Source organism: Phalacrocorax aristotelis, chromosome 1, assembly GCF_949628215.1.
Source record: "Phalacrocorax aristotelis chromosome 1, bGulAri2.1, whole genome shotgun sequence".
NCBI classification, from domain to species: Eukaryota; Metazoa; Chordata; class Aves; order Suliformes; family Phalacrocoracidae; genus Phalacrocorax; species Phalacrocorax aristotelis.
This window is the reverse complement of record NC_134276.1, coordinates 177,083,266-177,155,354: the sequence shown is the minus strand read 5'-3', so window position 1 is coordinate 177,155,354 and position 72,089 is coordinate 177,083,266.

Here is a 72,089-nt window from a genome sequence, read left to right as displayed (position 1 = left end):
ATCTTGCTGGGGCTGACAGCAGTGAATTCTGGAACTACTTGTTCATTACCCCTAAAGATTTATATTTGAACTTACAGCCAACAGTATGCTACACTTCAGATTGAGGTTGAACTGGAAGAGGTTAGGTCAAGTACACAAAAGTCAACAGCTCTTGATCTATCTGATTAAAAAAACCCATGTCTAGTAGGCTTCATTCCCATTCTTAGTTCTTACCTCTGCCTGAAGTCATGTTGTCCACACTTAGTTCAGCAGAAGTTTGTCCTGTTCTTCCCACCTACCCATTAAAGCGAAAGCCTTGATTTCCCATGTTTATGTATGTGAAGAAGGTAATTCCTGCTGGTTCACATCTCCCATCTTATTGAAATACATTCATTTTCTGTGGGAAGAACATCTCCACTTCAGAGAGCAGTAGGTAGAGCAAGAGCTACCTCTTAAGACTGTACCCAAATCAAACAGCCGGTACCTATGACTGTTTTGCTGCCTAAAGACAGATCAATTGTAGCCTCACACCTCCAAACGCAAAAAACTGAGAGAACAAGAGCCACGTTCTTAAGTTATAAAGGACCACACTATCTGTGTGAGGGCAAATAAACACAGCATTTCTCTTGCAGAAGGCAGTTGCATTTTATACACATTCATTATTTTTTTGCACAAAAGTTTGTCATACTAATAAAGAGAATTTGTGCAGTGAAAGTAATATTCTGTAACAAAAATGTTTGTTTAGTAGAACTCAATTATACTAAAGTGCTGTTTTTCTTACCACTTTTGACATGACCGTCCAGAAAATTTAGGGGAGTCCAGATCATAAATATTTTAAAAGGCCTTTGGAGTTTCCTCATGAAATATCAGCTACACCACAGAGGCAGCAAGATCATTGGATCTTTTTATTTTCAGACTGAAACTCTACACTAGAAAGATTAAACAAAAGATCTCTGCAGTGATGAATTTTCTCTAGTGATTATAGTGAATAGGTGGTCCTGTGCATAGACAGGACTCCTCTGTAGATGCATGGTTTTTTTCTCATGTCATCCTAGGGTACTGACTGCTTCAAAACATCTAAAAACACCTCTTGCACTAATGAAGTTTACTTTTACTTTTCAAAGTTAACCCACTGCAGAATTACAAACATCAGTACTGAAGAAACCTATGTAGAGATGTAATCCCTCTAATCTGATATTAATCAAGTGTAGAAGAATTTGCATTTTCATAGCTTAATTAAGATGCAATGACAGCAAAAATCTTTATGTAGAAGAAACTTAAATTCCTAACCCACAGTATATAACTCATACTCACTAAATTTAACTCATGCTTATTGCTTGTCTCATTATATTCAAAAACTGCCATGCCTTGGTGGTGTTACTTGCCAGCTGGCTACTATTTTTGCCCTGTACCATTAGTGAAATTGCAGAAGCAGTATATGCTTCTTGGAAAAATTATCTTGCTCTACCATCAAAAGGAATAATTAGTTGGGTTTTTAACTGTAACATGCAAATCGATATTTTTAAAAAAATTTTCTTTAAAGCAACACATTCAATTTTCTGATCCCACAAGAAAGGGACAAAACAGTCTTTGGATGTCTCCTTGCAAAAAAAAGTTACCTTCAGTAATAAAAATTGTAACTGATTTTGTAAGGATGTTTGCGTTGCATAGGTATACATCTATATGGTTTGGAACACCCACAGAATTTCAATCGGTGCTTCTGTGAAAATATAGTTCTGTACATAAGAGAAGCCAGTGGTGTTTTTTAACTAAGTCAGACCTTAAAGTAAGAAAATAATTTTTTTCATGCCCCCAGAAATAACAGATAAAAATAAAATCATTATATTTCTTAAAGACACTGTTCATTGAAGTTTTCTATTTTAGATTTGTAATGTGCAAAAAGAATAGTTTGTTTCTTAGTCCAAAACCTGCCTGTACAAAAACTTGATCAGACCTGAGGTTTAATTTAGTTCCCAGTCCCACTGAACCTTGTTACTGGAAATTATATCACACAGCAGCTGAGTGATATCACACACCTGGAGTACTGTGTACAGTTCTGGTCCCCTCTATACAGAAAGGATGTGGACAGGCTGGAAGGGATCCAGAGAAGGGCCACCAAGATGATCAAAGGACTGGGCAGCCTGCCATGAGAGGATAGGCTGGGAGAACTGGGTTTGTTCAGCCTTGAGAAAAGGAGGCTCAGAGGGGATCTCATCACCATGTACCAGTACTTAAGGGGCAGCTACAAAGAAGATGGAGACTCCCTTTTTACAAGGAGTCCCATGGAGAGGACAAGGGGGAATGGACACAAATTGCTCTTGGGGAGGTTCCGATTGGACACCAGAGAGAAATTTTTCACAGTGAGGACAGTCAACCATTGGAATAATCTCCCCAGGGAAGTGGTTGCCTCGGCCACGTTGGTCACTTTCAAGAGTTGTCTGGACAGGGTGCTGGGCCATCTTGTCTAGCCTGTGCTCTTCCTAGAAAGGTTGGACTAGATGATCCCTGAGGTCCCTTTCAACCTGGGATTCTGTGATGCCTTAGATCTTGTTCTTGCCTGAAGAGATAAAGCCCATTCAAAATTATTTATAATTATACTGTAATTTTTCTTGCAGAGGTAGAAACAATGTTCAATTAAATATAGCATACACTGCTTATCTACTGGCAAAACAAACCCTAGAAATGCTCCCTGCTGCACTTGAGATATCTATAAAGACCCCTCCAGCATTTCTTGTATTAGCTCTTATATTACTTTTTTATAGGTGGCTTTTTCAAAATTGATGTTTTGAGTTTCAGCAGTTTTTCTTCCTCACGCATGCATAAGAATGAAACTCCAGTGCCCTGATCGCTAGCAAAGGAGCGTAGCTGAATGCCATATAAATCGGAGGTGGCCTGATTAGATCGTTTGTTTTCCCTTCCATTGTGCTATTCCTTATTTCCTAAAGTCCAAAATGCTGCTGTTATTCCTCATGCTGGGAGTCAGCAACTTATTTCTGTTTCCATGACGTCATTCCTTCTGTGAGCAGCTAAGCAGATTTGTATTGATGTGATGTTTTTCAGCACCCTAGAGAGTCAACCAGTAGAGCTAAATGCCACTTTAATCATTCCCGGCAGAGAAGTCTAAGTCAATGACCTGTATCGTTGAGCTGTATTACATTTTGATGCTATCATTTATTTTGTAATAAGTAGTCCAATAGAGCTACCTTCTACATCATCTGCCTGTTCACGCACTCATCTGGGGAGTTAAATTCATGTTAATTTTGTGCTAGTTTAAATTTTTTTCAGCAACCTTTTCAGGTTTCCTTTCTGTGTTAGGAAGTACAGAAGTCACAGTTCGCCCCCCTCTCCCCCATCCGCTGAATCCTAGAACACGCACAACCGTATAACAAGCTGCCCGTCTTTGTGAGAGTCAACTGTATATTTATTACAAATCTTAAATGTAAGAATTAGAAGTCGAAATTGCTCCTACAAAATGCAAAGTTCACTGAGGTCAGTAGGAAACTGACCGGTGTTTTCTGCAGATTTCTGAAGGCTGTTGTGGTCCTCCTTAAACAAGGAATGGGGGCATCTGTTCCAGAGTGGGAATTAGCAGCAGAGAGGTTAGAAATGGTGCTGTTCTGACCGTGACAGTCTAGAGGCAGAGATAAGATTACATTTGTAGGTCAAAATAACTTACTAGATGACTTAGAGAGTTGTAGGGGGATGAAACATTTGGAGGAACATGTGTCCTTCTTCAGGTCTCAGACAGAAGAGGCAGCTTTATAAGCTAACATAGACAGAGTATAATGGATCTGAGACTGACCTGTTGAAACACACAGTGATTGCTTCTTCTGTCACAGTCAGTCTTGAATTCCCTTAAAGTCAGAGATGGTTTCATATGCAGACAAGTTGCTTGGGAGACCTTCTCTTGTAATGTGTCTGTCAAAATTATGATAATTTATTTCTTATTTCAGCTTCTGACATCAGTATTAAAGAATGTAAATCTACTTTGTCTGCTCTTTAAACCTTACACATGAGAGCAGATTCAAAACTATTTGTAAAGAGGAATTAAATTAAAGCTCTGGTATTTCCAAGTAGTCTGCAATCTACCTTTATATTTACATAGTTACGTTAGTTTTAAAAGAAAATATAATTAATTTCCTGACTTTAACTGGATAACAGTACTCAAAAAAAAAAAAGAGAGTGGACATTATATAATCCTGATACAAATTTGTTTGGTTTAAAAACACTGGGTTATTCTTCTATCAATTAATAAAAATACTCCAGTCTCAGATTTTAAGATGAAGCCTTTTTTATTTGTGCCTTGAGTACTAGCCTTAGCAATAGAAAGGCTGCTGTAGCATTAAGTTAGCAAGCTGCTTAGAACAGTATGATCTATAGTAAATCCTACTCACTCACAAAACACTGCGAAGGCAAGAGAAACCCAGCTGCTGGGAACAACAAAGACACTTCCAAAGCAGCAGGAGTGGGGTCGCCCATGTGGGGCCAAGCTATGAGCAGAAGCGACCCCTGAACAAGCCTGGCAGCTCATGAAAAAAAACCAGACATTATTAAATAGCCAACATTTCTTATTAATTAGTACATGCAACTGTATTACACCTGCTAGAGTCAACTCCGATACACACAATTTCTAGTGGGATATCTTGGAATGCAACAGCCTTTCATTCTAGTTTTATTACTTGTCCTCACTGAGGGGAAAATACCACAGCATCTCATTCATATACGTAAACATGGAAATTGTTGTAGGCAGTAATTTTTCTGCAACAATCATTTTGACTTTTGCATTTACCCTGAGTACAAAAGACTTCCAGTGCAATGAACCCATGCAGTTCAGCTGTGAGGTCGAAGCGCTTAATTCTAGATCCCAGCCACTGTACTCAAGACAGGGAGCACAGGTTTACAAGTAAGCTCCCTGGGTGATGGTGAGCAGGGGCATTTTAGAAGGACTACTAGCTGATTCAATTAAGTGAATACAAAATGTCTCAATTTAATGGTCCAGTTGGTTTCTCTAGTTTCTTTTTTCTTTAGCTTGGATCTATCTCACTGCTCTGAGGTGAGAACATTTTCTCTCCCACGTGCCTCTCGGAAGAGCTAACTAATTATTTAGCCCTAGGAAATTTTTAATAATACATATAGTATCATTTCTATGCACGTGTTTAGTACTTAAAAATCCAAAGGTATGAACTCATCATATAGAATTTCACAGCTTGTGAAATATTCACACTTAATTTGTACTTAATCTGTTCTTCTATATATGTCTTTCATCACTTTACTCAGTCATTTAACCAAGAAGCATCCACACATTTGTATATACAGTGTTTCCTTGGGACTGTTCATTCCTTTCATGAACAGCAAAAAGCCCTTTTATCATGTCTAATGCCTTGATGTAGTTCTTTAGCTTTTCAGTATCTGTGTGTTACGAAACCACTGAATATACCACAATGATAACAAAATGCATTGTAATGGCTGCCCTCCTGTTCTTCATGTACACAACGAGAGGAAACAAACATAATAGATATAAGGTACATAACCAAAGGTTTTGTTTATTCCCTAATATCAAAACATAAAAAAGCTGATCTTTTGTTGTAGCATCAAAATAATTATTTACCTTTTACTGGTTTTCACATTCTGTACTGTTTCCTTGTGAGTCAATAGAATTGCACTAGGGTAATTCACATTCAGAAGTCTTCAGATCCGTACAAGGTAAGTTAAAAATAATAATAATGAACTATTAAATATGGGAGTACCTTTGTCTGTCAAGGATGATTAATAAGTCAAGTAGGTCCAGTCTGGCTCTTAAACCCAGAATTTGCATATCTCCTGTGGTTTCAGACTGCTCCCTTATTGACTTCCCTATCCTTTTCAGCCATCAAATTACATTCTTCACTTAATTTCAATGCTTCATTTTTTATATCCCCCCCAGCTATATCAAGTATATCAAACAAAGCACAAACTTACTAAATCAATTTTACAAGTCCGTTCCACCCTACTTCCACGGTAGTGTTTGTTCACAGTCCCTCCCCAAAGGTCCACCTTACCTCCCCCTGCTCACTCTGAGAAAGTCTGATTTCTAATGAGGTGGAGCCATCTGGTGTCTGTCACTTATGTCACACGTTCCTCTAAGCTGCTTTAAAAAGGCAGGTTGTTTTAATACTACAACCTTCTGAAATATTTAATGATCTTTATTCCACACCCTGGCCCCCAATTATTTAAAAGATTTTAAAATATCTTTTTCACTTTTGTCTTATATTCTTACCATAGAGAATTCAAAACAGCACTTTAAGCTCCTGAAGTACTATGTTAAGTGAAATTTGAACACAAGGACAAGTTGGGAAAGAGGCAAGAAAGGAAAACATCCCCCCCACCCCCTTGCCTTTTTAAATGTTTGAGAAACCCTGAATTAGAATTTTCTACCAGACCCTTAAAATGTTACTTCTTGAGAGCAAAAGCATCCGTGTCTAGGTAGACTAGATTCCACTCCACAGGGCTACCTGCTCCATTAACCAGATCCCCATCGATGTGTTTATCACATCTACTGTGACAATTGACACCTGTGTCTTCACCAATACAAAGGACACTGATTACTTCAGATGTTGACAGTACACACTGAACTAAGAGGAAATTCAACTATATTGACCAATGCATTGTCCTAGGCTTCGCCAAAAGACCTACTACTGACAGAGGAAAGCTCTCCTATCTGCCTGCTGAGTGTGAAGTTAGACAGGATAACGTGGCACCAAACCTCAGTACAAGATGAAAAGCAAGCTCACGTTGTCTAAGCAGGAGCTAGGAACATGAATATTGGCTGATATGTCCATTAGTAGTTGTGGAAATGATTAGAGCTGCCAAGAAATCAATTCCATTGCAAATCTGGCCTTATTGTCATTGCAGATACACCCAAAAACCCCCACAGGAATGAGACTCATTATTCATCCTTCTGCTCCGTGAAGGATAACTGCCTTTTCTATGGGCATATAAAGACCACCAAAACATTTTAGAACCCCCAAAATATTAAAGAGACAGATATTAACAGCAGAGCACTGGTTGTATAAACACTGGTGTTTTTCCTAGTCCGCTGGATGGGATGAAGGCAGGTGACATGGTGCTGAAAGTGCAAACAGAGTGTGCCCGTAGAGGACATATGCTATGCAATGGAAAAAGCTAGGTGTGGAGGCAATGTGCTTTAGGCAAGAGATGGGAATTGCTTCAGTGAGCCTTGATAAAGCAAATTTTGGACACATTCGGGAACTGAATTTTAGCAAAGAGAAAAATGTATTAAGGGACTACAGAGCAAGTTAAATTGGCCTGTGAGTCATCACAGCAGTATTTTATGACATGCTGTTTCATCATGACAACATTTAATCAAAATCATGAGACATTTTCTGTGAACTAGAAAACTAAAATGAAAACATCTGTTAAATTGTTTTATTTCTGTATTAGAATAAGAACCACAGGCCACCTGGAGTGGTGACAGAAATGAAAATATCAAAACTAAATAGAATTCATTGCATGAAAAAGAAGCAATTCAAAATTCCAAATTTTGATGACAAATAAAAACAAAATGCAATTTTAATAAAGTTAATATAGCAAAATAAAAAAAGTTATCTTCTCAGAGGAGCAGGCCACTAAAGATTGTTGTATTTTTATACTTTTATAGTGGGTTTCTAAGTTTCTTTGGCGTGTAACTGATTTTAAATTATTTGGGGGGAAGCTATATTCTTTGTTCTTGCCTTAAATAACAGTGCAGCCTCACTGAGCCATCATCTTTAGCTGAAACTCCTTTCAGTTGTGGTTCAATACAAAATCTAGTGACTAAAGCTGTAGTCTTTGCAAGGCTCACTGTGTACCCTAGGACATTAAATAAATTAAGATATATGTAAGAAAAGGAAGTCTAATCATTTTTTTATCACTCATCTTATGTATATCCTATGACCACAACCTTGGTGCTTTTTGTTTTCTGTTCTTAGCCAAGTAGGAGGAATAGTGTATCTTAAAAAACCACCTGACAACTCTTTTCCTAAAAAAATTTTGCTTGTTTATAAAAGAAAGTTAAATAAATTAGAATGTCCCTTCATGTGTGTGTGGTACTTCATCCAATTAATATTTTTCCACGTTTTACCTATATTTCTGGAGGATAGTAATTCAGCTGTACATTCAGGTTCCGTATGGTGGTTGGCTTTATAAATCAATACAGCAATCTGAAAAGTGATTTGAGTTTTTAGCTGCAAGCCAGCATACTGCTCTCCAAACTGACCTGGCACAGTAAATTAATTTGGTATAAATTCAGTTTCTGGCCACTGGCCTTTACAGAACCAGTCCATAAAAAATTTATGTTCATTTCCTTTCCTAAGGGCTTTCTCAGATGAGCCATCGTGTTCAAGTCCCCAGATGCTGGTTTGCAGGTGTCAAAGGCACGAACATGTCATCCATGGCGTGTGCAAGGTGCACGCCAGCCTCAGCCTTGTCAGAAACAACATGACAGGCTGAAGAGTCATGTTCCCAAGGATTCTTTTAAACTGTGTTTGTGTCACTTCACTGGCTACAGTATGGTGAAGAAACACCCCACTAGATTTCATTTAAGAAGCAAGGATGGCAGCAGCAGTCCAGCCAAGGGCACTCAGAGGTCATAGCAGCTCAGCTCTATGACCAGTTTTAATATATTTTCTAGCCTGCACTACCTTACTGCGCGATAGAGGCTTACCAGTATCCACTTTAATCATGTTTCTTGCAGTAAGCAACCTTAAACTCTGTGTATGTGGAGCAGTGTCCGTATTCAAAGAGCAGTGATGCTGGTGCCCATTTTGCTAGGCAGCCAAAAAACAAGTGGGAGGACTTATAAACCCTTCCCAGGCTGGGGAGAGGGACAGGGGGCAGGGAACAGGGCTGGGTTGAGGAGGGGAAAAGAGAAGTACCCACCTGGGGCATGAGCAGGACCATAGCTTTGGGAAGCCCTGAAAAGTGCTACTGCCCCTCAGCTGCTCATCACCATTGCCACCACAGCACCTTACTCTACCTCCCCTTCCTTTACTGCCCACTTATAGCCACACCTTCCTCCCAGTCCATCGCCCAGCCCCATCTGAGCCACAGCCACCTCCTCATGGGTGCCTTCCCCCACGGATTACCTGCTGCATGTCCTGTATTGGGAGGGCAGGGGCATACACATAGACTGGAGATGGAGGAAACCACCTGGTGACAGCTGCTAGAAATATCTGTGGTCTTATTAGTGATTTTCACTTTTCTGTAAAGCTTGTGCATAGCCTAGAAGTGAATTCCAATTATGCTTTTCTTGGCAAGAGAGTGCAACAAAATATTAGTTATTTAATGGCTCTGCAAGATGCTTTAATCAATACTTTATCAATTATTATTACCAGTGTGAATAAAGTCCGTGGTCCTTCATAAGCAAAGTGCTTAACTACACGCCTAAACTCAAAGCAAGTAGTGTAACACTTAATGTTTCATTTAATCCCTGCCACAGGTAACAACTTCTAAGCATCAGGCAAATTGGTGCCCTAGAGCCTCTATTGTAAGATAATATATCCCAGAGTCCAAGGCTGGGCAAAATGCTTGTTGATGAAATGTCAGTTGTTCTCTGCATAGTTTCTGCCCTACCTGAACTTGATGAATAGTTGTTTATTTTATCTTCATTAATAATGAATAAAAATTAAATTACCTTTGTTTTTTTCTCAATATTTTTAAAATGTTAGTTTCCTTAACAGCTTAAGACAGTAAACTTTTCTGATATAAATATTTCCTTGTGGAAATGTGCATTCAAAAAGCTGTTTATCACTTTTTAAACTGTAAGTTTTGAAAGTGATATTTTCACATAACAGCATTCATTGCTTTTCAGCCAACAGCCCAAATAAACCATATTTGAAAGTTTCTTGAAACGTGCCTTTCTCTATGAGGTCAGCAGCAACTTCCTATACATGTGGAGCATGCACGTTACTTTTTTCCTCTTCTTTTTTTTTTTTCCCATTCATAAGACATTCTGAAGAGATTCCCCTGGTAGGTAATTGTTCATTTTTAAAAAAATCCCCATGTATTTTAGATTAAACCTGATTGTCTTTGATATTCATGTGACCCAACTCCATATGACAGGTGATTGTTAACATGCTCGTTTTGATTGTTTCGTTCTGTAATGGAGATACCTGCAAAGATAGTTAAAAATTGTAGTCCACAACAGAAATACTTTCCATTCCCCCACCACCCAAAAGACAGCAAATTCAGTTAAAAAGTCAGTCTTTATGAATAATAAAGTATTCCCTCAGCTCTCCAACTGACATGTACCATTGCATGGTACCTGGATATCAGAAGAGTCCTAAATACAAATATTAATCCTCTTCAAGGATCCTCACTCCTTCACGGTACAACAGATCTGAATTATCACATCAAAGTCTCGAAGAAAAGGCTGTCTGCAAATGTGAGAACTGCAGTGAATAACTGGTACTTGCTGCAACTTTTTCACTTGTCATTCTGTATAGGTGGGTATAGGAATTCCCTGGCTTTTTAATTATTTGCCACATTAATGTTTTATGACATCAAGTATCTGAAGATTCTTTTTACATCTCTGGACCTGTTGAAGCTTGTCCTAAAATAGCCTACAGGCTGGTTACATGAGGGCTGTTTTTGTCACAACTCCATGAAGAAGTGAAGAACGTTCTCACCGAAGTCAGCTGCTCTGAGAGGTAAGAGGTCTGCAGGTGACTACGGAAGAAACACCGGGGGAAAAAAAGACAGGCGAGAAAGGCACTGACCACACATGCATTACCTTTGCAAAAGGAGTTCCTTGGCCCCGCTTTTAGCAGTAACCTAGGTAACAACTGCTAACTGGGTAAGATATGAGACTAGAAAGGGATTACGTGACCAACAGGCACACTGACAGTTTACAATGAACGTCTAAGTTAGAAAGCAATAAATAGGAAAAGAAAGAGCCCATTTATGGGAAGACCTCCCCAGGAGTCCAACAGTGCAGAACGAAAAAAAGAAATCTACTGAATCTCATCACTTGGTTCTACCCCAGAAGTTCATGAGATGGAAATTTGCTGGCAGAAACATGGTTTTGTTAATTATTTACATGCATGATTAATTTAAGCCCTCAATTTGCAAGATGAACCTACTGTATTTTACCCCTCAGCATGGTCCTGCCTTTAGCAGAATGAGGAAGAAGAGCAGCAGATGCTAGTAAAAGGGAGTATGAAATGAAACACTACCAAAACCTGGTTGATATTTCTCTCCCTTGCTTGCTGCACAGTATTTCCAAGTTTACATTGCCAATGATTTTAAAGACATAATAATAACAACAGCAAAAAAAATTTGTTGGTGGGAAAGGGAGGGTGCATCCCAGTTAGGAATTGAGCATTTTTAACATTAACCAGATTATTCTGAAAATAATTTTTAACGGAATTTAGAGGCTTACCATATAGACAGCAGGCACTTTATCAAGACAATTGCTCTCTGAAAAACTACTAATTTTGGAAAATCTTACACCACTGTCAGCTGTAATTAAATGATTCAGTCAAGTACTGAATGAAACCCCTGCTTGTCTTCTGCTAGCACTCTTTATCCGTACTCCTTTCTAGGACTGAATTTTATGCCTCCAGTTAGTCAATTGTTTCTTACTCCAGCTGTATTAGTGTACCCAGTTGAGTTTTTATCCCAACAGAATGGCCAGTCTTATTGTACCGGAGAGGTACTGTAATATACCCAGCTCAGCAGTGCAGACATAGCCTGTAAGTGAGATGATCCTAAAATAACCACTGCAGAAGTGATTCCAAAGGAGCAGCTGGCTGTGCTGCTCATTACTTTCTCTTCAGCTATTTTAACAATAACATTTGACAGACATTTTATCTGAAGTCACAGAAATGCAGGACAGCTTCACAAAAGACCTTTCAAAGGATCAAAATATGCTTAATTGATCCTGAATGGAAGACGAATTGAAGCAGCTCGTTCCTTCTCTTCTCTCAGCTATAAATAAGACTCCTGCTGTTCTCTCCAGTCTCTCCTTCCTAATCACAGAAAAGCCTAATTATGTGACTGGCTGTTGTATTCTTTGTTCCTTTTACTGGCCAAATTACAGCTGTAATGAAGAGGACTCTCTTCCGTCTCCACTTTCCATAGCAAGTACTGACCAAAGAAAGAGCAAGTGCACAAGCCCATATTCCTGATACTGAAGCTGAGGATTAAGCAAATACTCTGTGCATGCCTGTGATTTATCCTTCCTGGGTAAGGAGCAGTGTTCGCACACACACGAACAGTATTTCATTAATATTTCATCCACAAGGCTTTGGCAGAACTGCTTAATGATGACAAGCCATTCATCCACTTGGCCTCTGTGACATCGGGCAATCCAGAAGTCAATTCCACAGAGGTCAAGCTGTATGGACTGTTTTGTGGCATCTTTTTACCACACTTCCAAGTTTTGCTTAAACCAAATAAGTATTTATTTCGAAGTCAGCATGTTAGTAGAAGCTCTAGTTTTGAAAGCTATGAAAATAGGTGGGGGGTTGCATATGGCTTTTTAGAAAGAATCAGCTTATTCTTTCAAAAGCCAATGCATTGATAAGAAAGATGAAATTTTGTCTTGGGAACTTTATTTATACACCCTTGTCTAATCTGTGTAAGAAGAGTATAAACCTTCCATTTGGTTTTTTTTAGAATGTCTTTCTGGTAGCAGTTTTTATTTTAAGCCTGAACATTGAGTGAAACTAGCAGTCTCAATGTCAACACCGTATTGTAGTACTTAACTGGCCAGTCCATCAGTTAAAAGACACAAAGCATTTTGTTGAAAGAGTAGATTGTAATTTGGACCAGATTTCTTAGTAAAACAGCTTTAACAGGTTTTGAACCGCTAGATTATCAAAACTCAGTTTGGTTATTTTTCTCTACACATCAGCTAAACAAAGATTGATGCCCTATCTCAACTAAGAGGAAAGTTTGAAAACAAAATCGTACCCTCTTAAAAGCAAAGAAAGTTGTATTTACTCCAGTCTCAAAAACTTATAAGCTATCTTTCCTAACTAATATAAAGTTCTTCAAAGCACTGTAAAATCTTTTGACCACAGAAGTGAGAAACTATTGTTTCTTGGTTCATGATCAAGTTAAGATGGGAGTTAATAGTTATAAACCTCATTAATCTAAGATGGGGAACACCTCACTGAAGCATCCTCAGCTAGATGACCTTTTGCACACTTTATCCTACAACATATTTCTATGACTCGAGATCTGTTAAATAATTATTTACTATAGAGGGGGAAAAAATTCTATGGAGACTGACCAGTTGTCCCTATGCTCTTAATGGATCTCAGCTGTTACCTTCTCAAGGTAAGTTCTGTTCTGAAGAGTCAGTGGCCACTTCAATGGCTAATAATAGCTGCTGGTATTGTTTTTCTTCTCATCACAGCACAGAAACTGCTTCTCACTTTTGGTGCTGGCATAACACCAGTGATTCGTGTGCTTACCATCAGTTAGTTTAATTGCTATTCATAGCTTAGATCAGCAAGATTTTTTTTCCTTTAATGCCGGTAAATCTCTGTTATTAGCACTTTCCACTGAAGTAGTTACAAAATGCATATGCCTCATAAAAACTCTATTATAAGGAATTAAAAAAAAAAAAAAGGCATTATTTATCCCTACCCATTTTAGACTTGGACTGGAAAGGCATAGCAATAAAGAAAATTATGTTTTCATCTTTCTATATGCACCACTCTCTAGCAAGCAAAGCAAGTCAAAGAGAATCCAGAGCAGAGCCACAGGACTGTTCCATCATAGTGGGAACACGGTCTAGCAGGGCAAGAGGAGAGAGACCTGGATCTTGTTCCTTACTCTACTACTAGTCCCTTACTGCAATGATCTGGTGCAAATCCCTGGAGGTATTTAAAATAAGGGTATTTAAAAGAAGGGTGGATGTGGTGCTTGAGGATATGATTTAGTGGTGGACTTGGCAGTGATAGGTTAGCAGTTATACTCAATGATCTTAAGGGTCTTTTCCAACCTTAACGATTCTACGATTCTATTAAATTGTATGTATGTCTTAACTTCTCCATGCCTGTAGCAAAAATCAGGCCTATGTGTTCCACTTCTGCTTTCAAGGAGATGATAACACAAAAATCTAATTGCACTACCACCACTGCTTCAGCAGAGCCACCAGCTCTTGAGAATTCATCCTTTCCATTTTGAGGGAGATGCTCCGACACACAAAAAAGTGCACTTTTTACAAGCTTTCCCAAAACACAGCTGGAACTTGAGACTTTGACAGCAGTCAGATGTGTAAAAAGATCAGGTTATTTCCCTTTCTAAGGGAAATATATCTTAGACATCTAAGGTTGAGGGTTACATCTTAAGAAACCTGCTAGCTTCTCCTCTGTTTTTTACTTTCATTCAGTCTCCTCATACACATATGCCTTCCTATTTTGGTTATTCCCATCAATCGCTTTTGAACACGGGTGTGTAAACACTATTTAATCTTCATAAGTAAGGGAATGATTGCCATTGCAACAACCAGAGACTGTCAGGAATACTGACAGGTATACCTGATCATAAAGACTTGCCAATCTGAAGGAAAAGATTGAGATGGAGGAAACACAGTTTCAGCCATAGTTTGTAAAACTGAACCTCCACCAAAAAAGGCATTTAAGTGTAGCCAGTTCTATAGAGAGTACAAGAATGATACTCCAATTTGCAAGTGGAGTTTATTGATAATAGACAAAGCAAAGAGATAAACTCGGAGGAGCCTAGACGAAAGGGTCACAGCCATTCTGAGAGGTCTTCCTCAGATCTCCCCAAGGATTGGTATCAGAACCAACCTATGGCATGGGATTGTTGCACATTTTCATAATGTGTGTTTCTAATGTTTCTTATATTGCTGTGAAGAATTTGTTTGCCCAAAGCCCAGATTTTTTCCTGTTTGGAGGATTCAGGTTAGTAATAAAAGACAGAGCTAGAAAACTCAAGTTTGTTTATTTTTCTTGTGTTCTAACACCCTCATCCCTCTTCCCTAATCACCCTGCAGTCCTCCTCTCATTCCATCAGATACTTCACTAAAAGCACAGGCTATGCAAACTTGTGGTGGAGGGAACGTGTCTATTTGCCAGTTTCATTCTGTCAGCAGTTCCTAAGAGGCAACAAAGAAAATCAGAGCCATCAGAGTTTACATCTTATATTAGTACTGTGAAAGTTGCTAGGCTGATGGATACAAAGTGTTTTGAGAACGCCAAATTTATATGTTGTGCTCACATGAGAGTACAAAGTAAATACAATTGTGCTACTCATTCCATCAAATCCTACAATCCTGCCAAAAATAAACATGATTCCCACAAGAGTTCTTATTTCATACTTGGGAACTCCAGAAAAGGATTTCTGCCAAGTACAGAAGTTAATATTTATTTTACTATTATCAACTATATTTTTCAAGTAGAAGAGCTAGAGGATATGTAGAATTCTCATCCAGTAAAACCTGTAAATGCGTCAGTAAGAAACCAATCTAGTCTTAACAGATAACAGAAATGTTCAAAATTAAGAACACTGTATTTTTACAACCCAAAATTAAATTAGAACACTAAACCACATGCCTTTGTCAGTACAGTGGATACTTAAAGATCAGTCATTTTTCTATATAATTTCCATAAAAAAAGATAAATCTAAATCTCCCATCTATATCTGACTTCAGCACATATTTGTTTTTATGGTTGTAGCAGATAGTCTAATAACTCCATTTCTCTCACATTAATTTGTTTCCTGTGGCTGAATGAGACGTTTCAGGTTTTTTACAAGGTTACACCTCGTTCTTCCTAGTTGGTAGTAAATCAGCAACAGAAACAGAATTTTTAAGTACAGTGTCTGTCATCCCCAAGAGTGATTTCACAAGTAGCGTGCAACCTGTTGGTGTTGCATATCCACCAGGGCATAGCAAGAACCAGTATAACACTTTAAAGGTCTGTTTTTCTTCTTCTGTCTTTCATGTTCATCTTAAATGAACTTTTCCTCCTTTTTCACCAAGCAAGTGCAGTCTAGTGGGAGCCTGGCTTCAATACAACACAATGCAAAGCCATCTGCACCTTTGAGAGGAGGACGGAGTTGTTTTGTTGTTTAACCCCAGTTGGCAACAAAGCATCACACAGCTGCTTGCTCACCCTCCTCTCCCCTGGTGGGACGGGGGAGAGAATCGGAAGGGAAAAAGTCAGAAAACTCATGGGTTGAGGTAAGAAGAGTTTAATAAAATTGAAATAAAATAAAACAACAACAACAACCACCATAACAATAATTTGTAGTGGGAAAAAAAAGAGAGGAACAAACCCCACAAAAAACAGGTAATACAACTGCTCAGCACCCACTGACTGATGCCCAGCCAGTCCCCAAGCAGTGATTGCTGCCCCCGGTCAACTCCCAGCCTTTTGATATACCGTACATGACATCATATGTTATGCAATATCCCTTAGGACAGTTAGGGTCAGCTGTCCTGGCTGTGCCCCTTCCCAGTTTCTTGTGAACCCAGCAGAGCATGGGTAGCTGAAAGAGTCCTTGACTAGTGTAAGCACTGCTTAGCGACAACTAAAACATCCCTGTGTTATCAACATTATTCTCATCCTAAATCCAAAGCACAGCACTGTAACAGCTACTAAGAAGAAAATTAACTCTATCCCAGCTGAAACCAGGACAACTTGTAATGTAAAAAGGTAGTGTTCTTTGCCGTAAAGTGAATCTGTGATCTTGATAAATGACTTGAGGCTATAAAAAGGGCTCTTAAGCATCTCATTATCTACTTGATTTTCTTCTAGACAAGGTATAGATCTGAATCCATTCCACTAGCTGAGAACAAGGCCTCCATACAGAGCTGTCCAAACACTGATTAGGGAACTTCTTAAGCAACATAAAAGGTGAAGTGAACGAACACCTAAGTCGTATATTTTTGCAATATTTGGAGCTCTATCTCCAAGTTGCAGAAAGTAACTATTTACAGTTAAGACTCACAGTCTGAAATGCTTTTCTGGACTTGAGTGTCTGTGCTCTGTCCAAGTTGCTGCTGTCTTTTTCCCATGAAGACCAAGTAGTTACTACATTCATGCAGTATATGGTATGCCCTAGGACAATCTTCTCCCTGGATTGACAAGACTCTTAAATCTCCTTTGTCAGAGTCCTAACCACTGAGACAAAGGCCACAAGATGAATTATTTTCCACTGATCCAGTTGAAACTGTTCAAACTTTTGCTAAAAGTCTGAACTCTCCTTAGGCCTGAAGAAATGAACATTATTTGCTAGGTTTGTGGATAAAAGGGAGATTGAGTTTTAGTCCAAAGGCTGTTCTTCTATTTTACAAGGAGTATAAACAGATTTCAGATCAGCAGCCAGAACCCAAGTCTCTCAGTACAACCTAGTGATAGACAGGAGAGTAAAACACTGGAAGAGTTACAGGATCATGAACTCACACACACCCTCTCCCACCAAGGATGACAGTTGTACTGGGCTTTTACTGGACTGGGGCTGGCCAATGTATTATCATGTTATTAAGAAAAGCTCAGCACATAGCTGCATTTCACTGCTGTGAGATGTGACCATAAAATGCTGTATAGAAGGTAAAGGGTAAAGCTATGAATACATGAGGGCTGAAGGTAGCAGTAGACTTGTAAAAATAACAGTGGCCAAGTATACCTTTGGTAGCCTAACCAAAAATATAAACCCAGAAGCAGCCTAAAACTGGTCCAGAAAGAGGTGTGGCTAGAAAAGGTAAATCACAGAATCTCCGTGGAAATCATTTTGCATGAGATGTCTAAGTGGGTCATTATGTATATTTAGCCAAAGACAGGAATGCAAAGATAATGTAAAGAATATATTTTATGAGGTATTAGGCATTAAAAAACATAACACTAGAGCGTTTTACTTGTTTAGAGGCATTCTCAGATGTGACCAGCAGGCTAACAGGAGTGTTTTCAGAGCTACTCCTGCCTGAATGGCAAAGCCAGATGTGGCCCATTAACACAGAAATTTTAAGGTCTGGGAAAAAAAGTTTTTTCTAATGGCTTGAACCTAACATCTCTTATGGAAGTCTAAAGAAGATAGTAAGTGTTCCTGCTTTGTCAAGTAGAGAAAGAAGCCAGACCACAGTCTGCTATTTGCTGCCACTCACAAGCTGACACCACTTTGTGCTTTTGTTGGTACATTCAGCGAAGACTCAGATGCAAAATTCCTAGTCAGCATTCCATATCACCCCTGATCAGAGTAGACCATAGCAATGAGAATATTTGTTCTTTTCTGTATTTGGACAGATACTGAAGCAGGCTGATCTTTTGGCTAAAATGTACTTGATTAGAGAAACCACTCCTGTCAATAGAGAGGAAGAAAACAAAGTAAAATACTTCTGAAACATTTCTGTCTTTCTTCTTATCTGATTGAGCAAAATTTCCCCAGAAATACTTCAGTGCACCACACTTAAAAGTAGACCTCTTCAGTCCTGTTTAACAATAATAGGGTCATTCTTTTGCATAATACCTCTTCTGTTATCTGAGAAACAATACATGATCCTTGTAATCAAAGACTACTGTACAGTACTGCATTAAGCCCAAGTGTTACACCTATGCAACACTATGTAACACCTATGCCTGACAAAGGTCAATAATCATACCAAAGAAAAAGGTATAAGTCTTAATGGCAGAACATGCTGGTATGGTTTACTAATAAAGAAACATTTTTCACTACCGCTAACAGTGTAAAGGTAAGATACCCTGAAGCACTCCAGGGAAGGACTGAGGTTAGTTTTGACACCTCAACTTTGGCCTTTAACTACCTTTTAAACTTTATACCATTTATGTTTTCTTACCATAATTTTGTGTGATAACATGTGCCCCCTTCCACTGGCAAAGAAACACTACTCCGATGTGTAAACTTCTTACGTTCTTCCTTACTCAGTTTTTACATTGCGATCTTTTGGCACACCAGGGAGGACCCTGTCTAGCGGGTGCTGGTTGCTAAAGGATGCTGTGATCAAAAAACATATAAGGTCCTTAAAACCACATTACACACGTCTTGAGAGGAACTGTGGAGGAAAGGCTTAACAGAGCAGCTAGCGTGCCTCAGCCTCACATGCTGCTGGTTTCTAAATAGCCTTGTCTGTCCTCTTGTCCTTCAGGTGTCTGTTAGCCTATTCTGTCTCTGAATCTCGCAGTAAAGCATTTTTTTCCACTTTGGTCCACATGATACATCTCTCTGTGGAGCATTTAGGCTCCTCTTCTACATAGTGTGTTGCTCCCCAGCCCCTTTCCAGGAACATAAAGCCCCAAAGTTGTGGTGCTCTGCAGGGAAGGAGCAACACAGAACAGCATTGTACTGCAGGCACTGTTCAAGAATGTACAGAGCTGGACAGCTGCCAGATATCAACATTTCTAATTTGGAACTAAAGTAGTAGCAAGACATTGTCTAAATCAGCAGGCAGCATGCGTGTGTGTGTGTGTGTATATATATATATCTCTCCATATCTATATATACCTTCTATATTTTTGTTAGTGGCTGTAAAGACAGCCAAAGTAGCATTGATTCATTGTACACACCCAAAAAAAAAAGAAACTAAAAATAGGCAGCTTACCTAACAGTACCTCAAACCAATTACTGGCATTTTTCAGGTTCCATTTAATAACATTTACCTGAGGTATCAAATGGAAAAAGATACACAGTGTCACAGCTAATGAGGGGCAGGTGCTTGCCATCACTGGGACTGGTTAAGTCCTCGGCATTAGGCTCTTTCCTTTCTTTAATTGAGGGTGCCTAGGCTGGGTTGCTTTTGATCTCCAGCTCTGAAGGGCAACCTAAGCCTTGCTCAATATGTATCTTTCGTCCTCCCTGTGCAGAGAAAACATGCAGTATTCCTGCAGAGAACCCATCCAGCTCTTCTTCTACCTACCTTGGTGCTTGTAGTGCTGAAATTCTCCCTGACTGACTTTTGTGACTTCTTTCCAGAAAAGCAACATTTGTGAGCATGCTCAGATATCTCCATTTGAAAGCTTGAGACCCTAGATCAGCTTTGCAGTGTTAGGTTATTTGAATGTTTGAACTATATCCTAACAATCCTGAGTTTGTTTATTTATTTACTGTTTTTTTCATGAACCAGTGAGGATGGAAAAAACAGCTCTATGTAATACTAGGATGATTTTGGAACACCTTCCCCTTGAAGAATTGATACCACTAAAAGAATTAATTCCACCACCCTTACTCATGATGAATGGTGTCTATTAGGGGTGAGGGAAAACTGAGGAAGGAAGACAGAGTGCAGCCTCTAATGCACATGTTTACAGGTAAATTTAGTCTGCCAAGAGTTTGGAGATATTTTTTCTATTTTTAGAACATCAAAGATTTCTGTGGAAGCTTTAACCAGAACTAATTTTTCTTTCCTCAGGCATACACTTTTCTTCCTTGCTTCTGAGAATTTGAAGTAGCTCAGCACAAAACATATCAGCTTTCCTTTATAGTTTGATCTCGACCTCCATTGAGCTTTTCATCCCTTGTGATTTAATTTTATCTAAACCTTGATCCTACTGTGCTATCAACAAAATTTACACTAAGTACAGCTTACCTGTTAGAAAAAATATTCTGCTTTTATTTGTGTAGAAATCTTACAAAACACTTCACAGCAGGACAGAAGAAGCATATTCATATAAAATAAAAAGGGGAAGGAGAAAAGCATCAGTGATTGTTTGGTGACTAATAAACATCAATAGTTCTGTTAGCATGAGGTCATTAAAAGCATTCTGTAGTCTTTTCCCTTTTAGAAATGTTTTGTTTAGAGAAGAGAAGGACAAACTCTAGCATTCATGAATATGAAAGACTGAGGGAAACAATGAGCTGGGTATAGCGTAACGCAGGAAAATAGCTTGCAGTTGCAAAGAAACAATCTCAGTTTCTTACCTGAAATTCCTCTGCAATTTCAATTGGCCTTTGTAACACCAGAAATTGATAAGTATTGAATTACTTAGGGGTTGTGGGGTGAGGAGGGGCTTGATCTGAGCAAAAGTCAAGCTTGAGGGTGAAATTACTGGGTTCGTTTTATTTTGCCAGTTTTGAACTTCTGAAAGACTGAAAAGATTATTACATTTCCACTGTGTACGGAGATATTTCTTTTTTGCGAGGTAGGTTCCAAAGAAACTCTAGCATATGGGAAAAATAATGTGAAATGGCAGAAGCTTCATTCTCAGTGTTAATAATTTCTTAGCACTTTTAGAGACTAGGTTTTTGTAGTATTTTTCTCACATGTAAAAGCAAGTGATTTTCTTTTCATTTCCTCCTTGCATTCTTTTTTGTCTTACTAATATCAGAATAATCATTACTTCATATATGCTGAAAAATCTGTTTCTAAGGAAGATGGAAAAAACAGTAAATATTATAGGCTTCCCCTGTGAAATATCCTTTGTTTCATTTTACAGTCAAGGAGAAGAAGGAGAATAAGTTGCTCAATCTGTAAAAGGAACAAATCTGAAGTCCATTGGGTGATCATTTCTGGTGTTTGCAAACATAGGGTTGGATTATTCACTTAGTGAAACAGATTATCCTTAACCTTTTATCCAAATCAGGATGCCCCTAAACCTGCACAGTTGATGAATTACTATTTTTTGACCCTACAGTCAAAGGAAAAATCTTGCCTTGTCAGCTTGGCATAAGTGGAGTTTTTCAGCAGTCTGTGGACTACCAAACAAACTAGAAACCACCATCTTCCCAAAGCCTCAGAGGTTCCTTTTTGATGTTTTTTCAGGTCTTTCTCACTATCTCCCACTAATCACACTCTGGAGAACAAGCTGCCTCTGGTAGCACTGAGCACACCATGATGTGTGTTGGATGACCCAAAGAAGCTGTTCAGATCTCAGGGCACTGACCCAGTTACTGGGGTGTTGGTGGTTTCCCTGCACTGACTGACCGTAAGGGGACTGTAGAGCAACTGGGTACCTAGTCCGTGCTCCTTGGATAGGCATTTGCAACATAGGAGGATTAATCTGGTCTGGGTCTTCTCTGTTTCCCTGAAGTCATCACATCTAAAAATGTTTTACCGTTGTTTAGTTATCTCATTATCATCAGAACCCTCTTCCACTTCTCTATTTCATCCAGTTATTTCCAGTGATGCTTTTTTGTATTTTGTTTTCTTCTTATCATGAGGTAGTCTCATCCACCATCATCACCACCATCAAGGAATCCATCTTCTTGATGGAGGTTTGATAGCTAACCCATAGAGCAACAAGCTGTAAAGACTAAAACCAACTTTATAATAAGAAGGAATACAATGTGAACCTTAAAGCAGTGAGTCAGGTTTTGCTTGTTATAAAGTTTATGACTACAAACAAACTGAAGCAGACCCAATAAACAGCTTAAGTAAAATGTTACCTTATGACTCCATTGTTAAATCATACACTGAACTCAAAGGATACCCAAGATAAAGATAATAATGAAGGATGCAACAAGCATAGTGTGCAGAAATGAATACCATCATTCTAGAGAAAGGTTAATTGACTACTTTAAAATAGTACTGGAGAGCTCTAATATACACGGCCCACAAGTTTCACAATGATCTGATCACATGAAGTGATCATTTGATCACATCATGATTAATTAAACAGTGCAATGTTTTATATTACAAGAGGATAGGTCCTCATTCACTGGACTGAAAAATCCATTGCATTTTAGAGATAGCAGAATAATGACTTAAACTCTAGAGTATAAAACAAGCTAAGGGATAAAATATTCCTGAACAATACTCAGGATTTTCTCTGAAATATGTTCAATCTTAAGTGAAGATAAACTGTAATTTGCAAATTAGTTTCTATACTAACCTACTGCCAAATCCTGAGTGCAGATTTTATCCCTAATTTCATTTCCAACTTCATGATTTTACTTGAATGTAATGACTAATACATTTTGATTAAAAAAAAGGGAAAAGATGAAACCCAGGATTTTACTTCACAAACACAGATATTATCCCTGTTGCTTTTACCTTTCTTTCTCTGTGCTATAGCACTTAAAGAATCTGATCCAGCTGCAGTATGCCCTTGTTGTTAGACAGCTAAAGCTGCATTCTGACAAAAAAAGATATACCAAATGGGAAGAAGATGGAAGGATGAAAGCCATGTTTCCATGCTTACCACAAGGAGCTGTCAGGATGAGAACAGGGTTCTAAGTCTCACCCAGCCCACAACCTTTATAAGTTTGTATATAGATGCAGAAATTCTCACTGTATTGACTAAGGCTAACGAATTATTTCAAGATTCTCTTTGGTTCTGATACAACAGCAATTTTTTCCAGCTGCTGGCAGCACAGGACAGAATGTGCCATCTTTCCCATCGTTTTGAGATACGTCAAACGTAAAAGTAGCTGGTTAAAAAATGTTGGCACTTCCCTGTATTTCAAAATAAGGCACTTGGGAAGGTCTAAAGCTGGCCCTGCACATATGCAAATATCTGTGCTACATGTGAAATAGGTAGTAATGTTAATTTCATAAAGGTCTGTGCATAAAATGAGATGACGACTGAAACGTATGTTTTGCCAGCGAGGGAGAAAATGCCATCTAAAGAACCGCCAAGTACAAGAAGTTCCCCTAGGGAAATAAGAAAAGAAGAAATAAGCAGCACTTCATGCACTTTGCAGAGGCCCAGATTTTCACATGACATGCTCCAAAAAGGTGTGCAAGTGTCTTATAGCTCTCCCAGGGAAACTCCTTTAGACCAGAAGCTGCTGCAAAAAGCAATGGGAGTGGATCCTTCTCCTATGATGGGGACCTTCGTTGGAACTTGAGTATCGGAATGGGATTTGAAGAGCTAATGGCTGACAATATCAGAGCAAGAGAGGAAATTTGCAAATATACTTTCAACATGACATTTGAGCAAGTGCTGGGAGTACAGAAAGGCCCACAGTGCCTTGCAGCAGGTTGGCAACGGTTTGAGCTCCAGAGAAAAGTATTTGTGCTTTAAGATCTGAAAGAAGTGGATTAAAGATATAATAATCTGATTTAGCAATTTTAGCTTATCAAATTAGGATTATGGCACATGTTTTATCAACCCTTCCACAACTTAAAAATTAGCAGAAAATTTAAACGAATAAGAAAACAAACTAATACATATTTCATAATAGAGGGGCATCCGGGCCACTCCAACCTGGTGGTGACCTCAGAGCCTGAACACGAACTAGCCAAGCAAGACAGCAATTTGCCTTCATTATCCTGTAGCTCCTTGCTCATATAATCAGCCCTCTTGTTGCTTTCTTTTGTAACTATTCTTGTGATACATGAATTTTACGCAGGTGCTTCATTCACATAAGTGTTGTTACATGTATATTCTGCCCTACAAAGTGCATATTATTTGTTATATAAAATCAGTTTACTAGGTATTTGAGAGCACACCTCTATTTACAGGATATTATAATGTACTGCAGCTCCAAATGGTGGGAAAATCTTTCTTAAAATCAAGCTAAGACACTGCAATTAGTATGAGGTTTAGAACACATATCTCAGTGCAACATTTTCTGTCCTTAGCTTCAGTGACTTTGCTCAACAGTCTGCTTTTGTTAGACTTTATATATATACATATTATATACCATCTGTATCTTATCCACAAAAATTTTTTTAGTTACATACAGAAGTACAGTTCTGAAGCAACTATCCCAGTGGCCCCACTGAGCGTGAACTGGATTGCTTTTAGAAAAAACTAAACAGGAAGAAAATCTTCAGGAGTTCACATAGCGCACTCCAGCTGTAAATGGGCTTTTAGACCGCAGGACCAGACTAGAACTAATCCAGAATAAAAATAAATAATACTTGTAACAGGAGTTGGTGCCAGATGGTCAGCACCAGCTGTTTTTCTCTTATGCCAACTAGTATAGAAATATCTCCCAGGTACCTGATTCCAAATGGTATTTCCCTTTTAGTCTTTTTCTCTGGTTTTGGTTTAGAATTGCCCCTGAAAGCATTTGCTGGTAGGCAGAAGGCTTCATTGGTTAAGCAGAGCTTTTTCCAAGAAAACTGCAGAAGCTGCCAGTTCCCTATGCATAATGGTTTGTAATATGCTGTCCTCCTTTTTACTGGAACTGCCATTACACAGCACCATAGAAGGAGAAGCAGGGGCAACGTGCAAAGAAGGCTGATGTCTCATATGACCATTATAAAATCTGCAATGCTTGCAATGTTTTTCCCTTTTTTTATTTAATTCTGCACAGCTGATATACCTCTCTCATGAAGCTGATAATCCTCTCTCTGGAAGAAAAGCTTGTTTTCCACAGACACTTTCTAAGTGACAGATACTTTTGCCCAGTGCCAAGGTTTTACCAGCCTTAATGGCTCCTCAGGCATCTGAGGTTAAGGCACAGAATCACCTAGGCCAACAGCATGCAAAGGTGTCCTGTAGCCATTATCACAGAACCACAGAATCACAGAACGGCTTGGGTCAGAAAGGACCTTTAAAGATCATCTAGTCCAACCCCCCTACCATGGCCAGGGACATCTTCCACTAGACCAGGTTGCTCAAAGTCCTGTCCAACCTGACTTTGAAAACATCTTCTCTGGCTGCCTTTAAACAACCAGATTCTCACTCACAGCTGCACTGACCACAGATAGCTTTAGATTGCCCCTTGTCTCTCTATTTTCAGTGCACACACACCAGTCATCCTCCCAAGCACAAGTTCAAGAAGTCCCAAGCATGGACAAGACACAGACGCTTGGTTTATGTAGAGGAAGTTCTGAAAATACATTTCTGAGACCAAATAAGGACTGGTTCTTTAGGTCCTGATAAGCAGAGGACAACCTGTGCAAACCACTGCAAGTGCACGATTTAAAATTACTTGTCTGGTACAGCCTTATTCAGCACAAGGTTTGTTCTGAACAGGCTGGCTTTGGTACAAAGAGCCGTCTGGCTGTGTTAGCATGCATCTCTGCTGAGGTTAACATAGCCCTTTCTCAATGCACTGCCACGCACAGACAAATCCTACATGCACTGTGCTCTGTACAGAGTCGCAGGATGCCGACCTGACAGAGCGTTCAAAAGAGCTCGTGCTGAGAACCAACAGAGCTGGCTCTTGAGAAGGGACAAATGCAAAGTGCAGGATGAGAGAGAATTTGGTGACAGGGGATTGTGCCTCAGGGTTTAATGACCTCACATCTGTGTCATTTTCTAAAACCCGGAAATGAATAGCTTAAAAGTATTTGCAAAAATGGAACAAAATGAAAATTCCGATTGACATTTAGAGGAAGAGAATAAAAAGTCTTTAGCATTTTAATGGGGATCCTTAGAAGAGAACACTAGCCGATAACCATTGTAGTCAGTTAAATGATACGCATTGATTTCAGCTTTTTTTCTTACACGTGTCTCTGTCTAGTGGGTTTGAGTTTCTTGCAGGTTAATCACAACTGGACTGTGAGGAACAAAATGAGTCCATTGAAAGGATGAGTCAACTGAAATGATTAAAAAGTACAGAAGCTCTGTATCGTTTGTCCTTTATATGTAATTGATGAGGTTGGGTTGAGATATCAATTTCACATTTATGAAAGTATGAGGGCACCTGCCAGAAAACTAGATTTCAGAGAACTGTCGTTCCCTCACTTGTCATCTTTTATTTCCCTTTATTCTTTTCTTTCATTTTCACTAAAATTATAAAATGTTGCTTCTGTCATATAGTCAAAATGACTGGTCATTCATCTTGCTGTACTCCTCTAATTTTCTTTTGAGAAGGATGTTTTTAGTGAAGCTCCTATTTCTGACTCAGACCTCAATTGTTAAGAGTGGCTGATGTGAACCATAATATGTAGCAACCTAATTTAGACTTGCAGGCTTCTCGTACTTTCTGTCCCATATTTACCTCCACTTCACAAACTTATAAAAAGCGACGGTCACTGACTTTACAATGTTTTCAGGAGCACAACCCTCTAGGGCAGATCTAACTTCCTTGCAGCACTGTAGGTAGAAGCTCCAAACACAAAAGCTCTACATTACAAAAACACTGCAGCACCTTTGTTCACTGTGCTAGGGAGTATTTTCTCATTCTTTTTGTCACTGTTGGAGCATATGCAGAGCTGTTGCTGATAGCCTAATCACATATGTTAATTAGCAATCCCACGTCACACTTCACAGCTGTAAGAACAAACTAATTTGGTAACTCCGGTTCCATCTTCATTTTCAAATGCTGAGTGGATCACTCTGTTCTTGCTTTCTGTCACACTGTGGCCATAAAAGACGAGGCTGGCTAAAGTGACTAATCAACATATAATCTACAAGATGGCTTTGCAATCCACCAATATGAGAGCTGCTACAAATCTGTGACGTGGTACGATTCATTCCTTCCCCATCTGGAGACTGTTGGTTTTAAGGCAGTCTGATTTTGACTTGTCCATAAACGTGCCAAATGAATAAAGCAATTGAGGTATAAATCACTCAGTGATTTCTGAAGTAATGCAGAATAGAATGAGATTTTTCCCTAGCTCCACTGCAAATATCAGCACAGCTTCTGCAGAGGTTAGATAATAATTTCTAACCTCTGCCTGTGAGACTTCTGCTGCATGGTAGTTTCTTTCTATTAGATTTTTTAATGATGTCTATACTATTTCTTTTTACACATCTATCATAAGTTTTTTACATATCTATCATAAGTTTTACTAAAAATTAGACTTTGGCTTTCTATTTTTTTAATCAGTTTGATTACTACTCAAATATTTAATTTAATTTGTACTGCTGTATCAATGTCATCCACCTTTACCTTCTGTCACATATAGACAGCATTATTCAAGGTCGAGCAGGAAGTGTGATTTTTAAGCAACTTAAGCTCTGATCAGAATGCTGTTGACTTGACCAGGTCTTATGATTTTGGATACCTACCTTTTGGGGTACATCTCACAGAATGCCTTAGAGATGCTGATTTTCAAATTGTGGACACTTTGCCCCTTCTAAAAATGAGGTTCTTTGCTTTTAGGAACATGCTTTTATTCGAAAATCTAACTTGTGCAGTCCTCTGGATTTGCTAGTGATTTATGAGCAGACAGTAACTTGTACACAGACAAATATGGTGTGTTTAGTTTTACCTGTTGGTTGTTATTTTTTAATTTAATATTAAAAATATTAAACAACAGCTGTGGATGGGGAAGAGTCAGGTGAGAAATTTTGGTATGAAAAGAGCGTGGCACACAGAGGTTCAGTGCTCCCTGGCCATTAGTTGAATTCTAATGACCTACTCCTGGCATTCTTGTGGTGCTGATGATGGGAAATCTCTAGAACTGGCTTCTTCAGAGCACTTACAGGTAAGGTAGGACATGAAGTCTTCAGCATGCAAGCTACTCATTTGACATCCCACAGGTGACCTACCAGAGTTCCCGATCTGAAGGGAGCAAACCCAGCCAGGGAAACTCTTCATTCATGAAAAACGGCAGCAACATGACCTATTCACAAAAGCTGAATATCTGGTCATAGGGAAAATAGGGAGAATTACATTAATGCTGGGAGTGGTTGTCCATCCTACACTTATACTACCAAAGTAGCAAACATTATTTCCTTGGGGTTTTTTTATTTCATTTTCTCCCTTTGCTCTTTCCTGAAGAAGAGTTCCACTTTTTCAGTAGCTCTGTGTGAAGACCACTCTTACGTGGTCTTATGTCCCTGCACTAAAGTCTTCTGACAAAATAAGATGTTCTATGCTTGGAACTGGACAGTGTAGGAAAACAAGACCTTTATTTAATGTGTAAAAAAAAAAAATAAAGCAAAAAAGGATTTCAATATTTTACTGGCTTCTCAACAGAATGATTTCATGTTGGAAAGATAGTTTTTGATAACCCCAGAGAAATGTTAATTGCCTTATTAGTAGATGCTTAGATGCTTTATTTTGCCTGTAGACAGCCCTAGGTCAAAATCCCTACTCTACTGGTTTGGATCTCTGCTAAATATTGAGGACTTTCATAAACCAGAATGAATGATATATCTCATCACAAAGTAGGTTTTACCTCCTGGAGCAGAAATGTCCCACAAAATGTCTCCCCCTCCCAGTATAACAGCTGTGCCAAAGAAAAGTAAATTTCTCATACATATCCTAACTAGTTATGCAAACCTATTTTTTTCTTTTAAAACTGGCCAGGTACTATGTGCCTTCAAAAGTGAGACAACACACTGTAGTCCCAGAGAATTTCATGTCATATTCTCCTTGAGAAGTATGATCTAACACCTGGACAGTAAAGATATCTCACACTGGGGAAGGGATGATGAAGTATTTCATGAGGCTATTGAAAAAAAAAGAAAAAAAACTGAAAAGTTTTTTGTGATATTTTGTAAAGAAAACATTGTACTTCACCAAAAGGAAAATAAATGCAATAATATATAAAGTATTGAAAAAGCATTTCTCTAGCCTCTAGTAATTTTAAGGCGAGTTAAATTTTATTCATCATCTGCTTGAGGGTGTTAATTTCATTCTCTAACTATCAATTTAGAGAAAAGGAGGTAGATCGTGTTTGACTGGATATATCAAATTCATTCTAACATCCAGGTTTGTCTCCTTTGTGTTTAATGTCCCTACATTAGTAATGATTAGTCACTTTTGTAAAGTCTTGCCAGCTCTCTAAATGCATCATACACACTAGGGATAACAATTCCAATGATTAGGAAAACTGAAGCTTCAAAAAACAGATTCATGCAGTGCAGCTGCAGAGACAAGGTCATGGAGACAGTGATGCTCTCCTTTCGTCGAAGGAGCTGATGCTGAAACTGTTGCAACTCTTCTACCTCTTTTTTGAGTGCTTTGCATATGCAGTTCTTACAAGTTTTCTAAGAAAAGTAACTGCTACATCCCAAATATTAAGCAGCACATAAATCCTTTAATTTAAATGCTTTTGAGCTAGTAGTATGTGATATCTATAATAAAAATCTTCAGGCATTTGCAAAGGTATAATAGACAAAAAATCCACTCTGGCTTCAGAATTCATTACTGTTCACTCCTCAGCATAACTCCATTTCAATAAGACTGCGCCTTCAAGTATTGCATGCATATGTGAGAGCATTGACAGTAATTAAGAACAACTACTCTTGGAAAGAAGGAAAGAAAGAGCACACACACAGTATTAAAACACTGTATAAAATGCTTGAGAAAGAACCTAAGAAATAGGAAGCAAATATGAGTACATGAACAACAGGAATTCCTAATATATGAAACCGGAAAAAATGTGTGGGAAGTAGTAGACAAGGATAAATGAATCAATAAGCAAAATTCAGGATCACAGCTGAAATGAAGGCACTCTTAAAATGTATTTGAGTTTGCCTGTGTTAATTTATTATGTTTTATATCTAGGCACTATCTTTTGCAGAGGGACTTCCTCACCAAGATGCTTCTGTTCTCAGTGGCTGAACACCAACCAGCTCTGCTCTGCTGGAGCTGTGCTCTCTCTCTAGGATTTAAAATATCAGGTCCAAGGCAGCAGCTACATGTCGGGTCTTGCTCATTGTCCCATGTCTGGAAGCAGAGGTCCAACGACCACAGCATAAGGCAAAAACCTTGCATGCTTTGTAATACTGTAGTTGGAGAAACTGTCAGTATTGTGGTACATTCATAATTTTCACAAATATTCTTAACAATTACTTAATATAATATTCACAACCATGTTTACACTACAGCAGACAGAAAGACTAAACCATGGTTGATATATACACACAAATATATGTATACATGTATAAGTATATGTCGGGTGAAAGGGGCGCAAATATTTATACATACACTTTATTCTTTGTTCCTATGTTCAGCTGAGCAATAGTTTTCCCTTTCAAAGGACTGTTTTGAAGCATAGGATTTGACTATGAATGCTAGTAAGCATGGCTGATCAAGAAGATATGTTGACATAGGACTTAATTTAAATGGGTGAGAATCACTGGCTCAATCTCCATCTAAAACGCGCAGAGCAGAGATACAGTGAGCAGAGTAATCATGAGGGTTATGTCGTGTAAATCATTCCTTACCAACAGACAAGTAAAAATATTATAGTACAAATACAGCTGCCAAATTTTAAAATTCCTGCCCTCCACAGATTGCAAATCCGTATCCTTCCTGGTATATCACTACCTACAACACACTCTTTTGATTTTAGGTTGGTTAGTAACGAGGGCTTATTTACAGTCATGAATCTGTGAACAGGTTGAGTCTTTAAAAGGTGAGGTATTCATTCCATTTGTAATGGACATCGTGCCAAAAATGCTGCTATATTTACCACAGAAAACAGGACCACTTCTTCCAGATCTACAAACAAGTTCTTAGTTTCATGTCAAAAGCTCTGTTTAGGCCCCTTTACCATATTAAAAAAAAAGTTTCTACCATGACTGTCTTCATGTGGATCTCCAGTCAAAAGTTCTGGTACTGAGAGCTGCTGTGGACTTACAAGAGACTGTAAAATTTAATATTAGAGTACTTTCAAAAAAAAAGGTGGATCTAGTTCTATATTTCTTGCATCATAAGACTGATCTAAGTAATTTTAAACCTGAATTAATTACAATTAATTCTTTGTACCTTTTTTTAAATGGATAACTAAACTTCGGTGAAGAAGTAGAAATCACCTTTGAAGAGACACTATTCATACAGTACCAGAATATTGCCATAGTTAGGAGATAAGATACAAAATTCTCATCTTTTGTTATTTCTGTCATGTGTTAACCCAGCAGGCAGCTAAACACCACAGAGCCGTTTGCTCACCTTCCCCAGTGGGATGGGGGAGAGAATAAGGAAAAAGGTGAAGCTCATGGGTTGAAATACAGCCAATTTAATAGGACAGAAAAGGAAGGGAAAATAATAATGATGATAAAAGAATATACAAAACAAGTGACGCACATTGCAATTTCTCACCATCTGCCAACCAATGCCTAGCCAGTTCCCAAGGAGCGGCCTCCCACCACCATCAACCTCCCTAGTTTTTTGCTTGACATGATGTCATATGGTACGCAATATCCCTTTGGCCAGTTTGGGTCAGCTGTCCCAGCTGTGCCCTTCCCCAGTTTCTTGTGCACCTCTAGCCTCCTCACTGGCAGGGAGGTATGAGAAGCTGAAAAGTCCTTGATGTAGGGTAAGCACTGCTCAGCAACGACTAAAACATCTGTGTGTTATCAACACTATTCTTATCCTAAATCTGAAGCACAGCACTATACCAGCTGCTAGGAAGAAAATTAACTTCTTCCCAGCCGAAACCAGAACAGTCTCTTTAGGCCTTTGTGTTTCTTTTAAAGGAAATGAAGTCAGACTGATACCAAGCCTTCTACAGAAGAATCATGGAAAAATGCACAGGATAGCTGACATGTCCCAGAAAAGGGCTTAGCAATTAATAACAGGTGGTATTTCTCATCCAAATGCAAGTCTGCTGAATTCTGCAAGAGACAGCTAAAATCAGAGTCATCTGCAGAATACTGAACAAAAAAAAAAAAAAAAAAACAAAGAGGAAGTTTTCCTTTCTTAGGTAGATGCCTTTCATAATTCCCCATTTCTGACTTTGGTGCACTGAGAAAGAAGCTGATATGTCTGTCAGGCACAATCAGGACAGTATTGCTGTAGCTACCCATTCCTCTCAACAGAGCACTCACTGTTTTTTCAAGGTATCACCTGAGAAAAGGAGGGTAGGGATGTAAAAGCATGAGCTTTATGACTCAGAAATACCTGGGAGTCTATTTCCAATAAGGCTGGTGGTGCTGGTCCACCAAACCTCAGCGTCACTTACAGAAGAACGCTTGTTTTGGTGAGTCTTGTAGAATGAAGTGACAGCCAGCCTGAAGCCATGAACGCTTCAGGACACAACCTCCCCTGCCCTCAACATCTCCCATGGAGCACATTTACTGGCAGGGTCTTGCTGAATACATTTGCACAAGGAGCAATACTGCTTTTGTTTCCAGGCAGGGCTGAGGGATGATCGCTTGGGATCTAACACAGTTTCAGTCAGTCATATGAACTCTCTGTGAAAAGCAAGTGAAGCCTGGGACAACATGTAAGAGATGTGCTCCTTTGTCAGCTGCCTCCTTTCAACACCTTTGATGACATCCTGTGTTTAAGCTTCTTGCATATGCTGTGGTTTTTCCTCTTTTGATTCCAGGCAGCAACTCCCTCCATTAAAAATCACTGACTTATTTGTAACACAGCTCCAATGCATTAGCAGTGAACCAGACAGGACAGCATTTGTACAGTTCTTAGTACTGAGATTCACTAATTTTTCATAATTTATGACTTTAGCATTTGAGAAATGGGAAAAAAAGTTTTTGTAGAAAGAAGTATTACCACAGCAATTAACAGAGAAAAAGATATTAATGAGGGAGAGGGGGGAAGAGGGAGAGGAGAGAGTTTGCAGTATTCCTTGAGTTACAAGTACTGCTGATACATGAAAGGAAAAAGACTTAATCAAAGATCATAGAATCCTAGAATTATTAAGGTTAGAAAAGATGTCTAGGATCATCAAGTCCAACCATCAACCCAACACCACCATGCCTCCTAAATCATGCCCTGAAGTGCCACGTCTACACATCTTTTAAATACCTCCAGGGATGGTGACTCCATCACCTCTCTGGGCAGCATGTTCCAATGCCTGACCACTCTTTCAGTGAAGAAATTTTTCCTAATATCCAATCTAAAGCTCCCCTGATACAGCTTGAAGCCATTTACCCTTGTCTTATCACTAATGACTTGGGAGAAGAGACCAACACCCACCTCACTACAATCTCCTTTCAGGTGGTTATAGAGAGGGGTAAGGTCTCCTTTCAGACTTCTCCAGGCTAAACAACCCCAGTTCCCTCAGCCACTCCTCATTAGACCTGGTCTCCAGACTCTTCACCAAAGGTTTTACTAAAGTCCAAGTAGATAATATTCACAGCCTTTCACTCATCCACTAGGTGGGTCACCCTGTCATAGAAGGAGACCAGGTTGGTCAGGCAGGACCTGCCTTTCATGAAGCCATGCTGGCTGGGCCTGAGCCCCTGGTTGTCCTGCACATGCCTGGTAAGCTCACTCAAGATGAACTGTTCCATAATCTTCCCCAGTACCGAGGTCAGGCTGACTGGCTTGTGGTTCCCTGGGTCTTCCTTCCAGCCCTTCTTGTGGATGGGCATCACATTGGCAAGCAGATGCTATAGCCCAATGAAAAATTAGAAAGAAAAATTAGGAAGAAAAATAGTAATAACAGAAGTCACTACAGCTATAATGTTCAAGCAAGAATAAATAGTAAATAATAATTTTGTCTGAAAGCTTCCCATGAAGATGGGGTTGCAGGGGTGTTTTTTTTAAACCTTGTGGCCCTCACCAGCAATAGCAGATTTCCAAAACGGCAAATACAGCTTCCCTGGCCACAAAAGATCTCTGCCTCCTTCAAAGGCCAGTTGCTTCTAACAAGACTAGGACTGAAAAATGCATTAACCTGAAAAAAGTTCTAAATACTATGCATTAAATTGTATGTCACCTGACAGACAAGAGTCACTTGTCATAGCCAGGGGTGCAGTCAGGGTTCCATGCCCTGTGGCTTCTGCCCCACAGAACCCCAGGCTTCTTCACCCCACAGCTCTCATGTAAGCCTTTGTAGGTGGTACACACTTCTCCAGGCAAAGGCAGGAGGGCCCACTCTGCAGGTGGAAATATCCAGCATAAACAATGTTCTTTTTTAATACATTTACCTTTTCAAGTCAGTTAAGCTACTTTGTTTTTATCAGATTGAGGCTTCCATCTTTAAAAATTCATGCACTAGAATTCACCAGACAAATCTGAGCAATGCAGTTGATCAGGTCAAATAGTCTCAACAGCCTCATTAAAGAAAAGTTCTGCAGCTGATTCCCTCTTCACTGACACTATGTTATCTTGACACAGGGGCTGTAAACATGTGTGAGAAGAGAAGAGAAGAGAAGAGAAGAGAAGAGAAGAGAAGAGAAGAGAAGAGAAGAGAAGAGAAGAGAAGAGAAGAGAAGAGAAGAGGGAAGAGAATCTATAAATTACTAAAAGTGTTAAGTCAAATGAAAGTACAAATAGAAACATACTTTTCCAAAATATTTTTAGGAGCCACATTACATGAATATTCTAGTTGCCTATTTCTATCCTATTCCGCTGGAATGAGAATAAATAGCTTTTTCATACTTGAAAAAATACATAGAGCTGGAGTTCTATTCAGCAAACAGAAAATAAAATAGCACATGGTAAATTTTTTACTTTATGTGGTGGATATGATAAACCAGTTGTTCAGCCCAACACCAAACGCAGTTTGGTACCCATACATACTTGTAATCCACCTCCTCCTCCTTCCCACATGCTCATATTTTAGAAGCCACATCTACACATCCCAGAACTACCCACAACAGAAAACTAGAGGGTTTTTTTTTAAATCTTTTCTGCTCTTTGACTTCCTGTCCATAGTTCAGGACTTCCCTTCAGCATACAAAAAAATGTTATGAGTCATATAACACTTGCAATAGGTAAACCCAGAGATTATGAACAATCGGGTGGTGTCGTTTTTCATGTTCTTCCTGGCTTATCTCATTTTAATGGTTGCATCATCACAGCTATGATATACAGGCAGCTGACAGACTGAGAAATGTCCTGAGTGTCTGACCAATAGGCTGGGACAAAGATCTTCACCTCACACCCAGACAGGGATAAATAGTCCATGTGCACATAGGCTCGTGGACACCTACTGGCATATTTATGGAGATAAGTAGATCACTGTTAGTGTAAGACTAACTGCTGGCTGCTTTCCACCCGCTGAGCAAAGGGGACCATGTCAAGTGTCCCAGAGTTGTTAACCCTCAAACCACTTGTGCTGTTTCAGGGTTTTCCCTCTTTTTATTAAATGCAGAGAGTAAAGTCTCCACATTGAGACTGTCTAGACAGAGGAAAAAAGCATAAAATCTTAAAGGCTTTAAAATAAGAAGACACAGCTTTCCTCCCCTCAAAATGTTTAGCTATCATAGTTTTTCAGTCAATCTCTTACATCTGGGGTGCTTGAACATTGTGATATCTGAAAAGGTGGGTGGGTGGCAGGGAAGATGCCTACCCCATCCCTACATGTGGGTGGTTATGTTAGAAATCCCTTACCAATCACTTCAGAAACCAGGATGTATAGAAACCATCAGGAGCCATAAGGCTCACAGTGAAATGGTGAGAAGGTTGCCTGATGAGCAAAGGGAAGAAAGGGAATCTCAGAGACAGGTGCCAGAGCTCTGGAGTTCCCTGTACACACAAAGGAATTAGACTGGTTGGGAAAACCCAGCTTTCAATGTTTTTCAGTAGTAGCTGGGAGCTGAGCATGGATGGAGACGCTGCAGGAGAAGCAAAGGGCGTGAAGTAGACAAGAGCAACAAAGAAGCTTAATGATTGCCCTTCCCTAGAAATCAAATGGAGGAGGCAGCCAAACACATCACTGCAGGCTCCCGGCACAGCTCTCTTCTGTTGCAACCCCCACCTAAGGGAAAGCAAAGGTGGTGGGAGCAGGTAATGCATATCCTTCTTAGGAGTGAAGAGGAACAAAGCAGCTGAAAATCAGATGCTCTCCCCCCCTGCTTCTCTCACTAGTGAAAAGGACCCTGCTCCTTTCTCTTCCCTGCTGTTCTCTCCACTCCTGTAATCCCACTGGCAAAAGAAGTGGAGATGGCAAAAGACTGGAGATGCCTAATAAGTACAGTTGGTCCCGGCTATGACTGACAGCCTGGTGCTCTAAGCTGCAAAAGCCAGGCAGTACAGTTCCCCTTGTTGTCTGAATCTCAGACACAGACTAGTGTACTTAGTCACAAAAAAGTGTACTCGCAATATCCAAAGATTATCTGCACTGAACACTAGTGTTGCAATTCGGTTGCATCCTAGCAAAATCAGCTTTGCAGACAAGAGAGCAATAACTAATGTAGTCATTCCACCTAATGTTAGTAAAATTGTCTGGAAGTACCTTGTGTTTTGGTTGATTAGCACTGTATGAAACAGGAAAAAAAGTATTAATGTCAGTTGCTGACCTTTACTCAAATCAGTGAATATCTCTGTGTCTGCCTATTTGTGTGTGTGTGCTTTGCTCAGTTAATTAGACTTCTGTTGAGCAAGAAACAAGGGAAAATAATGTGATCTTATGGGTGATGCCCACTGAAGTATTTTGTGCAAAGAGTCTATTACATTTCAACAGGGTAAACTGTTTAACATATGCTTTGATTTCCTTAGCAGCCTTCCTGCACTCTGACCTGGAAGCACTCAGGTCTTGCAGTTTCCACCAGATTCACGGGAGGCGCTCAGCATCTCTGCAGCTCAGTCCTCTGTTTCTCAGACATGGAGAAAGAGTCTGGGAGCAGGTAGCTGAGACACCCGGAGTCTGTCAGCCAGCTTTGAGCTTTGACGTCCAAAACAGTGTCAGTGCCAAGGGGCGACAGCCAGAGCAGTGACTGTAACAATTTATACTTCTTGGCCTGCAACCTAAGTCTTACAAAGTGGTAGACCATAACAGTCCCTTGAAGATCGATTTCCCTCTTGGGTCAAAGGAAACAAGCTCTGTAACTTTTAGACTAACTATGATGAAATAATGTTTATCTCATCATAACATAATACTTCATATTTCACATACATAACTTTCAAAAGCTAATTCATGTCTGATCAGATAGTAAAAAAAATCTCTCCAGATCAGTCTGAACTCCTCTATTTTCCAGGGCAACTATGAATTATTGAAAGAACTCAAACTCTCTAGTTCCTGGCTGGAAGTTAGCTTGTCAATTATTGAATTGAGCACTATCCTTTTCAGTGGACATTATGCATGTTTGCTAGTAGAGTAAGAATCATTGTAAGATCTTAATGTTTGATATATTGGAAATTTGTTATGTGAAGATTTATAAATAAACTGGTCTTTCTTCCCTATCTACCTAAGGCAGGAGACAGAACCCCCTGGAGCTGCCGAGGGTGACCAAAGCTTGGATAATGAGTGTGAGAGTAAGTAGGGACAAAGTGGGGCTTGGTATCGTGTCGTGTCACCATTCCTGCCAGAAAGACAATTATTACCAGTCTTTACCAGTGTGGATGGGCTACTTATACTTAACCCAGAAAAGGAAAATTTATAAAATTATATATGTTCGATAAATAGCTTAAATAAGGAGAGTACCAAAGTGAAACATTAGAAGGAGAAACTTAGCAGCTGGTACTTACTAACCATTAATTATTGGTTATCTATAATATGTCTTATATATAATATACAATATAAAAATTAATATAGCCAATAATTAATACTGATTAATCATTAGAGAGGGTGCTGGATTGGCTTACAGGCTCTATATAAATACAGTGCAGCTCATAGACTAAGAAAAGGTAGATCATCCTTCCCCTGGTTCCCCTCCAGAAACTTCAGCACCTCTGGACGAGTTATTTTTCACCCTGTTCAAAAAAATCACAAGAGTTAGACTAAATGTGTGACCTATTCTGCGCCTTAGAAGGGTCCTGCCACTATGAAGAGAGCAGGTTTGTTCGGTATTTGCGGTATTAATATCACAAAAGGTGGAGTTACAGGGATGAGTTGTCTCTCTCTAACATCATTAGAAGTCTTCTGGTTCATATCAAGGCTTCTGCCTTTCCAGCTGCCTGGGAGCTTGCACTGGGAGCTGAAATTGAGGGAGGTTTCTGTCTCCCTCGCCCTTTCTCCGGCCAGGAGCGCTGTGTGGTCGCAGGTGGGCGCCGAGGGGAGGCTGGGCGCGGGGGCCCCGCCGGCCCTGCCCCGGGGCAGAAGGGGCACCTCTGCGGCCGGGCCCCTCGCACACCCCTGTCGGAGCACAGCCTCCCACCCCGGGGAAGATTTCAGCGGCATGCTAAAGCTAGGTTTACTGCCAAATCAGCACAAGGTGGCAGCATTTTAGCACGCTTCTGCTGAGCCCTGGCCGGCCGCGACTTCGTTGCTCCAAACTGCGGGCTTTGGATGAAGAGAATCTAGAGGAGATGTGATCCTGGGGCAGGGACGGGGGACGGGACACTAAGGAGCTCTAAAAACACTGCCTCTAGCTTAATAGACCTTATAAACTGTGGGGAGCATGTGGAGAGCTGACTACAAAGTGTGCTGAACTACTGTATAAAAACAAAGAAAGAAAATCCTTACTTATCTTAGTGTGCCAACATTGTGGACTCCAAGAAGAAAGTTGTCCTCTTGTCCTTTGCCATGCATAGTTACAATATGTGATCCCCACTAGGTGTCTACCTTCCAACTAGGTCTCTGCTTTCCAAATGGTGCTCCCCTGTGAAAAGCGTGGTTACACTGCCTTGGGATGACTTGTGCCAGTGTAGTGTGACTGGCAAAAAATCAATGATGCGCTGGTTATCCCTCTGCTTTGTGCAAGGTGGTGCAGAGTAGTGCTCCTTTGGAGATTCCCTGTTGTCCAGGGTGAGTGTTTAGAGGCTGAGCTAACCACAGGAAGGGGTTGGTGTTGGATAACTAAGCTACATCTGCGTTGAGTCCAATGGCATACTTATGGGGCAATATCCTATATTGGTCAGAAAACACTAGAAAATGCTAAATCCAGCATCTTGCCTGATAACCTTTGCTGGTAGTTAAAGCCTTGTTATTATTAAAAATCATGCATGAACTTTTCTAATTACAAATAGTTACAGCCACTGAGTTTTATTATATGTTTCATTACTGGATTGAAAATCTCTTTATGATGTAGTATAAGTGCTTTCATGAAAGTGAAGTTATTAATTATTTTTTAATTAAATGAAGCAGGCTGGACACTTTAAATCTGTATGGGGAAAAAAAAAGTTCTTTTCTTTCTGTGCTTTTAGTTATTTTGCAGCTGTTTTCTGTGTGCTTTCCAGTTTCTCAACACATTGTTAGATCGGTGGCCACCCAGAGTGAATGTGTTGTTCCGTTATTGATCTTAGCAGCGTCACACAGAGGTAAAATGTCACCTCCCTGCTGCTCCTCATTAATCCCAGCTTTGTACAGTCAAAGAACTCTGCCCCAATAGCCCCTGATACAGACATCTCACACCTGAGCATAACTTAACAACACTGTATTGAGTGTCTATGTTCCTTCATGAGACAAGTAGCATTTCTCTTTCTACGCTGCCTTTTTTTGTTCATTATTCTGGTAGCATAGAAATGCAGTGTTTGCTGGGGGCAGCTTTTCATGGGGAGACTTTGTTAACCCTGGGGGATTTGAAAGGAAAACAATGTGAGAGGGAAAACTAGCTCTATAGCTCTCCATATTTTTGGTATTAAGTTAGGCGACCATAGTAACAATATTAACCGTCTTTGTTTTCTTTTTAGCAGCAGAGAGATTTAGGGACAAATCCACTACTTTTGAGTCTTTCACACCATATTAGACATAAGAATAACTTTTAAAATTTACATAGAATTCATGGTAGTCCATGTACTCCTATCAATTCCAGTTTTTTGTCTCTCAGGTATAACAAGCAAACCCAGAAGAGAATGAGAGAGCTACAAACAGAGTTAGGAAAGTGTCAGCTCTGCTCCTGACCTGTTTTTGCCATTTCTTTTCTGGAGAAGCACTCAATCAGTTGCTCTACCAGCTACTCTGAGACCTGGCAAAAATGTGCAAGCCTCAGATCAAGCAGGGTACTTCTCATCTACCTCACTTATAAGCTCATAGAGGTGTTATAAAGGGAGCAGATATGTTGAGTAGACTCTCTAGGCTTGAGTCACCTCTCTAGCCTTGAGTCTCACTTTAAGCAGAAAGCAAAAAGAAAAAGAATAATCAAAGAGATGAGTGAGTCATGAGGAGAAAGGGCAGAGGAATCAGAAGACTTCTATCCCATATGTTCAGCATTTAGCTAGAAATAAGGGGATGTAAGTGACCTAATGCTTCTCCCTGGGCTTGTCTACTTTGTGTTATTTGGATCTGGTGGTGACACCAAAAGTGTACTGGTGGATCTAGGATTCAAACAGGCAGTGAAGACACTATTCATTATTATAATCTCATGTCAGTCATCATGCCTGATTTTTGGGGAGTGAGTGCCCCAATAACAGTAACAGACTTGTTCTGTGAGTACTAACCAGCCAAAAAAACAATAGTAAAGGTAATAATAGCTTAACACTTTCTTCCCATTCTTATTTCATTGTAGTCGATCTGAACCATGAGCACTGCATCACAATATTGTTAGTTAAGCACCCTATTCAGAGTAATATATCGCCTTCAGTTTGGCTGAGGTATTTGCATCTTATAAAAAGGGCTTAACTGACCTCTCTTTCTTCTGGAGATGTTTTGGTACAAGTTTGTGGGAAATGGAAAGGCCAAATTTCTCAATTTCAGACTGGAAATTTCCTGAGAAAGTCAACAATTACTTTATAAGTTATTCTTTGGCCAGCATCCCACTGCTGATTTATACTGTCATTCCCAGATAGTCAATAGAAAGGCTGGAACACTTCTAGAAGTATTTTCCCCCTTAGGAAGGTATCTGTAATTGAAATTTGTATTACAGCTGATTAGATGCCTCAGCTAATACTAGATTCCCATATACGGTGTCCAGTAAGAAACAATCTGTTTTGAAATAAATGGTGGTGTTGGGTGGGTGGTTGGACTTGATGATCTTAGAGGTCTTTTCCAACCTTAATGATTCTATGATTCTATGATTATTCTATGAAATTATCTGTCTTAAAGGCATTACATTCAAAAGAGGAAGTGACCTGGAAGAAGAAAGCGAAGTGACTTTCCAAGATCATACAGGAAGCCCATGGTAGAGCTAGGACAATGCTATGCATCTCAGGTGCTCTGCAATATTACCACACTTCATTGTCCTTGGAGAGCTGTTCAGACTTTAGAAACTCTTTGTCCTATTGGGATAGAAGTCCCAGCTCTGTGGCAGCAATAGACCTAGAAGTGCTGAACTCTGTGATGGCCTGGTGACCACCACAGCAGGAAAAAAATGACCAGAAGAAAATGAAGAAACAGCTGCTACATCCATGCTTTTGCTTCATATTATCTCCAGAATTTTCTCCTATTTCACTTAAAGATGTCTCTATCTGTAAGAAATAAGGATCTTGATTTTCTGACATAATCACATAACATTCCAATTTATGCTACTGCTTTACTCTTCGTCTGAATCCATCTGCCTTGTAGGTCTGATTGTGAGATGTGTATATCTGGGACTGTTTCATTCCATGCATGCACAGCACATTGCACAGCTGAGCCATAGGCTGTAATACAGTTCTAGCACAATAATGGCATGCAAGAAAAAAAAAAAGTTCTCTGGAAATCCTTTGCTCTATTTTCCTATTCAGCTTTAGGCATTCACAACATGACTTTAGTGCCTGTACCTTGACAGGATCAAATGTCATACCCTCAAAATCTAAATCTTTATCCAGAACAACTAAGAATACTGTGTCCCAGGTGATCTGTGTTTTCATGGTAAGAGCTTTTGTAAGTAGGTGCTTTCATAAGTAGATGCTTTCATATGAAGTCTCCAGTGTGCTGGATAAACAACCTAAATTTCTTCATCCAAGCTAATCATTGAGAGTGGATGAAAATACCCCAGTATCAGTGGCATCTCACATTAGTATGTGAGTTAAGCAATCAGCTCCTGCACATGGTTGATGGCTATGATGAATTCTAGCTGGAAGGAGATATTCCTCCTGCAGTCACAGCAATATCCTGTGCCTCTGAGAAGGTGGGGGGTTAGGGTACAACCTTTTTTTTTTGAAATAGCTTGTGGTGTGATATTCCCAAATAAAATTTTTAATAATCCCAAATTGTCTTGTCATATACCCTGAAATTCAACATGGGTTTTAAAACCTGCTTGTGTAAACATTTGGGCAGTTTGCAATGCATCTCTTACAATAATACCTAGCCTAAGTTTATGAACACTGAAGGGTGATGCATCACTGAACAGTTGAGCTGTAGCGAAGTGTTTTTGGGGATTTTGCCTGTAAGGTACATAACGGGTCAAGGTAGAGCAGTAATACAGACCCAGGCAAAATACAGGAACATTTCAGCTTTTCAGCAGTGCATTTGTACAGTTCTGATTGCTCCTGTACACTGGTTAGCTCATTCAGAGCTATCTGTGCATGACATAACTTTGCAGGAATAACCTTAATATATATATATGTGCTTCCATTCTACACCTGTAAAATGGGCTACCTGGGCTTCCCAGCCCTATGCAAATAGCAGACCGACAATACCGTAGGACAGATTTTGGAGACAGAATGTTGTCTGACCTGATGGCGATGGAAGACCTACATATACCTTGACAGGGAATTAAATGGGTGCACAGTAAAATTCAGCCTACCTCTGGAGGGGTAACATGCTTAGAAACTGTATTTGTGCTCACTGCTCTCTTTAAAAGTATTTGGAAGTCTCATGTGATGGACAAGCTGAGTCCCTTCCAGGTTCTGGAAACTAGCTGCAGCTATTAATTCTTTACATGTTGCATAATTTAGATCCAATTAAGTCAGCCTGGGAGTTTATTCAAACCTTGGGAATTTTAACAAATATCAGGTGCATCAGCGGTGTGGGTTTAAAAGCATGTTTGAACATTGATAAACATGGTCCTGTAGTGTTATAGTCATAAAATTGGTCTGAAAGAAGAGACAAAGCCCTCTACAAAGACCTCTCCATTATTCACATGAGTGCAGATGGGGGAGATGTGAAGCACACAAGATGAGTATAAGCGAAAGCAAGTTTAATTGGCAACGGCAGATGTTTTTGTGTACCAAAGTAGTAGTGAGCACCTTCATTTCAAAGAAAATGTTGCCCTTCTGTTGGTCTGAAAATGAAAATAGAAAGCAGAAGAAGAAAGTGGGATAAAAAGTAATGTCCACAGCTTTCCCAGTCTTGCTTTCTAGGACAAATGCCCTGAGATAGGTTTTTGAATATGAGTTTCATGTGTACCAAGGACTGTTGCGCTTTCTGGAAACTTTTTCCCATTTTGTCCAAGGACCAGATGATGTAATCTGATGAGCCTTCCCAGTACCCGATAGTCCCTTGATTCTCTACCAATACTGTGTCCATTTTTCCAACTCTGAAGGGGGTGGTTGTATTTGTCCTGGAGGTAGAAGGTAGACGTTCGTCTAGGACTGATAGTAGACCGCACCAAAAGATATAACTGGGCACATTTACTTCCAGTGAATGTTCAGATAAAGGAAACCACAGGCTCTAGTGATGGGCTGAGACATGTTTTCCCAAAAGGTCTCTTTTACTTCCCTAGGTAAACCAACCTTTCTAGCCTACAGTTTTCCCCTCTGTGTAACTCACCAGCTCATCCAAATGGAGATGCCAGTCCTGCTTTGTGATAACCAATATGGCCTTAATGGGACAGTAGGAGAAAGCCCACACCAAGGAGATCTTCAAGCTAACTTCAATGCCTGAATCTAAGATATATATGCCCTAGGAGAAAAAGGAAGAGAAGACACTTGTCAGTTCAAGTTGTGCCACCTCACACTCAAAATCACCAGCTATCCCACACCAGCTTCTTCCACACAAGGAAGGATGTTATTTGTAAGATACAGGACAAAAACAAATAGAACATCTCTGTGTCATTGCACTTTTCTAAAGCATTCTGTTTTCATTGCAAGACCGGTAGCACAAAATGGCAATTCCTGCTATTTGCTTATGTTAAAACAAAACTAACCCACCCAGTTTATTTTTACAGTTTACTAACATTCCTGTGAGTAATAGCTTTGTTTTCTCAAAGATCACCTAGGAAGTGATAATTGAAAAGCAATAACTTTTTATGGATCCTTGCCACAAGGAATATATACACTAATAATGCAGGTTGGGTTTTTTCTTATGTTGCTGCTCTTTCGTACAGCAATTTCCTTAATCAAAGCACAGCATACATTAAACACCATAGAATCTGCTTAGTGAAAAAGATACAGCATTTTGGATAGCTCCATCACAAAAACATTTTTGATCTTCCCTTTCATCATAAACAGTTTGAATGCAGCAGGGAACCTGCGGCACTCTCTTGCTTAAAAATATATGAGTAGTTTGATTAATGGTTCCATCTACCAGATGAATTGAAAAGAGGATTTTCCTGGGATTGTACCAAGTGCAGAAGACTGCTGAAATGCTTCAGGAGAGGACTGTGTTGCTTAGCGTATATTTTCTTAATTAAAAGGTCACTGCAATCACTGACATTAAAGCAAATTGTGTTGAATTCCTGTTTTGTTTCAGAGGATGGATAGATGGGTTTTACTCCTGCTGTCTCACAGTTTCAGATTTTCCCAGCACTTTCTAATGGCTCCAGTGGGCATTCCTAAATTGTCCCTTTAGGGTATTTCTCAAGATCAGCTTTCTTTTTCAGGCAGCAAATCTGGAAAAAAGTCCCAGTTGGGGAACTCCAGGGCATCATCTGAAAAAGAAGGATCTCCGAGTACCCAAGTGTTTAATGGGGTGTTTATATATCACTAGACATATCTGGACCAGTCATGGGCTCCCAAGGCTCTCCATGGGCTGCCTGCAGCAGCTCTGTGAGCCCCAGTCTGGGTAAAGGGCTGGTGGGTGCAGGAGCAAGCTGTGCTCCTAGCTGTTCCTGACACCATTTCATAGAGGCAGTGTTGGCAGAGGTAAGACATACCCACCTGTCCCAGTTCATGACTTAGTAAGAGTCACCTCCAGCTGGGCTGGTTTCACAACTTTCCTCATGTCTGAAAAGAGACTGCAGACCCGGTGGTGACTCCTGCCCAGGCCTACCCTGGCCAGTCTGAAGGATACTAATTTACAGCTGATATGAACTTTTAAGAAATCACCAGGTACCTGGAGCAAAGCACAAGCTTTGGTTTGTGTAAGGTGAAGCAAAGGTGCTCTATAACCAACACACCATGGGCTGCTGAAAAATGCGAGGCTCTCACTCCGAGTGAATATGCAATGCTGACTGAACCTATCACAAATCAAAAAAGTGCTTTCTTTACTTAGGTTTTGCTGGGTTGAAAGACAACCTGAGAGTCAGCTACAAAACAAAAACAACTGGGCAGATCTCACTGTTACAGGAGGAAAACTAGCCACTCCAAAAATGAAGGGATGAAGGCCAGATTGACACCTGTATTGGCTTCCTCTGTAATTAATGAGTTGATTTTTATCTTAATCAAAAGTGTGATGGGTATATTGCACTGTACATGCATTTCATATCATTCCTGTCCTAAAGAACATCCAATGTAATTATAAACCTAATTAGATCATCAAAGTACATCATCATACTGTATCTGAAAAAAAATAATCTTTGTCCATGTTGTACTTATAGCTCCATTTCAACTTATTCCTGGAGAAAGAAAGTTTTTGTAAATAGTAGCTTTGGGTATCTATGCAAAAGTAGCTGGGAATTCTCAGAGAATCCATGAGCTAAAATTTCTAACTCAAATATTCGGAGTGCAAATATTAACTATAATTCTCCAGTGAATCCTCTGATTTTGTTAGCTGCAGAAAACAGATGTATGAACAGATACAGTATCCAGATAATCTTTTGATTAGGGTATAGAAAATATTTTACTTTTTATTTCATATTTGTTTCTGTCTCATTATCAAAACTTCTGCCCCATAAGAACCATATTTAACATCCCCAAAGCCAATTTGGTTTTTTCCTAACTTCAATCCCATAATATGTATTTTGCAGAGGATTTAGCTAATTTGCTAACAATTAATCAACTTGACTTAAAAATCAGAACCACTTGGCATGTCTGGCTGTGATATATTTGCTTGGAGCCCTTTCAAGTATGTAAATTACTGAACTTTTAATAGAGGCTTAGAGAATTGCACATATTTCTCAAGCATTTTATTCCTCTGTATTTGCCACACACACACCACAAATGCACAAACACACACTCACATAATGCATATTCTTATACTTTCTCTTTACAGCTCCCTTTTGTATGTTCTATTCTTCTCTTCTTTCATGATTACTAGTGATCTCATTGAAATGAAGGTCTATCATTTTGTCTATCAGTCAACACGCTACCTGACATCATTTATATCCACAGTGTTCTGTTGGAGAGCAGAAGCCTCCACAACAGTACTTTAAAACAAAAATTGCAACATTTTTGTGAATTACACATATGAGGAAATATGCGGCTGAATGGTCCCATCAGCAAAATGGAAAGAGATTGAGTCATAAGTCTCAGTCTGCCTCTGGGTTTCTCTTACACTCAGCACATGTGGATGCAGAATATATTTCCCCTTTATCAGCCAGCACTTTGTAGTAAAAAAGATAGCCTGGGATAACTGGTTACCACAATTCCGGACCCCCTGCACAAGGGACAGGATAGGTGTATAGGAATTTTTACCTTTAACCAATTGCTTATGTGTTGATAAGATACTAGTGCCCTTCATGGGCACCCAGAATCTCTCTCAGGTTTCCCTTAGTGAAAATAAAGGATTCACTTTGATGTCTTTAGCAAATATATACTCCTGTGCACAAAGGTATGTGTCAGGGGCTGCTGTTCAGGAGGAGACAGCATTAAGATATATAATTCATGAAGCACTTTATATCATAAATATTTAGTGTTTTGGGTGCACACTGTATGTTATGTGACCTGTATCCACATGAGGCAAAGCAGCTCAGCCTTTGGATTTCAGGAGCTGAAAGTCTCAGCACCTTCTGGGCTGAACTACAGTCAGAAAGACTTCGTGCAAGATACATCCCTTTCTCAGCCTGACTCCCCAACCCATTAAACGTTTAATTTCTCTATTTATTTATTTATCAAGCATTTTGAGACCCAGGAATGAGAAGATTCACAAACCAGTAGACAATATAATCCCTATGAGACAAAGAATCTGGGATTGCAAAATACTCTCAAGTGTTATTTATTTATTTATTTATTTATTTGTACAGCTGAATGTATCTGACAGAGTTAATTACTGCACTCTGTGGCAGCTTCCTCATTTGTGTCTTGTTGGTCTGATGCAGATGAGCTCAGAAATCCAAGCAATGACCTGAAACACCAATAAGCTGCTGGTGCTAAAATATGGAAATATGTTCTGCCACACATTCAAGCTATTGCAACAAACAGGACAATGGCCACTGCTGCAGGAGAAAGGGCTGGAAACCAGCTTTCCAAAAGATGCAATGCTTTGAAATCACCCTTTTACACCGCAAGTTCAAACACCTTGAGGAACATCACATGCTGCAGCAGGAATGAATGCCCTGGTAGGTATCAGGGTACCTTGCTATAAAAGCACCCTGCGTCTTCCTTCCCCACATCAGCATGTGGTAAAGCAGAAAAAGGCCAGCTGGTTCTTTGTAATGATGATGCTTTAAGATGCCCAGCTGATGTAGAAGAAAAACAAGCATAACACAGGAGATCCAATGGAAGAGCAATCAAACCTTTCCAGGGCTTTGATCGGCTTCCTGCTGTTGGCCTTCTGAATATCAGTTTGAACATTTCACGCTTCCACCTTCCCAAAAGGCCTCAGCAAATGCATTAGTTACAATTTTATGTAACTCACAGGAGGATCATGCAAGTTCCATACATGCATGAATTTTATATACCTTGATAGCTCTGTAAATAACCTATCATTCCCAGTAGAAAAGTGTGGCATCTGGTAACAGTCTTAAGTAAAAAATAAACTAGTTGTTGACAAAATACAAATACACTATGCAATATTTTGCACTCTGAAGGGAATTCAGTCGTCAGGAGAAAGTCACCAACGGTTTTCAAAGCTGGGAATGCCAGACCAGGCTGCTGTTTTTTAAACATAAAGCAGGTGTAACACTGCATTTGTAATTCACACTCCCACTGCAGCAGTCCTACCAAAACAACAGCATCCTGCTTTCACCATCAGCACAAATGAAGGAAGATGCTTGACAACCTGTTTGGCAGTCGTTTGGTTGGTAGGGCTGCTCAAAACTAGTGAGAGCCCTGAGTCATTTTTTTCTGTGCTTTTGCAATTTGCTTCTTTTTCAAAAGATAACAAAGGCAATAAAAGCACAAACTTCTTTATTGTAAATAAATGGATCTTTGTGGCGCTTTGCTGAAATATTCTTTTCAAAAAGTACTTGCCACCCACAGGAAATATTGTGCTGAGTCCCTTGTGCCAGCAAGGCAGATGTCTCATGAAGGGCATCAGGACTAAAATTTTAGTGCAGCAGTTCATTTACATATCAGTCCCTGAAATATTAATGCGGGAGCTTTTCTGCTGAGTTGCTCCCCAGCAGCACTGTGAAAGCTTGTTCATTAAGACCACCTTCTCTGTCACAGTGAGGTGTTGTAGCCATGATCGTTTTCAGTAATGTAGTCTTTTGTTTCCCTCCTAAACAGGAGTAACATCAGGAGTAATCTGAGAGTATTGATCAGCAGTACTATAAGGTGAGGACAGAAATACCTCTGGTTTCTTTTATAAATGTTATTTCTAAGATATCACCTCTAGATACTCTCTCACACACTGGAATGCAATTCACTTCTTACCAACACAAACAAGGTCTGAAGGTAAAGGCACAACCTTGGGAAGAACCCTAGTGATAGAAAATAATAATGATCTGATGAGTTTCTTCTCAGATGATTTTGGCACCTAGTTTTTCTGCAAGTGATCCTTGCATTCTTCTTGGGCATTTGGTTTTGAAAGCTATGGTAAACTGCTTTTTTAGATCCTGATCCATCTCTCATAAAAATTATACTGAAGTCTTGCTTTCAGATTACTGTTTTAGGGTTCATTGAATATTGAAGTTCAAATGTGTAACCTTCATTTTACAGATAGTACCAGTTTGTTAAAAATGCTAGGGTCCTTTAGCTTGTATAGGTACTTAAGGTTTTTTTAACATTTAAAATTACTCTGAGACAATGTTAAAAAAAACCTTTTTTTTATGAACCCTTTTTTTATGTTTTATGGGTTTTTTTATGTTTTATATAAATGCCATTTTAAATAACTGAAATGTGAAATAATCGTATACTTCATTTATAATAATAATCCCTTACAGATTATTTTGATTGAAATTTGGGTTACGATAATCCCACCATGTAACAGCAATACACAAATATTTCATTCATGTGTTTTTTCTAATGATAATACAAAACGGGGTAACAACATGAAATGGAGGCCAGAGAAGTATTATTATTCATTTTGTTTATAAAAGTATTTGAAAGATAAAATAAATGTTAAATATTGAAATGGCTAGAACGACACCAGTATATAAAATGCTGCATACTGATTTGATGAAACCTACACAGCCAGTTCATACTCATTTTGCATAGTTTTAGTAACCTAAATAATAACACTCTAAATGTTTGCAGAAATGTACTCTTGCACTGGCGCTTACAGTAGTTCAGTAGTTCTCATTCCATGTAGATTGTGCCCATGATCTTAAATGGCTTTGCTTCAGTTTGTAAATTAAAACCAACCTGCTCCCATGATGAATCCAAATTAATCTGTGTATCAATGGGTATTTCTCATTTTGTTGCCTGTAAATATACAGGGGGATATTTGGAGTACTCAGTGCTGCTTTGCTGAAGCAACCACACAGCACTAGCAAACGGAATAGCAGAAAAGAGCATTAATTGTCAGAAACAGAATCATAGAAAAAATGCAAGACGAGTAAGACTTCCTTGCCTCACCCTTCTGCAGATGTTTTTTTGCCCAGAGAGTATAATAATAATTGTCAACTTTCCATGACCCAGTAGAAGGAAGCTTTTCCACACATATGTCTGTTGTGGTTGTTTTATTTTGCTATATCTGTCAGAGAGATGATGTCACTGACATAATTTTGTGAAACTACAAGGAATATGTAACTGGTATGCTTAAAAGTGGCCGACAATGCATGACCTTGATATGGAGCTAGGTATATGTTGTTGATTTACCGTAACAAGTTCCTTCTGGGTTTGGTAATTAATATCTCCTGAGTAAAGTGCCTCATGTCATTGCACTAATAAATCTCATCCTGTGCAGGAGGAATTTGAATTTTCTGAGGTAAGCGTGCTACTGAATTTATATGTACGAAAAGCAATACCCCTCTATTCCCTTTCAAGGAATTAAATCATTCAGTGACATATTCTGTCTTTTCTAAGGTTTATGTGACAGCTCTCTTTAGATTGCCAGAACCTGGGTTAAATTCCATGGAGCCAAAACCTGTATGTTATCATGGAAATATATTTTTCTCTGTCACTTAAATCCAAATGTGAAATGTTTTCCAGACATTATAGACATTTGGATTCTTAATATCAGTCTTGTTTGAAATCCAGTCCATTTTCAAGCATCACCTGACAATCAATTACCTGAGAACACAGACTGCTGCTGTGTATATATAACCACTAGAAATTAGCAAGTAATTTCTAAAGGGATACTGCTAATTCTGCCCTCTCACTCCAGGTAACCTCCGCGGCTGTAGAATTATATTGTTACCATTGATTACCGCATCAACAACATGGCAATTTACAGTAGATCAAATGGCTGCTAAAAATAGCTTCCAGCTGCTCCCTGTGAGAAGGACTTGGAAATTCTGCAGTAGCATTTCTTTTGCTCATGCTCCAGCAGGATGAGGATGACTCTCTTCTCTGGTCTTTCCCACAGGTGGCTTCCCACTCTGCTCTTTTAGATCAGTGCATTTTTCAGTGAGTAGAAGCAGCAGTGGTGCAAGACACTACCTGAAAGAAGGTTGTAGCAAGGTGAGTGTTGGTCTCTTCTCCCAAGTTACTAGCAATACCATGAGAGGAAATGGCCTCAAGCTGCCTCTGGGGAGATTTAGATTGGATATTAGGAAAAAATTCTTCACTGAAGGAGTGGTCAGACATTGGAACAGGCTGCCCAGAATGGTGGTGGAGTCACCATCCCCTGAGGTGTTCAAAAAACCTGTAGATGTGGCACTTCAGGGCACGGTTTAGGAGGAATGGTGGTGGTGTGTTGATGATCCTAGGACCTGATGATCCTAGAGGTCTTTTCCAACCTTAATAATTCTAAGATTCTATGATTCTATGGTTTGTATTGCTCTTGAAAAGCAATGGCTGGAGGGTAACCTAAAGCCTTCTGAAACTTTTTCATCCTTTCTTGTCCTTCAGCTGTGCCAGGGGAAGTTTAGGTTGAATGTTAGGAAACACTCCTTCACTGAAAGAGTTGTCAGACATTGGAACAGGCTGCCCAGGGAGGCGGTAGAGTCTCCATCCCTGGAGGTATTTAAAAGAAGGGTAGACGTGGTGCTTCAGGATATGGTTTAGTGGTGGACTTGGCAGTGATAGGTTAGCGGCTGGACTCAATGATCTTAAGGGTCTTTTCCAACCTTAACGATTCTATGTTTCTATGATCTGTCTTTTACTGAAAGCGATGACTCTTAATATTTTTCTTTAGAGAATATATATTTTTGTATTTACTTGCTGCTTTTTGATATCATACCCTTTGACTATTTAAAAATTGTCCTATAAATATCCATTATTTGTTCATAGCAAAGTAGCTATAAAAACCAGGGTAAGTATATAAACCAAGGTAAGCGTAATTATGGTCTGTACCAGGGACAAAAGGGCCTTGCGAGACCCAGTGGCAGTGTGGCTGCTGTATATGCAATAGGGCATATATGTCTCCGTATGTGAAGTAGGGCTTATGTGACGCGAAAAGATGCTAATGTGCAACAAGAGCCGGGGTTTTTGCTCAGTGCCCTTAACTATCTCGTCCATAGCCCCACTTCAGCTAATCTGCTCTGTGTGAGGACGTAAACACTCAGATGACGTCCTTTGCTGCTTCTGCTTTGCATACTCCACACCTATCCACCTAACACAACACAGTGTTCACAGGAAGAAAAGCCCCTGTATGGGAACATTAGGAGGATTTCAAACGTGTGTTTGGTCTGCTTTCTTAGAGAGACAAGCACTTCCTGAAGCCATAAGCATGCAGTATTTACATTAAATATTATTATTTATTATCCTCCAGTTTAGATGTCAAACTACTTTCCTTCTGCATGTGTGTCTAAGCTAGAATCTAAACAGAGCAAAGGGAAACCTTTTAATCTTAAGAAAACAACGTTCAAGTCTTTTTCATTAATCTCTTTTTAAAAATGTATTTCATTTTATTAAAATTTGCCAACAAGTCTTTTCAATTCAAAAACATTGACCAGTTCTACCTGCTATAAAATATTGAAAAGCAATTGGATCACCATGTGGAACTTCAGCTACAATCAGGAGAGGCTGAAAGTCTTCTCCTGACAGTGCTAAAATGCCCTTGATACGTGTAGAAATCTTTTTGAGAATTTTCAGATCTAACTTGAGGAAGTCCTTTGTTACATCTCATCTCACTAGCTAAAGAGGATTTGATCACAGAACGAAGCTATTCTTTCTGACCTAAGTGATCATGACTTCATTATACTTGTCATCTGCAGGGAAAATGAATCCTCAGCAGGAAATTTTTGTGCTTCAGAGGACTCAGTTTCACCAAACTGAAAGTAATCCTAAACTAAGTCAGTTGGGAAAGATAATTTTAATAGGAAAACAAAAACAGTGATAATTGGAATGAGGTTAAAAATGCTTAATAAATGACTAAAATCTCACATGGAGAGAAAGCGACAGCATTTAATAATTCAGCTTCATCTAGCAGGAGAGTAAAAATAATAAAGGTTAATAAGCAAATCGGATGGTAATAATAAATAATTGAAGTTATGTGGAATCAGGAAAAAACAGATAGAGGAAGAAAAGAGCAGGTCAAAGCCTATGGAATGTGGAGAAACAAGAAGTCTAGGAGCCAGAAGCAGAAGAAGCCCTAATGCCAGCTGTGGTCAGCTGCTGGGCAGAAATGCTAGAAGGTCAGTAAAGAAGAAATTATAGGAAGACAATAATGCAGAAATGATAGGAGGTCAATAATGCAGAAAGACTGTGTTCAACAAATGTTCTTAATCTGAAGATGAGGGAAACCATTGTGTGATATAGCCCCCAACAGCAACAACCAAGGACATAGAACAGAAGGCAGTAATGTTAAACATTTTAAAATTAAGCATGCCTGAATAACTTTGTTTATGAGTCTTAAAAGAATAAGCTGAGGAGATGTGTCAACATCAATGGTGAGTTTTAATACTCTTGGATAAGAGGAAATTTCTGACTGACATAAAAAAAGACATTTAACATTTTAACATTTAACTGTTAACATTTTTTAATGTATTTATACCTTAATCATGTTGGTATAAGCCCAGAAAAATAATGAAGAGATGATACAGCATTCTGTTAACACAGAATTAAGGAAAAGAACAAATCAAATTAGCTTTGATTTAAGGAAAAAAATTCTCAATGTATATTAATGTGGGTTTTTTTCTGAGAACCTAAGGCTTAGCTGAGAATTATATTGTTGTTAATTTAATATAGTTAATGTCTTCTTAATGCTGTTCAGAAAGGTTTTGGCTTTGTTCTGTATGGTGTTTTCACTGAAATGAAAAGATAAAAAAATCATCATTGCATGCTTTCGAAGGATTCAAAGCTGGTTAACAGAATTGGTGTCAGAGTAATTGTAAATAGTTTTTGTCTTCATTGAACAGATGTGTTTCTAATAAGGACCCTTGGGCAACATTTTTATTGAACATTTTTTCCCAATGACCTTGAAAAAAACTGTAAAATATAGAAAGGAAAAGGCTAGAAGCTGAAGCTAGGTGAATTCATACTAATTCCCCTGGCCTAAAACATGAACCTACACTCAGCCTTTAATGAGCCAAATTGGAATAATAAAAAATTGAAAACCTTCACTATAAGCAGGGAATGCAAGTTTTAATCAGTTTATCCTGGCTTAAATCAGATAAAGAAACAAGATTACATGTCATTTTTACTTTGATCAAAATTATTAGAATTACTTTAGTTAGTCCAGTGCAAATTCCATGTCAGACCAGCTTCTCCTGAGCTCTGCCCCTTGTGCGTCCTGGTCAGGGTGTCTAAAGATATATTACATTGAACTTATCATTTATGTATATAAAAAATGGGCCTGATTTTGTATCGATATTTACCCTTTACGGTGAGGGCTCTGCTTTCTGAGCAAGACTTAATGCTAGCCACACTTCAAAGAGTGAAGTCGACCATGTGCCTCCACCCCAACAGTTCATGCTGATCAAAAGCCAAAAAAGGGAGACTTCAAGTTCTCTCTGAACCTAATCCAATGATTCTATAAAAGAAAATAAATATTTTTAAAATTCGTACCTGTTTTATGAAAAATTTCTGATAGTCATACTGAAAAAAAAAATCCAAGTAGGATATGAAAACTGTCCCACTTTACTCTGTTTGCCTTAGGCAGGATACGTCTATTAAATTGAGGCTCCTCAAAATGTCATTATGGCTTATGGATACTAACAAAAGCAGAAGAATGAGTCAAAATAACACAGAGGTGTTAATTCCTGTTTTGTCATGAAAAGCAAAGAGTCAGCTATGAACTTACCAGGAAAAATCTAGGTGACTTTATTCTGTCTCTTAAATCTATCCACTTCCTTCACGAATGTCATTTCTTTTTCTGTTCTAGCCTTTGGCCTACAACCATCTGCAGGGTGTACAGTGATGCTATTAGACAGCTCAGCAGGAACTGGTCACACCTTCTGTGGGGTCATCTCCTGCGAAGTATCAATTCGTTCCGCCAACAAAATGGTTCATTTCTTGCTGTGTCCTCTTTTATCTTGTTTTGTCTTTCTCCATTGTCATTTATTTCCTGATGGGTTTAGAGGTTTTAGAAACCCACTGACTCTCAGTAAAGTGTGATGTACGACATACATATGCTAGCACTCTTTGCATCAGCACAGTATATCTCCAGATGTATTTGATGTATTTACCCCTTCCATTTGAGGATGGAAGATCGAACAGTGATTTTTATGCCTCTGGGAAGTTCAGTATGTCTCCTTCTTCTAATGACAACAGTTTATTCAGGTGCAATGCATACGTATTACTTATTTAGCAGTCATCTGTAATTCCATTGTGAGACAGGTCAGGTTTTGGATAAATAGGCCAGTCATAAAAGTAAACAGCTGAGATTTTCTTTTCTCCCACTTATTGTCAGCAATAACAAATTTACAACAACAGTATTCATGCTGTGCCATGCAACATATTCATTTGGAACATTTTAACACTGAGTGCTGTCATACTCCCCTCTCTTCCTATTCCTCAATAAAAACAACTTCATAAAAGCCCTGGCCCAGATCCAAAGAAACTCAGACCCAGCTTTGAGTGAGCCTCAGTTTTAGGCCTCTGTGTTTGGGAAGAGGACTGAATGAGATTTTCTAACCTAAGTTTCCCATTGTCCTTTAAAGTGAAAAGAAGTGGGTACTTCTAAAGGACTCCGGGAAGTCCAATCTACTTTTGAGGTACATACTGGTACTCTACTGCTTTGTAAACTATCCCATTGGTATAAGAAAAAATAACCAGTAGAAGTAACTATGTGTTCACAGCATCCCAGTAGTCTGAACATGAACACAAGTGTTCTGAAGCTGTTTCTCCTTGTTTGTATACAATGTCAAAAAAAAATGCAGAAAATACGATGAATACAGTTCTGCAGTCTAAACATTTCTGTGGAGATTGCACTGGGTGCTGTGAAAATGAAGGTGAAGATAACCTTCCCAGAAAGCACCCCTTCTAAGAGGTCTGGCACTAAACCAGAGCTCTAAAAGAATAAAAAGAAATAGTGACATTTCATCTAATAGAGCTGGAACAGGGTCCCCTTTGAAACTGAAATGAAGATTTGGATGATACACTGACATTTTGCTTACTTTCCATAAATAAGTACCTCCATGTTCAAAATTATATAAATTTAACTCTTCGGCCTCTACTTTATGTATAGTAGTATTTATTTTTTAGAGCAAAAACTGTAAGTCCCTGGTATGCAACATACATATAGTTTTTAAGTACTTCATCCAAAGCTGAAGACACGTCTACAGGTGAAATATAAAATACAGAAAAAGTAACTTCAAGTAAAACTGGAAAATGAGGAAGAGGTTGAAGATGAAATTACAAACATAAGTTGTTCACACAGTGAACCATTCTTTGCCTCTGAAGAATGCAAATTTATCCTCAGGTTATTTATAAATCACAAGCCCAGAGGGCTCTGTCTGATCTAGATCAAATCGATCATTCTTTTCTTTAGCCACTAGGATAACCATTTCTAGATTAGTTAAAATCTGTTTTGCTGGAGATTTTTATGTCCATTAGCAATTAGTCAATATAATAAAAATTCCAGGCAGGGTCTTTGATTCTCACAGGAGACCAGCCACGCTGACTCACACAATATGCTTCTCCAACAGTAGCTATAAACAGTAAAAGACAAAGGCAAGCATATACGCTGCTTGTCCCTAGCACTCTTCCAGCCTCCAAACACTGTCAGACTGTTTTATTCTATATTTAGTGGTTCTGAATGTATTTCTCTTCTAGGAACTTCGGTCTTCTCAAACTCGCATCCCCTTTTAGCAACCACAACATCCTTCAAGAGAGGTCCATTTGCTTGCAAGGAACCTGATCATTCTTCTGAGGACTGTGTCACTAAAATCATACCTCTCCTTATCCATTTTCAAGCTGGCAATTATTTTCTCAGAAGGCACGCATCCATGTATAGCAATATTGTCTTTAAGCAGACAGTAATTTGCTTCTGTTATTTCTGCACTTATTTATCACTTCAGTATGTATCTGTGTTGTCTGCCTCACATTTTTTAAATCAAGGTGTTGTTTGTCAGTCATCAGTGTGACCCCAGCAAAGAGGCTTTTAGCATCTGGTTCTGTCTGACAGCAATTATTGTTAGCTAGAGGAACTCTACTCTGGAGCAGTTAATGCACATTTTCTGCAAAGGGAATTTTTATAGCTGCCTCCAAATTATTAATGTAAGAAAAGCAACACCACTACTTATGAAACCAGTGAGGAATTTAACACATGGAAATCTGTATGAAGAAGAAATTAAAAAGGTGAAGAGTGATGGACCCCTAATAGCTTGCCTATAATACAGTCATATCGTCCAATCTGAGAAAGGCCAATCCTGTGTATTAACAGCCAAAGGGGTGGGGCCCATGACAAAGCCAGTATGAAATAAAAACTGTCCTTCATCCATCCCTGTATGTGTATTACTCAATAAATTTTTCCATGAATGCTGCTGGGCATTGAGCAGGTACTTAATGCCAGTCAGAACACAGTGGGACAAATTATTTAGGTATCTGTCTAAAGTGTGATAAAGAGAAATATCCTACCAGGTTAAGACATTTAGATTCAAAGAATTATGCAGGAGCTAAATCTGAAACAAATAGACTCAGTTTTTTATAAGTCTTACTTTAATTGCTTATGCCCAAAATTATGCTCCTGAAAACTTCAGCTTATTCTTTTAGAGGTTTAATTCTTTAAGTATTCTCTGAGCAGGTTTAGTGCTGCCTGAGTGGATTATGGCTCTCGGCAAAGGCCACTGCCACCCCTGCTGCTCATACTCCAGCCTGGTAACAGCCGGCTCAATCACAGTTTGAGAAAGTCAGGTTCCTTTTCTTCCTTTGCCTGAGAATTTTCGAACCCACATCCTCTGCATGACAGGAAAGCACCCTAACCCTCCACTCCGTTTAACCAAGAGCTGGGAGTTAAGCAGCATCTGTGCCACTGCTAATCAAACTATGGAAGGAAATGTGCCCTTTTTAGAGGGTGTTCCCCTGGGTGGGAGGAGGCCTCATACATGATGTCTCCTCCAAAGACTGTTTATATACTGTAGCTTAGGAGTGGTGCATGTGAAATGCATAAACAGACCGTGGAAGAACATCAGGAGCCTGGGCCTTTGCTTGTCCCCAGGGAGCGCTTTAACTGCATAATCATGCTCATGGGTAAAGTCTTTCCAGGATTATCATGCTTTTGTGCACAAAACAGCAGGCACCATGGGGAATGTTCCCAGCGAGCCAGGTGTTTTATCAGAGCAGGTACAAATTTCTGACAGAGATGACCCCTGTTCTCTTATGTCACAGATAAACACGCTAAGAATTGGCCTATTGCAAGGAGAGAAATGGTACTAACATTACATTGGCTATGTTAAAAAAAAATAGTATGACCCATGCTCATCTTTAAAAGACTGTAGTGGGAACTTGCCAAGGCGAGGGAGGGCCGGGCTGCTGCAGGGCTTCCCCTCTGCCCTGGCATTTCTGAGGGCAGGGTCAGGCTGGAGACACCCCTGACCTCCCTCCCTCTTCTTTACTACCTCTCAACAGCAGCCCCCAGACTCAGTGCCCTGGGGCAGCATCCTGCTTACCAGGAAAGGATCCTGGGGGGTCAGCCTGCAGGGGACCCAGAAGCCATCTTACAAGCCAGACGTTGCAGACAGCTGAAATGTCACTCATGGCTACAACACCACAGACGTGGGATCCATGCAGCAGGCTGGATTACACCACTGCTCTGGAGAGTACTTCCCCAAAGTGGTTCAGACATGGAATTTGATTTTTACCCACACAGGTCAGTGCCTTTAATTCAGGTCATTTCTGATGTTATGGCTGGACATCCCATAAGAGTCTGGCATGCTGTATTACAAAATGCAATGCGTTGTTTGTCTTTTTTTCTTTCTAAGAAATAAAAGTCATTCAAACTGCAAACGGACAGTATGTAGCTGCTATCAAAAAAAAAAAAAAGACAATCTGTAACACTTCTGGGGTTTGGTTCATGGTGCAATTTAGGAAGACATGGGTGAAATGAAAGTATCCCCATATTAAAATAATATGCTGTCAGTGTTCTTTAAAATTATCAGGATGACAGGACTATTAAATAGTATATAATGTACATCACTGATGGAAGTGTTGCATGATATAAATCAGCTACTATTTTGTCGTTATGTAAGGTCCTGAATTTTACATTTCTTTCAGTGTCTTCAGTTGTGCAGTCCTTGATGAACACCTCAAAGGAAAGGTTTCTACTAACCAGCACAGAAGTCAAAACTTTTAAAGCAAAATTAGTTATTGGATTCCCATTAGGGCTTAAAGGTGTCAGAATTTGTACAATAAACAAAGATAAAATTACAGAAATTTCCTGTAGTACTATTAAGCTGATATTGTTTTTATCTAAAATACCACACAGATTTTAGTAAGTGGCAGCTGTGGAGTTCATGCCTGTATGGTAGGCAGATGGAAATGATCAACTGTAACGTATCCAAAGGGGCTTTTGTGGTGCATCAGAGCAGTGAGTCATGAAATGAGCAATGTTCCTGTGACAGAACCCAGGAGCTCCATACTAGGTGAAAGCAAATACCATCAAGTAAGTATTCTCCAGCCTAACACACCGTGAGACACACACTGCAGTCACTTGACTGATACTTTTTAAAAAGATGGTTCCAAAAACGTGCTTGGTAGTTCATTTATCTACAGCTCACGATTTTCCTTGCATAACTGTGTCCAAGCAGTTTCAATTACTGCAGGGCCAATATTAAATATAAGTGAAAAGACTGAAAGGTTATGGCTGTTATTACATATAATATAAACAAAGTAATGCAGTTTTTTGTTATTTGTCACTCAAAGTGAATTTTAGGCTGAAAACCATTGTGCTTATGTACTCTATTTTTGAACCAAACAGGACCTGAGAGTTGAATCTTGTTTCATTCTTAAAAGTAAGTCCTTTCTCCACATTTATTTTATACTTAAAATGTTACTAATTTTGTATTTTAGATCCAAATATCTAAGTATCTGTCTCTAGAAACATTTAATATCTTCCAAGGTCTTCAGCTTCCTCCTTCACTTTGAAAGCACTTTGCTGAGGTACTGATATTGCAACAAACATTGAAAACCTGACTGTAGTTTTGTCAGCTCACCAGGGGCAGAATAAACACAAAGTCTCAGAATAGCTTTCCCTGTCTGTCAGCTAGTGGTCACAAACATTTCAGTTTGCAGGTGTCTTTTTTTTTTTAATTGTTATAATATTATTTTTGTCTCCAAGCAGGGATGAGTAATTCATGGTGGTCGTGAGCCATTTTTAGATTTCTGGTTAAACTCTGCCCATAATGGGGTTGAGTTGTATGTACTTGCTTGGTTATACGCATAGTGAGCAAGAGCTGGGCTGGCACTGGGTCAGGCCCATTTTTTTGCTGTCTAGGTGAAGCTCTCATTAGCCATGCTGAGCTGATTGTGCTTATCCATAGCAAAGTGTTCTTGATTCATTGGGTTGAAGTGTGCAGAAACCAACACTGGATGCATGCATGTGGGATGCACAGCCTCACAGCATGGATGGCTTTGACATCTGTTGTCTTCTGAGGTAACATGCATTGGGTAAGCGAAGGAGTGCAACCTTAGTAGTTAGATCTTGTACTTGACTGAGACATGCTTCACTGTCGGCAGTACAATTGTGAATAAATCTGTAGAGCAGGTGGTCCCCAGTGATGACTTTTCTGCTGAAGGAAACTTACAGTTCAGTGGTTACGAACGCGCCTTCTCAATTAAGCATTTCAGAGATGTAAAAGGTAGGCAGAGGGGAACTGTGCTTCACTCCACATCCTTTAATGATGGTCATTTAGCAACAGAAATACATTAAATGATCACCTATGTATCACTCTTTAAGCTTATGGATTAGGGGATTTTGCCATCAAGAAGAGTTACTATTTTCATGTTCTGCCTAGACAGACATAGTGTTTCTACTCAAATCCACAACTTTTAAGAATGCTAAGATGAGAAAGACTATGGATGAATGCCTGTTTTCTTGTAAACCATGAAAGCCAGGAAGCCATTAGTATGTTTTACTTCTGCTGTCACTGTAATTGCAAATATGTTGTACTTACTCTCATTTAAATACCGAAGCGGTACTTTGTTACAGACTTAAAAATTCTGTTATGGGCAAAAGGAACATACCTGATATGCAAAGCCAGGAATTTCTTGTTAATGTGATTCAAATTTTATCTATAAACAACTCATATAACTTATCTAATTACTACCCAGAAAGAATACTATTACAGAAAAAGTCTTACTTCTCTACATTACCTTTCATACTATGCCCCTGTGTCCCAAATCAAAATAATGCTGGTTCAAACAGTCTGTGGTAATTCGGTCATTTTAATATTCTTTTTAATATTTTTCCTCTGTTCAGGAAATTTTTGTTTCATTTTCATTTCCAACAAAAAGAAACAATGGGATTCCTTACAAAATTGTAAACTGTTCCTTTCAGTCTCAATAGAAGAAGAGTTAGACAAGGGCTCACCAGCTGCTTCTGTCAATGATGATGGTCAGACTACACTTAGGAAAAAAGACACATACATATCAAAAAGGAAAATTAAAACCTTGATATGAGAGAGAAGAATTTTCCTCTTACCAGTGCTAATTCTTGCATTTTAGTTTAATTTTTGCACATCACACAGAGATGGTTTCTTTTTGGTCCAGCAGTGACTTGTATGTGTTCTATAGATTGAAGAAATGCATGTCAGACTCAAACAACTTCCCACACCTTGAGTGTCACAATTTATCACAAATTGATAGCACTAGAAGAAACTACTTGGTTTGGGATGACAAAATTTTATCTAAAAAACAGATCTGGCAAGATCTACTTGTTTAATTATGCAAGAAAATAATGAAGCATATAAATCAAATTCCATAATCTAGTTCTTTCTACACTTTCACAAGTTTTATTTCTCAGGTATTTATTTCTTGTTTTTTCCTTCATTTTTCAGGAAGTGGGCAGGAGTAATCCGCTTCCTTTCTTTCCTCTGGATGTTTCCACTAGGTAGTTAATTTTCATGTCACCCAATCCATATTTTTGATATCTAATGAAAACTCTCCCAGCAGACAAAAAAAGTGGCAATCTTCCCATCTGCAGCAATGCAGCTGGGAGGGGCTCTACTGAAGCCTCTATGTTTTTACAGCTGAGCACTTCCAAATTTTAAATTATCCTGAGTTCTCTCGATGTCAAGAAGTTCCAGATTTACAGCAGAGCTTGATATAAGATCAGCTTTATTATGTTTTTTGAGATCCATGGTAATAGGTGAGCTGATTGTTTATTTTACAAAACTGCCATTTTGTAGATGTCCAAAATATTTCTTAGCTTCTCATTTTTAATCTTGCTACTTCAGAAGCATAACTGAGGAAGTCACTGTACAGGGGGAGAAAGATTCAAATTAACCAGTGGAAAAAGCCTAGCAGCACCATCTGCAGTGGATTCCTGTCCATTCATTTAGCAGTATAGCTTCTGCACTATGACTGGATGCCCTTACTTGAGCCCTCCAGAAGACATAACTTACTGTCTTGCTTATTTGAAACCTAATTAATCATAATAGTCTTGGGGCAGCTGCCAGTCAGTTGATGACTGTGTGAGTTTGGTTTGGATTTTTCCTGTGAATTTTCAAAAACAATAAACTCTCTCAGAACTCTGATGCTTTGGTGCCTCAAGGAGCAATCACAGGCACAGCAAAATTCATTTCCTCTAATCCAGCTGGTTACATCGTTTGCTTAGAGAAAGGCCTTTTGTGAACACTCATCATTTTCTTTGTGTAATACCCATTTTTATTGTTTCACTGTCATGGGAAGCCAGATACTACAAGCTTTTGGGTTATGGGTGTTCAAGGCTGGTCCTGTTTATCTCCAAAGGAATGTAGGGTCATTTCTCCATTTGATATAAACGTATAACTTCTATTACATTAATGGATGGTTCTAAGTATGTGTATTATTAGCCCCTTCATTTTGCGTGTCAGGTAATATTCTTTAAGTGCAGACTTCCATTTCTTAAAATCCCAAAACTGTTCTTCATCATCACATTCTCAGACTCCATTTACCTGCTCATCACTCTTCACACAGTATCATATCTAATTTATTCCAGCACTGCTCTTAACAGGAAAAGTGAAGCCAAAGTTATTTAAGCTGATATAATAAAAGGTTTTGCTAAAGGCCAACTGCTTCATAAACAAATCTTTTTGTAGTAAGAAAAAAAAAAGTCAACAGCTTACATCAAGCTTCTTGGATTATCATATTAGGAACATGTCAGCCTGCATTTTTGTACAAGCATCTTTGAAAATCTCCTTCTGTCACGGTGTTCTAAAGATAGATACATTAGTAAAAAACCTTATTTGATTAAATAATTAAGTTCTTGTCAGCTGTAATTAAACACCAGCTCTTAACAGAACTCTAATTATTTCTGCTTAGTTTTCTCAGGTCACAAAAACTACTCTTGCTTCTAAAAAATGCAGGGACTATTAACCTAATTTATCCTTGTGCTTCGTTTACTCCATTTGTTCTAAACTGAACCTTCATAGTCAATGAAGCTGAGGATCATAAATGCCAAGTGTCCCATTCCTGCATCATTTTGGGGAACTTCCCTCCCACCACGGAAGTCTCCTGAAACAATAGAACAGATTAAATAAATGCTCCCCTACTTTTTAGCAGGTGCAGTCTCCACAACAGAAGATAAGTTTGACCTCCCAATACCATCCCATCATTATGTCCCATTTGATTCCTTCCTTCATAATATTTTTCATGCAAATATTTTACAGTGAGTACTCATCAGATTCTGACCTCAATTAAAGGTGAAAACTTTGAACAACATTTTGTTTATGATAATGCAGAATACTAGTTCAGTCCACAGAACCTGTATAAAAGAGTAGAAAAATGGTGTGACCTGTATTTCATTTCAGCTAAGCAAAAAATATTTAAAACAAAATTTAACTTACAATAGAGCTTCACCATGAAATCAAAGATTGGCTGATAATGTATCTTCATAGCTCTGGGTTCTCCATGCCTATAAACTTTTGTAATGTTTGGTGACAAAATGGAGTCATAGAAATAAACCTATAGATGCAATGGGTAGGATTCACTCTTGCAATCCAGCCTTAGGCTTAGGCAAGCCAACTTCTGCCATATTCCCCTAAAGACGCTTGAAAAGTTGGACAGAGCTGCATTTTGTGCAGCACTTTCAGGTAGAGCCTTTAACCAAAGTCAGGAGATGAGCTCAGATTTGCTGTAGAAGTTTTGCTACCTGCAATGGGATCTCATGGATGAAGCCATCTTTCCAAGGGAAGCCAAGCAGCTGCAAAGCTTCCCATGAGAGGGAGCTGTGGACTGAACAGAGGGAGACTGTTTCCTGCTTTGTGGATTTGACATTCAGCTCAGCTGGGCAGAACAAAGTCTCCATACCCAGTCATATGGGGTATATAGCTATCAGACCATCAGTGCGTAAGAATGGACACCAGGCTTTCTCTCCTCACACTCCTGAGTCTTGGGCAGTATGGTATGTTCCAATTAGATGGTTTTATGTTCACACATGTGATTGATAGACTCTTTTCAGCTTCTTCAAACTTCCCTTTAAGGTAAACCTGGTTTTACACAGTCTGATAATATTAGACATAGATGTAAATCTAAAAAAAAAAATAAGGAAAATATAACATTTCATCTAACTATTTGAAAAAGACTGATTTTTTTTTTTTCACAGAGGCTAACAGTTTGGAGTATTATCTCTGAAGAAACTGAAGATCATCTCCAAAATGAAACCAAGGTCCTATTTCATCTTAGCCTGGAAATTACTAGCTTCAAAATGATGTCACAAGTAGTCATTCATCACTGAAAGAATATTTGCCTATGAGTAAAGATTTCCTCTTAATTAATGAAAATTGTACAGCCTGTACAATGTCCTACAGCCTGCAAAGTGAATCTAATCTATTTATTCCACTTCTTTGTCCTACTCATGTATCCCAACAAAAAGGACCATCACAAGATAGAAAATGTTTTTATGTTATTTATTTGGACAGACTTCATGTCCCAGAGGACTTGCAAGACCATGTAACATCAAAGTGATGTAATGTTACTCAAAACTGCATGGCCTTTTATTTGAAAAATTACACAGCAATGGCTTATTTCATTACTTCATCACATTTCTTCTGTTCATCTTTCTGTATACAAAAAGAAATGAAAGTAAGTTGAAAGGAAAAGTTTTTACACAAGCTCCATTGTTTGTTTCTGCAGAGCATTGGCCTGATAAGCTCTTTCAAGAATTTCTTTCAATCAGTTTTAGAAGAAGTCAAATGAGATGAAGTGCACAGTTTCATGGCTCATACCCCAGATAAAAAGAAGTATATAGAGACTAGCACATCTATCTGATCACATTTCATCAGCTTGAACAGCAAGGAGATTTGGATGTAAAGGGACCTTGATAAAGGACTGACCAAATCAGACTTTAAAAACAGGACTCTCTTCCAAGCATTAATCTCTCAGTACAACAGCCACAACTTATGCTTAACAAACTGTTATAATCCATCTTCTTTGGAAAAAACAACATTCCTTGAGATTTTCAACATCAAAAATAAAATATTGGCTTATCCTCAGTGGATGGAATATATGGAATATAACTTGAGGTGGAACATAAAACAGGAGAGCAGAAATAGAAAAAAATCCTATAATACACATAATGATTCATGGGTAAAGGCGCCAAAATGCTGTTCCCTCAACTCTGAAACCTCTGTTTTGCTGACTGTGTGTTCTAAAGTCATGATGAATCATAACTCAATCCCAGGAAGCAAGTTCAGCAGGCATAGGTTTAAAGTTGGATTTCAAGCTCTCCTATAGCTAGAAAGGTGCATGTTGCAAAGCTTCACACTCCTCCTACTGCATTTTATTCTGGCTGGCTTGTGAACACCTATGCCAGGAGCATCTAAATCTTCTGGATGTCTGTCCACCCAGGACTGGGCATTTTTCTTGACAGGGTGCTATTGTGAGCTAAACAGCAAATAAAACGCAACCATGATAACAAGGCCAGATTAATTCCATGTGCTATTTCTGCTGCACTCATAAACGTAATAAATCATGGTGGTTTTTACATGCAAACATGACATTAATATTACACTAGAAATACTGTTCAGGCTGCTGAATATCCATATTCAGCATGTAACAGAGGAATTTAAAGCCCACTATTCTTAGACTTTCAGTCCAGATGGCACAGATTAAGTCACCTGCTCTTACATGACACATTAATCACAGGACAGTGGTATACAGAGTATATGGTAAAAGTCTAATCTCTATGGGTAAGAAATAACTATCAAAGAGATGACAAATGAAGACACGTTGCATTAAGCTAAAGTGATGGTTTGCAAGTCAGGCTGAAATTCTTTCAAAGTTTGACTTCCAAGAAGACAATCTCTTTTTGAACAGTATGCTTTTACAGTAGTCATTCTTCTAATTTGAGCATGCATGCTAATTCAGGCATTCAGAATAAAAGGTAGAAATAATTACTTAATAATAAAATAATAAAACAATACTTAATAATAAAATAATAATAAGGTAGAAATAATCGCTTAATTCAGTAAGTATTTTACTCTCATCATGTACAGGTGGCTAGGACTGTAGTTTTACAGAGCTCCTCTTGCAGGCTCTACTATTCACTGGTGTGGCTCTGAGAACTCCCAAATGGCAGGTCACTGAGTCAGGTGAGCTCCTACCCACCATGTGTTAGGCCCAGGATGAATGAACTGGACATCAGACCAGTGAGCAGCTGATGTGTCTCAAGAGTTTCAGAAGAGCTTGATTAGCTGGACTACAGCACTTACCTTTATGAAAGAAAACTAGCATCTTAATCCACGTGTGCAGGCCTGGGAGGACTTTGCTTGTATTGAGTGAATCGAATCAGTGCAGCAAAACAAGATTTAGTCCAGAAGTGCTGCAGAGCATTTCTATTTTGGAGGCACTGATTCGCTGACTGCATTCCCCTTTGCTCCCCTTTTCCTCTCCTTATAAATGTTGAGTAATTTTCCCTCCGTTTTACTAAAACAAAGCTGTGTCTGGTTAGGTTGCCAAATTGTTCATTACTATCTTCCATCTTCTTTTTATCTGAATATATCTAAACACAACACTTGACTACAGGAGGAATTGTCATTTTGGGAAAGGAGGTTCTTACAGAGGATGGAAGAAAAGACACTGTGTTCTCTTTTATTTTGTCCTTTCCTTTCATATTTATCTTCATTTTCTCTTCTTTTCCTGAGGAGATATATACACACAAAACTTTTGTAAGAAGTGTTGTGGTTTAGCTGGCAACTCAGCCCCACACAGCTGCTCGCTCACTCCCCCACCGGTGAGACGGGGGGAGAGAATCAGAAGGTTAAACTCATGGATTGAGATAAGAACAGTTTAATAATTAAAGTAAAACAATAACAACAACAGCAGCAATAATGCAATGAAAAGGAAAACACTGAGAGAGGCATAAAACCCAAGGCAGGGGGAATGAACAACCAAAACAAACCACACGACACAGCCACTCACCACCCACTGACCCAACAACACCAGTCCCTAAGCCACAACCACCCCCACCATGTGCCAACTCCTCCAGTTAATATACTGGTCACGGCATCACATGGTATGGAATGAACATCCCATGGGCCAGTCGGGGTCAGCTGTCTTGGCTGTGGCCCCGCCCCTCCCGGCCTCTTGCCCAGGTGGCAGAGCACGGGAAGCTGTTAAGGTCCCTGACTACTACAGGTGCTACTTAGCGACACTGAGCCGCTACTTAACAGCAACTAAAGCATAAATGTGCTATCGGCACTGCACCAGCTACAGTGAAGAGAATTAACTCTATCCCAGCCAAAACCAGCACATTCTCCACCCCTTATTCCATACCATTTACACCATGCCAGGTCCCATACTATCTAATACAACCTCACCAACTACCACCCCTCCCCTTCCAATCCTTTGACAGAATACACAGACATTATTCCCTTAATCTATGGACCTTGCCTGTAAATTATCCATTAAAAATGTCCAATGAGTTCACCCAGTCCATGACTCTGGGCTCCATCTGTCATATCAGTCTTTCAGGGCAGGAGAGATGGTGTGTGTGGTGTGTTGGATTGCTGCATACCTAAGTCAGACTTTGTTCCATCACTGCTGCACTTTCCTTGTTTCATCAAAGTTCATCTTCCATCAGTTGGGAGATCTGTACTATGATATCATTGATATGGCATATAGCAACCACAGAACACTGGGGTCCATCCATCCCTGGGCTGGACCAGTGCTGCGAGGCTGAAAATGTTGTGAAGGGTGCCACGGGGCAGAGTCAAGGCAGGAACCACTCAGGAAGAGAAAGGGCCAAGTTTCTCTTGGAACCAGTCTGGGTCATGCTAGATATTGCTAAAGAAATTCCTGGTAGATTTGGGTATTCTTCATGGAAGAGCGTGACTATGTCAAAACTTAAAATGAAATGGGCATGAATGGACCCTTTTCACTAAATCGATCAGAGGCCAAAGCCTCCATTAGACAGTCAAAACAAGAGTGCTCACATCCTTCCCTCATGCTTCTTAGTTTACTCATCCCATTAGTTTTGCAACAGCTACATCATGTGGAAAATAGAAGCTGCTTTCTATCCAGAGGTGTCCTTCAGAGCTCTGTCAACTTTATATACTGTGCTGTAATGGAATTTGAGACAGTTAAAGCTGACTGAGGAGAACTTCCCACTAATTCATAGCATCCTACTACAAATAAATTGGTGAAACCTGCTGAGTTTTTGCTAACAACAGTAATTCTATATAGTGGTGTTTTTTTTAAAAATAAGAGGCATTGTCTGACCCCTGTCATTTTAAATTATTAGGTATTGAGGGGGAACAGAAATAATTACTTCAAAAATGAAATATAGATATATGTATGCAGGAACAACTTCTTAAATCATACCACTGTAAATGCTTTTATTTTAAACACTCTCATTGGAGTTGGTTTCTCACAAGCCTATAGCAAAAAATTTCAGCTTTTGTTGCTTAATAAAAATGAAAATATGTGAGCCTGTAGTGAAAAAGTTACTGAAAATTCTAAGGGCAGGTGGAAGCAAATAGATTGTTTATATAAAGAGAAGTCAAAAAAAAAAAAACAAGAAAGCAACTCCAAGTTTACAAAGAAAATCATGCACTTGGACCTTCATTACCTAAAGGAGTCCCACTGATATCTGCAGGGCCCTGTGAAGTCACACATGACATAAGACTTTACATTAAGACTTCCGGTTAAGAAGTTGTTGGAAAACATACAACTGACAGACTAGAAAAGAGCTGAATACAAGTCTCCCACTCATTCACCGAATAAACTCCCTGCTCAGAAGCGCTTCCTCTGGCCACTCCCACAGCTTAATACCATGGAGGCTTGGGTCAAGGATTTTTGTACTTTCAGATTTTTGTGATGCTAGTTAGCCTTCTGACAAAAGGATCCTTTTGGAGAATTAGGGCTTAAACCCCTGTTAGTTTCTTATTTTGCCTCCAAGAGTATAGAGTTGGTAAATATTAAAGAGATTTTTAATAAGATTTTATTCCAGTCATAATTTTCTGTATCCATTTTTCCTGTCAGCATGCCATACACAGGCAGCAGTATGTAATCAGTGAAAGGGAAGGGTTAGTTCTGTGAAGTTCTAACCAAATTCTGAACAAATTGATATTTCTGGAAAGGGTCATTAGGTCACATCTACACTAAATTCAAACACTGTTTGTGCCTTCAAGCACAAACTCAACTCCTTTCCCTGCTGCTTTGGCACAAGTCCGCCTCACAGGCAGGATTTGGATAAAGGGGAAAAGCATGCCTTTCATCAGTGCAGCTTGACAGGCTGACTTGCAGCAAGCATATTGATTTACCTAGTTAGGATCAGCTTGGCCAGCCCAGCACTGTCATTTGTCTTAGTGCATGGCATGGCCAGCTTCAGGCAGACTGGTTTGCTGGGCCTCCAGCAACCCAAGCTCAGGGACAACTACACCAGAGAGAGCCAAAGGGTTTGAGCTGAGAAATGCTGGGCTCCTGCAATGCCAGCAGAAGCCGGTTTGCATGCCACCATCAGACACATGACAGTAAAGTTCCTCCTTCCATGGCACAACTCAGCTTCCTGAGAGACATGACTGATCCCTAAGTTCATTTCAGTGACATTGCTTAAGTGTTCAAAAGCTCTTTGAGGAACAGTACGGCTCAGGGTTTTTTTCCTCCCTAAGAAGGCTTGTTTACAGATACAATACACAGCATATCAGAAACAATTTCCTATAACTCCTGTATCCATTCTTCAAACAATGAGCTTTTAATCCTGGTGTTACTCTAACATATACATTTCTTTCTCTTGCACTACCCTCCAGTACCTAGCCCACTTAAAAGACAGACTTTGTGCAGTCTGCTCAGCAGTTTTTCTTTGCTGTAAAGATAAGAGTCTGGCTTGTATTATTTGAGCAAACTGACCAACAGCAATACCCTGAGCACCCTGGGATCTCCAGATCCTCAGAGGTTATCACTGCTTTGAGTTCATAGCTGTTTCTGTTGAGTGTAAATTTTTAATTTTTCTCTTCAATATTAACTACACATCTGCACTTTTTCTTTCCTTTTTTTTATCTCTGAAAAAAGAACACACTGGAAAACATCCTGTCTCATTTTAGTCCTTCAATCTGGATGCTCAAGTTAAGTTTTACGTTGCCACAGACTTCCTCTGCAGGTCTTGAGGGGGACAGGCCTTCCTAGAGAGTGAGTCAGTGGCTCCTCAGTGGGCTAAATTGCCTAACTGCTCCACTGTCTATCAAGGAAATAGCATCACCAACACGTCAGTGATGAACCCATTTCTAAAGGAGTTCAAGCAACGTGAATGAACACCGTGCCATGTTTCACTGGAATTTATAAGAGAGTGTTTATAACTTCTAGGTCATTCTCGTCAGCCATATAGGCAAGGTAACAATTCCCTGCCAAGGCATCTTTTTAGACAACTTCTATTGAAAATACACTGGGAAGACACATCTTCCCCAGGATAGCCCAGAGGTGTAATGCCTTCAGCTCTCAGAGGCACCAACTCCATACCTGTATGTCTACCACAGAGTGTGGGTTGTCCCTTCTCCCTTCAGCATTTGCCCAGTTCAGATGGCATTCAAAAGGAGAATGCCATAACAAGAACTGCTTGTTATAAACTTATAACAAGCTTCCTAATCAGTAGGAAACTCTGCTTCCTAATCAGTAGAGATTTAGATTAATAAACGTATCAATAAATGGATCTATGATTTTTGGCACGTCTAGCTGTCAGTTTCTGTCCAGGAAATATACTGCAGCCATTGCAACGTTTCAGCTTTGATGAGCCCATTCTGCTTATGGAAGGATTAAAAGGTCAGCAGAGAGACCTGGGAAAGAACAGGCTGAAATCTGTGCCTTAGAGGACCAAAGTACATGTGTGCAGTTGACAGCTTTTCCAGGTGTTTAAAAACTGGTGTGAGTCCAGCCTCATTGGATGGTGTGACAGGTACAGCCTCAGGAGTGTTTGCACATGGTCTCTGGAGGGTTCAACTGTACTGCCCCAGTGCCACATAGTTTATTAGAAGATACTTCACTTATGAATAGATAAAGCTTAGTTACTAGGTTATATTCCTCAATGGTAGTCTCAAAAAAATAGCAAGGCTGAGAGAGCGGTCTAGGATGCAAAGCACATTTGAGAGTAAGTTATC